At 34.6% G+C, this 72,089-nt stretch overlaps 2 protein-coding genes and 4 long non-coding RNA genes across 9 annotated transcripts; 3 read left to right on the forward strand and 3 right to left on the reverse strand.

Annotated features, from left to right (window-relative positions):
* Positions 1-9,194: 9,194 nt before the first annotated feature.
* Positions 9,195-14,381, reverse strand: LOC112801748 (uncharacterized). 4 transcript variants are annotated; one of them, XR_003202077.3, is made up of 8 exons: positions 13,868-14,381; positions 12,922-13,015; positions 12,070-12,119; positions 11,885-11,933; positions 11,365-11,418; positions 11,012-11,183; positions 9,872-10,000; positions 9,195-9,452 (listed from the first exon to the last, which is right to left on the reverse strand). It is a non-coding gene; the product is annotated as an uncharacterized lncRNA (long non-coding RNA). The 4 variants fall into 4 exon arrangements; XR_003202075.3 differs by having other exon boundaries at positions 11,365-11,497; positions 13,868-14,350; XR_003202078.3 differs by lacking the exon at positions 11,365-11,418 and having other exon boundaries at positions 13,868-14,379.
* Positions 14,382-19,395: 5,014 nt separating this feature from the next.
* LOC112801749 (uncharacterized) lies at positions 19,396-22,220 on the reverse strand. The gene is made up of 4 exons (XR_003202082.3): positions 21,517-22,220; positions 21,334-21,433; positions 21,107-21,253; positions 19,396-19,574 (listed from the first exon to the last, which is right to left on the reverse strand). It is a non-coding gene; the product is annotated as an uncharacterized lncRNA (long non-coding RNA).
* A 3,775-nt stretch (positions 22,221-25,995) lies between these two features.
* LOC112801750 (uncharacterized) lies at positions 25,996-28,821 on the reverse strand. Its single transcript, XR_003202084.3, has 4 exons — positions 28,118-28,821; positions 27,935-28,034; positions 27,708-27,854; positions 25,996-26,174 (listed from the first exon to the last, which is right to left on the reverse strand). It is a non-coding gene; the product is annotated as an uncharacterized lncRNA (long non-coding RNA).
* Positions 28,822-33,824: 5,003 nt separating this feature from the next.
* Positions 33,825-37,977, forward strand: LOC112801751 (uncharacterized). The gene is made up of 3 exons (XR_003202087.3): positions 33,825-36,214; positions 37,147-37,480; positions 37,720-37,977. It is a non-coding gene; the product is annotated as an uncharacterized lncRNA (long non-coding RNA).
* A 22,055-nt stretch (positions 37,978-60,032) lies between these two features.
* Positions 60,033-62,196, forward strand: LOC112801752 (uncharacterized). Its single transcript, XM_025844656.3, has 4 exons — positions 60,033-60,357; positions 60,444-60,697; positions 60,986-61,519; positions 61,624-62,196. Exons 1-4 carry the CDS (start codon positions 60,165-60,167, stop codon positions 61,696-61,698), a joined length of 1,056 nt encoding a protein of 351 aa, XP_025700441.1. The 5' UTR covers positions 60,033-60,164; the 3' UTR covers positions 61,699-62,196.
* An 859-nt stretch (positions 62,197-63,055) lies between these two features.
* LOC112803659 (uncharacterized) lies at positions 63,056-67,984 on the forward strand. The gene is made up of 2 exons (XM_025847142.1): positions 63,056-65,567; positions 65,661-67,984. Exons 1-2 carry the CDS (start codon positions 63,056-63,058, stop codon positions 67,982-67,984), a joined length of 4,836 nt encoding a protein of 1,611 aa, XP_025702927.1.
* The last annotated feature ends 4,105 nt before the right edge of the window (positions 67,985-72,089 follow it).

Raw genomic sequence — 72,089 nt, forward strand, 5'->3', positions numbered from 1 at the left:
CATCAACTCAATGGTCTTTAGGCTTGCTTTTCCTTCCTTTCGGTAGCTCCAAGTAGCTTCCATGGTTTCCTAGACAAGGACCGAAAAAGAAGAAAGAAAGAGATGAGAGAGAAGAGAGAATATGAAGAAAAGCAATTCAAAGTGATTAAACAAATTAATTGAAAATAACTTGCTTTTACTTCCCCGGGTGGCGTGTAACATTTATGCTTTCAATCAAATCAATGACACAATCTGTCTCATAGTTCCCATGCCTTAACTTCTCTTAATAAATTTTGAGTTCCATTTCATGCTTAGAGAATAGATCCGTTGAAAGCCTTAGCAAATGTTAACATTTGCTTTCCTGATGGATTGGTTTCAGATCATGCATGAGAACCAACCATGGGCTTGTAGCATTAAAACTTATTCTTGGCCCAATATAACAACTAGCTTTAGCCACAAGCTGAGCTAATAATAAAACAGTTGGGCTTGTTAATTTTTCTTTTGTTTTGGCCCAAAATTATTTCAGCCAAACTCATCATTTATACTTGCATTAGTCAAGGCTGAGTATAATTGGGCTTGCATCAGGATTTTATTTTCGGCCCAATATTAAATCTGCACAACAAAATTATTAATTAAGTAAATATGAATTAAGATCAAATTAATAATTTTGTAATTAAATATTTTAATAATGTTTATTCATCATCAAAATTAAATAAGAGTTTTTCAAACTCATCAATCTCCCCCTTGATGACAAACATTATTAAAATTGAAATGGAAAGAAATTTAGAGATTGAGTAAAGAATACTCCCTTTGAATTTGAATTTCTCCCCCTTTCTAAATGTCACATGGCTCCCCCTTAATGTATGCTATTTTACCAAGGGAAGTACTAACCTGTAACATTTGAATCAAGCTTCAAGTAACAATGTTATTTAGCATATATATTCATGATGCTAAATGCTTGATTTATGAGCAGTTTTAAATTGATAATCAAAACTCATTTGATATCATAAACTGATTTTCTGCTCAAACACACAAAATAATCAAACAGAAATAATTTTTGCTATTCAAATTGGTTAAAAAAATATTTTCCAACAAGTTAGAGCAATCATAGGTATGGTAGGAAAAATTTTTTCAAGCAAGATATAATCTTTCCAAATACAGCAACTATTTCAAAAAATTAAGAGAACTGCCAAAAAAAATAAATCCAACATTGAGCCTTTTATCAAGGTAATTCAAGAATATCATAAACACAGTTAACACATTTTACCAAGATAAAAATCAAATGATGGCAGCAACATATTCAAAGCAATATTCAAAGTAGATGCATCAATCAAAACATGATCATAATTAAAACAGATATATAAATCAAGCATCAATTCTCTTTAACATGGGTGATCATGAATTCTCAAGAGAAAATTTCATCCCCTATTTTTCAATTTCAATTTTCAGCACTTTCTCCCCCTTTTGTCATAAAAGGGGCACCTGCAAACAGATCTTTTCATAGCAAACAAAGTGTGCAAGATATAATCCAAAAGTATCCATACATTTAACAAATGTTCAAAAAGAACCAAATAAAATCAGAATTCAGAAGACGCATAAATCATCCAAGAGCTTGTACTCTAATTCAGAGTCAGCATTCTTGTCACCAGCCCCTTCTCATTTTCCTTTGGTGCTTGAAACTCCTTCTCCTTTTATGAATGAAATCTTATTCTCAACAGCTTCATTTGTTAGATAAACTTTAAAATATTCAAAGATGCAGGTGAGAAACAGTCCATATGGAAGATTAGGCCTTTTTGAACTTTTGACAGATTTCCACATGTGCCTTATCATAAGGTATGCAAATGATATTTGAGATGAAGTAACGAGAGCAAAAAGGACAAGAGAGTCAGACACTGTTACCCGATATCGTGGACCACTTTGTGGCATAAGAACATGAGATATGATCTTGTAAAGAAGAATTGTCTTATCTGGACCAAGTTCTTTGAGAGTTGGTGTCATACCATCCATTTTGGAGAGATTTTCGCAGGTGTGATTTAAAGCCATCTGGTAGGTGATTCCAACCTGTAAATCCCATTTCTTAGACATGTATGCTCTTGGTCCTTCTTCTTTGTAATCTAGAGCCATCCCAATGGTTCCAGTATCAAGAGTGATATGACTCTTCTTCACATATGAGTGGATTGTGCCATCAATAAGTCTCATGTTGGCGTAGAACTCATGGACTAAACCTGGGTAAACTGGTTTCCGAATGTGAAGCAGAGGAGTCCATTGAAGATTATCAAATATAGAGGAGACATTGATCCCGTTGTTGGAGAGTGAGTCTAGGCTGACTAGATAAGTAGCACAGAGATCGCGTTCTTTCAGAACTTCATTGTGGAATTCATGAGAAGCACATGAGTCGAACCTAGATGGATCATAGTGAGAGTGTGGCTTATGAAACTTTTTCTTGAAATCCCATGACTCCAAATTTGCTGGCTCCTTGGTGTCATTCAAGGCAATCCCTTTAAACTTCTGAGTGCTCTTTTCGGGTGTGTCCTTTTTGTTCATGATAATAAGAGTGAAAGGGTAGGAGATGAAAGAGTGAATGGAACCGAATTGTGTGAGAGAGGATGGATGGAATAAATGTTAAGTGAAAGGAGAATATGAGATAGTTAATGCACAAGGTGGGTGATTAATGACCAGGGTGGTTTCCAAGAGTTTGAAAAGATGGTTTCCTTAAATCAAGGGATTAGTTGAAAAAGAAGGATTTGATTTGACCTATGCTTCTTCCATAAAATATGATAAGACAACCAAGAGATTTTGTGGATTTATTTTTCAAACAAAATGGGAAACTAACAAAACTGTCATGGTGGGGTCAAGGAATTTTGGTGGGGCCCATAAAATTTGAACTCTGCGTTGCCTCCCCCTTGACCACAGCTCCTTCATCATCCCTGTATTTTTATCTCGTCCAAACCTACGAGACAAAACTGAACAGAATCAACTTTTCACAATTTATCAATGAAACTTAAATCAAACAGTCCCAAACTTTTTCTCAGGGTACAGAATCTGTCTTCACAGAGGGGTTTTGTAAAAATATCAGCAATTTGGTCTTCAGATTTTACAAATTGAATATCAATAGTACCCTTTTGCACATGTTCCCTAATAAAATGATATTTTATCTCAATGTGCTTCATTCTTGAGTGCAGAACAGAATTTTTTGAAATGTTTATAGCACTCATATTATCACAAAATAGAGGTATACTATTGATTTTTAATTTGTAATCTTCCAATTGTGTTTTTAACCAAATTAATTGTGAGCAACATGCGGATGCAGAAATATATTCAGCTTCAGCTGTGGATAGAGCCACTGTGGCTTGTTTCTTGCTTGACCACATGTTAAGTGAACTTCCAAGGAAGCAACACATGCCGGAGGTTCTCCTTCTATCCACTCTATCTCCCGTATAATCTGCATCACAAAATCCTACTGCACAAAAATCATCAGATTTAGGATACCATAAACCATAATCACATGTTCCCTTAATATATCTAATGATGCATTTAACGGCCGTAAGGTGGAATTCTTTCGGATGAGATTGAAACCTTGAACATACACCCACACTTTGGACTATATCCGGTCTAGAGGAGGTAAGGTACATAAGTGAACCTATCATTCCTCTATACCTTGTTTCATCCATATCTTGGCCATCATCATCCTTTTCAAGTTTAGTATTGGGATGCATAGGAGTGCCCATTGATTTGGAGTTTTCTAGGCCAAACTTTTTGATAAGCTCTTTGGCATACTTTCCTTGGTAAATAAAAGTGCCACTAGGAGTTTGTTTAATTTGGAGGCCAAGAAAGAAAGTAATCTCTCCCATTAAACTCATTTCAAACTCACTAGTCATGAGTTTTCCAAACTCTTCACACAAGGAAATGTTGGCCGATCCAAATACAATGTCATCAACATAAACTTGAACAAGGAGCATATCATCATTAGATGCTTTAATAAATAAAGTAGTGTCGGTGGTACCCCTTTGAAATTTATTTTCCAACAAGAAGGCACTAAGCCTTTCATACCAAGCTCTTGGAGCTTGTCTAAGACCATAAAGAGCCTTAGTTAATTTAAAAACATGATTTGGAAACTCTTTATGTTCAAAACCGGGGGGTTGAGCCACATACACTTCTCTATCAATAAAGCCATTAAGGAAGGCACACTTAACATCCATTTGAAACATTTTGAAACCTTTATGGATAGCATAGGCAAGAAGCAATATAATTGCTTCCATTCTAGCTACCAGAGCAAAAGACTCATCAAAATCAATACCCTCTTCTTGATCGTAACCTTGGGCCATTAATCTAGCCTTGTTACAAACAACTTGTCCATCCTCACCAAGTTTATTTTTAAACACCCACTTAGTACCCGTTACCTTTTTACCATTCGGATGAGGTACTAGTGTCCAAACCTCATTTTTGTCAAATTGAGCAAGCTCCTCTTGCATGGCCTTGACCCATGATGGATCTTCAAGAGCTTGTTTGACATTGTTGGGCTCCATTTGTGACAAGAGAGCAAGATTGCTAGGTTCGGTTTGCCTTTTGGTGGAGGATCTTGTTGTTACTCCTTGAGAGGGATCACCAATAATGAAGTCATGAGGATAACCCCTCATGGACTTCCATTCTCTAGGCTTTCGGACAGGTGTAGAGCTTTGATGAGCTTCTGGTGGTCTCACTATTTTAGTTGCTCGTGCCTGCTCAAGAGACAAATTGGAAAAGTCTCCTTCAATCTGACGAGACAAAACTGGACTGGCAGATTCTTCATTTTGGACAGATTTGGGATTTTCTTTGCTTGTTCCAGCTCCTTCTCCATCTGAATCATTATCTATCACAGTACTGGGAATTAAGTTAGAATCACAAAAAGTAACATGTATGGATTCCTCTATAGTCCTATGCTCTTTGAGATAAATTCTATAAGCCTTGCTTGTGGTGGAATATCCAACAAACATTCCTTCATAGGATTTTGGATCAAACTTTCCAAGATTTTCTTTATTATTAAGCACAAAACATTTGCATCTAAAAACATGAAAGTACTTAAGATTTGGAAGGGTTCCTTTCCATAGCTCATAAGGGGTTTTCTTTAACCCTTTTTCTAATGATTGTTCTATTCAAAATATAACATGCTGTGTTCACAGCTTCAGCCCACAAAAATTTAGGAATCTCATTCTCACATAGCATAGCCCTAGTCATCTCTTGAAGGCTTCTATTCCTTCTCTCAACCACCCCATTTTGTTGGGGAGTTCTAGGACATGAAAAGTTATGAGAAATTCCTAAATCATCACAAAATTTTTCAAAATCTTGATTTTCAAATTCCTTTCCATGATCACTTCTCAAATGGGCAATTTTTAAATCCTTTTCATTTTGAATTTTCTTGCAAAGAGTGGAGAAGGCATGAAAGGCATCATTCTTATGAGCAAGGAAAAGTACCCAACCAAATCTAGAGTAATCATCTACCACTACAAGACCATAGTGTTTACCTCCTAAACTTTGAGTTCTAGTAGGACCAAAAAGATCAATATGCAACATTTCTAATGGCTTTTTGGTTGAGATTCCATCTTTTGATTTAAAAGAGGATTTTACTTGCTTGCCCAATTGACATGCATCACAAGTAAGATCCTTATCAAACTTGATGTTTGGAATTCCTCTAACCAAATTCCTTTTAACTAGCTTAGAAATTTGGTACATGCTAGCATGTCCCAACTTTCTATGCCAAAGCCATTTTTCAGATTCAAAAGATGTAAAACATGTTACATTTTGTTCCTTTAAATCCTCAAGAGTTAATCCATACACATTGTTGCATCTCTTGGCTTCAAATAAAATATCACCAGTTTTCTCAGAAACAACCAAACAAACAAACTTCTTAAAAATAACATCAAAACCTAAATCACGCAATTGACTAACACTATGTAAGTTATGTTTCAAACCATTTACAAGAAGCACATCATTTATACAAGATGAAAATTTTTTACCAACTTTCCCAACAGCCACTATTTTTCCTTTTGCATCATCTCCAAAAGTGACAAGCCCTCAATCATATTCATCAAGCTTTATGAAGAAGGTTGTCTTTCCGGTCATATGCCTAGAGCATCCGCTATCCATGTACCACATATTTTCTTTCTTCTTGGATGCTAGGCATACCGACAAAATAAACTCAAGTGACCTTTGGTATCCAAATTTTCTTGGATCCTTTCACATTAAACCCACTACAAAAAATTTGGGTAAAAATGGCGGTTTTTTTGGGTAATTACGGCGGTTTGAACCGCCATTATTACCAAGTACGGAGGTTTTGAAAAACGCCATAATTCAGACCGCCATTTTGGTTATTACGGCGGTTTTCTAAAAACCGCCACAATTTCCTGAGGTTAAAATGGCGGTTTTCTGCTGGGTTAAAACGACGGTTCAAACCGCCATTATTTCCAGATTAAAATGGCGGTTTTTTACTGGTTAAAACGGCGGTTTGAACCGCCGTTATTTCCAGGTTAAAACGGCGGTTTAAAGGTTGGTTAAAATGACAGTTTAAACCGCCATTATTACCCTCCCAGAATGACATTTTAGTCGGTTAAAATGGTATTTTTGAACCGCCATTTTTATCTAATAGTAGCATTTTAGTTGGTTAAAACGGCATTTTTGAACCGCTGTTTTTACCCTTACAGAGTGACTTTTGATTGGTTAAAATGCAATGTTCTGAAAACTGATTCGAACTGGCCGGTCGAACTGGTTGAACCGCGAACCGATGAGAAATACGATTCGGTTATATGCTAAAACCGAAAAAGATGAAAACCGTTGTTGAACCGCTAAACCGGCCGGTCAGTTGAACCGAACCGGGACCCGGCCGATTTTTTCACTTTGCCCAAAAACTCTCAAAACGCACCGTTTAGCATTCAGTAACCCCAACCTTACCCGTTACCAACCCTAACTCACTCCAACACTCTCTCCAACGGCGCAGCAGCAGACCCTCCCTCGTCCTTCCCATCACCCTCGAGCTAGCCGTTCCTCTCAACGTCGGCGAGCTCAGTCCCTCCCTTTTGTTCAGCCGCCGGACTACTCCTGACGCCGTCGCTGGTTGGAGCTTCGAAGCTCACTCAGTCCCTCACTCAGCTAACGTTTCAGACTCTCAGCAGTGGAAGCATAGTCGCCGGGTTCGCCTCCTGCCTCCGTCGCGACGCTTTGTTCAACCGTCGCCAGCTCTCCGTTTCCAGCGCCGTCATCCTTCCTTGCATTTGAATCTGTAATGGAGCCTCTATTTGATTTTGATTCTGATCTGTTTTTATTCTGAACTTTTTTATTCTGATTGTTGGTTTGATTCTGATTTATTTTTATTCTTCCGTCGTCCTCCCTATTGTTGATTCTAATTTGTTCTTTGGTTGGGTTGTTCTTGATTCTTTGGTTGGGTTGTTAATTTTTTTTTTTACTTTGAACTTTTTGTTCTGTTTTTTTTATTAGTTGCCAAATCAGAAGGTACAGTTTAGTATTACTGTTATGGCTGATTTGGATTTCCTGAGGAAGATTCAAGATTTATTATCCCTCTCTTGAGTTGAATGAAGTTTTTGTCAAAGTTAAAAGAATGTATCTGAGCAATTGCAACATGCATTGTTACTATTACACACAGCAATTTGATGATTTGTTTGATCTTTGTTGCCTATGTTGGTATATGTTGATGGCCTGGAGTTTTGAGCTATTTATTAGATATGAGTTTAGATTGTGATAAATTTTGATAATTGTTATGTTTTGAGAAAGTTTAGCTCAGTGATTACGATGAGCTTAATTGCAGAAGAGGTCTTGCTACTTTGTTGAATTTTGAGGTATACATACTTGCTTCTCTCGGTGTCTTTGTCTGTCTCTGTCCCCTTCTGCAACCATTGTCTCTTTTATAGTGATATCTGATATGTGGTCAAATTGCTTCTCTTTAATATCACGGTTACTAAAATTCAATTAATCTTTCCCCTAATCTAATGAGAACTCAATCAACCAAATTGGATTTGAATAGAACAGTTACATAAATATAAAGACATAGAATTGAAATTGAAATTGAAATTTATAATCAGACATGGAATTACAATCGACAGATTTGAAAAAGAAATAATAAACGGGAATACTTATCCCCTTATATAACCTATATGCTTGTTACATATACTTAGAGAAATAATATTCGAGGATACTTATATAACCTACATGCTTGTTACATAGACCTAGAGAAACTTACAGTACATGCTTAATCGAAGAAGGGGTTTTAACTTTTAACAAGAGTAATTGTAGTGAGAACATGTATGTAGTGAAGCTATGCGAACTCTGATTCAAGTAATTTAACCTGAACTGAAATGGTGATATAGTGATATAGTTTTTTTGTGAACTGTGAAGTGTGAACTGATATAGTGATATAGTGATTGAATAAATAATTGAATATTGTTCTTGCTATTTTAATTTTCAGTTTTGATTGATCTTATTAACTTGTTAATTTGATAAATTATTGTTTTGGTGTTGTTCTTGACCTTTTGACTTTTATATTGTGTTTTGCTGTTGTTGATTTAATAAATTGTTCATTGAGTGGAAGATGAAAATTTGCCATGATAAACCTACTCTTGCCATGTTAAACCTGTCATGTTAAACCTACTCAATTAATTTCATTATTGGCATTCATAACAAGGCCTCTCATCTCCTCTGGTTGTTCTGTTAGGCATATCCACAAACAAGTCTCGCAAGCCACAAGGGTTTACATAAGTGAGGGATTAATGTAGCAAAACTGCAGCAAGTTATAGCGAATTTTGATGATTGATGATAAACTTAGATGTTGTCATTTTATGTTTGGTTGTTGTTTTTGTTATTTGATTTTTGAGTATGTATTTGAATGAGATTATAACATTTTGGTTTATGTAGTACTTTTAATTTAGATGATATTTTAAAATTTATACTAGACTATAATTATGTTTTAGTGTGTTTATTTATATTTTATTTATTATTTTATTATAAAACGGTTTTTTTGGTTCAACCACGGTCAAACCGGTTGAACCTATAAACCAGTAAACCAGTAACTAAAACGGTTCGATGACCGGTTTGGTTTTCAAAACCTTGTTAAAATGTCATTTTTGAACCGCCGTTTTAATCCTAACAATGACACTTTTTATCGTTTAAAAATGCAATTTTTACCCTCGTTTTTTTCGTGTTAAACAAATAATATTTATTATTAGAAATCATAATCCATAAACAAAATATTATATAACTCAGAAACAAAGTATTAAACATAATATATGATTTTTTAGTATTAGAAATCAAAAATAATAACTCCTATACAAAGTATCAAACATAACATAATTTTTCAACTATAAATGTCATAACATGTAACTCTTAATACATAAAATCTCCATCATATTTCATGCTGCTCTATTGCTTGCTCCAGAAGACCTACTTTCTAACTATTTTGGCGATGAAATTTCACTCTCTTGATTCAATTCCTACAACAAAAATATAATTTGAAAACATAATAAACAAAATATTAAAGAGAAATAGTAAACCAATGGAAAAAGAAACACATAAACCAAGATAATGATATTATTATTTGTTAGGATTGTGCAGTAAAAAAGCATTACACAGCAGTTGATCTTTCCCTTCCACTTATGCATGCAATTTCAATTTTCATTCGTTTCTTAGCATTTTTAAAGTCACTTTTATGTAGCAATCATTTTTTTGGTACTTCTGCATTAACAGCTATAAATGCTATGTACCCAAATAAGTTCATTGAATTATTTAGAACAAATGCCTATGATATAGCCGCTCCCACTTAATAGGACAATCTTAACTTTTTGTTTTTTATGCTTTAAACTATGTGTTCCCTAAAGAAAACCAGCACTGAACCAGATATCTAAAACTGTACCTTTAGAGCAAGTTCCTCAAAGCACTGCTCCACATTTTCTCGAGTTTTAGCACTACTTTCGAGAAGCAAACACCCCAACTCTTTGGCGAGAGCTAAACCCTCTTCTCTGCTCACAGCCCTTTCAGACTCCTATAATAGAGAAAAAAAAATCGAAGAAGTCAATGAATGAAATATGTCAATAGAAGATTCCTCAAAAAGAAATCTAGACTTCAAATTTCAAATGCAAATTTAACGTATGTGTCTAGAAATGAGGTTTAGGGTTAATGGCTTAGTTAGAAAGAATACGAGACATTCAATATCAGAAACTGCTTTCTGTCCCAATTTTCATCCCCTTATCTCACACTTCTTTCTCAGATGCAGCCAAAAAGTCATGCATTTATGGTCAAGATAATCACTCAACCATAGCCAAAAAGATAGAGATTGCTATTGCTATTGCTCTAGAGTACTTCTAATTGGAAGAGAGACAAAAAATAATTAAAATAAACAAACAAACCAATAATTATTATAATAAAAGCTGAAACGCTAAGCATGAACTACTACTGCTTTAGGGTATTGAATCCAATGAGATAGTGACTGTTCCTCACACATTTTATTTTAATTATAAATAAATAAATTAATTAAATTAACCTGAATCAGAGAGTGGTGCATCTAAGTCTCAGTCTCACGGGAAAAAATTGAGATTATTATTTATTTTTAATTAAAAAAATAGATGATGAAAACTACAATTCAAAGGGAACTAAGTAATTGGAATTTGAAACAAAGAGAAAGAGACACAAGTTCAGAGAAAACACTGCTCAATTTCGCTGTTAGTTAAATGGCTATATATATATATATATATATATATATATATATATATATATATATATATATATATATATATATATATATATATATATATATATATATCAAAGTGAAGTTAATAAGAAATTAGGAAAATGCGGTTCTTCCCATTACTAGAAATTACAATGACATCACAAAGAACATGTGCTCTTGCTATTTGATAGTTAAGAGGTCTCATAAACCCCCAATATAACTTGCAGATCTCCAACACTAGCAGTATCCCCAACAAATGGAGTATTGTCAATATTCCATGTTTATAAAATGTAGCTAAACAGAGAAAAAGAAATAACCAAATATTACCAGATATAAGCCTTCTGGCTCCGGGAACAAGAAGACTCCAGTCTATAGCATAGCCTTCATATTTGTGTTTATGTTTATAAAGCGGGGCCTGATTAAAAACCGTAGCAGCTCCTTGGACACCCTCTGCTTCTGACTCTGTTAGAGTATTCAGATAAGAGCTTAAGTCCCTAACCTACAAATCAACAAGCATATTATTGTCACAACAAAATGGTCAATGACTTCAGAAAATAACAACAAAATGGAAAGTTTATGAGGACTGGACGTGTCCTTGGAATTGCTATGATAAATGTTTTGTAGTGAAGGGAATATATCAGAAATGTTTCTCATTTTATGAACTGCTATTGAAGTAATACCCTATCATGTCACATCTCAATACTTCAACACAGATCATGTAAGGCGCCTTCTCCCTAGAATTCAAGAGAACAGCTTCATCGTCAGGAATATAAAGCACACGGTACATGCCCTTTCCCAAAGAAAAACAAACTCCTAGGAATATAGATAAATAAGAACCAAGTGAACCCATAAATAAAAGAATGCATACACACAAATTACACACAAAAAATGTGAGTTTAAAAGCAAAGAACTAACAATAGCCAACAATTCCTTGAGTGCACAAATAAAAAGTTGATTAACAGTACCACTAAAAAAATGGCCCCCCCAATAAACATCAGAATGGAAGTTTCTAAACATGCAAAGCAAGGCAACTAAAGGAGTATGGAAATTGGTGCCATTGCCACAAGGAGAATTTCTCAGACTAGATTTTGGGAATAAAATGCCATCTGATTCTGTTCGGACGAAACACATGACAAATAGTAAATCCTTTCAGCATCAAAGAACAATATTAACATCATATCATTCACAGTTAAGAAGTACCTCCAGTATTCTGTGCCTTTGTCAAATGTAAATTGATCTCTGCTAGAGACTTAAAAGTTAAAACACAGAAACAGCAACAAATAGATGTCAGAAGCCAATGATGGAACAAGTTCAAATAAGTAAATATATACATACATATTATCATTAAAAATATAATAAATAAGTACAATCAATTAGCAATGAACCTCTTAGGAAGATAATGATCTAGAATCACAATAACTAATAAACCTGGAATCTGCATTAAAAATAAATAAATAAATAAATAACCGAAGTTGAAGAAATGTATATATAGAAGTTAAAGAAAGAGATTAATTATTACCTAATAAGAGAGAAAGAAGAAGAGATTGACATGTGTTGAAGAACTGAAAACATTTTAAGTCTTCTTGTGATGTAATCAATGAAAGAGAGACATTTTGGTGGATTCATCTTCCACTCAAGAGTTGAAAGTACCAAATTTAAAAATTATTTAGAAGATTCATTCATCTAATTTATAATATAAGCATACTTCAATATCTATTGTACTTAATACAACTTTTTCTGAAACCTGCTAAATTGATATAATTAAACTAACATATTATAAACAAAAGATCACATTATAAAATGGAGTGTAAACTCTCATTTGTTATATAATCCACGTTTTATCTTATCTCTTATGATCATTTTATCACGAGTAGCATTAAGAAAAAGTAAAATTAATTAAAATGCATTATATAGATTTCTATATATAACTTCTCCTAATACAATAACTCATTTTTCCTTGGGAATAATAATAAGAACGATGAGAGGCACAAATTAAAGCCATATATACGACCATAGCAAGAAGCTAAGAAAGTTTTCATTGGACTAATATAGGGTGGCTAAGAAGATTACATGGTAGAAGTAAATTGGCGAAATTAAAAGAACTCATATTCATATAACCCTAATGCTAATACTTAAACACAAAGTAGACAAGTAATAAGTAGATAATTAATTAAAGATATATCTTTTATAATATAATAGTAGGAAAGTGATAGAAGAAACTCTAAACTCAAACATACAATGCCATAGATAGATCTAAATCCCCTCCATCGATCCTATATATAGTAGATGCTTAAAAGTCCTTTCCTTCAACACTTGTCTACCTTGCTAAATCTGCAAAAGAGACAAACACAAAAAAAATAAAAAATGAAAAGTGTGAGTAATAAGTAATCAAGGTAAGTGATGAGAAATGGGAATGAAGGAAAATGAGGCGTGACTTGTTACTAATAAGGTGCGTGAGGGAGGGTATGTAGAAGCAGATAATAAGAAGCGCCATGGTGGAGAGAGTGGAGGGTAAGACCCCATTAGTTAGTTAGAAGAGGTTGACCAGTGATGGCGTTAATGAGAGTGGTGATGGCGTTAATGGCCATAATTATTAATAATTCATCATATCACCAGTTACATGCAAATCTGGTGCTCTCATTCACAATGAGGAAGCTTTCTCAACATCTTTTATTTAACTAGATAGTAAACATCACCTTTAGAATTTCTGAGGGGCAAAAGTCTCCAATCCAGAAGAAAAATTGTTCAAACACCTTTATGATCTTTTATATACCTCTCCATCAGCAAGAAAATTAAAAATTGAAAGCCAAAATACACACTTACATCATTCAAACATTAACACAACATTCATGGAACAGATTAGCAGTGCTTTGTGTCTCTTTATTATTGCATTTAACTATCATTCAAACACTTACATCAGAAAATACACACATGCCATGTTTTGTACTAATTTCGGACAAATGATGCAGAGTAATCAGTTCAATAGAACATATTCGGTCTTAAACTAAATAAAATCAGAAGCAAAAAAACAACAACGCAACAGAAAATGCAGCAGTAACAAGCTAACAACAACAACATCACAAAAGATCAATGAAAGTTAAAAACACAATAATAAAAACAGAACCAGCATTCTTTGTTTCTTCCTACTAGAGCATGAAGTAGATCTAAAGAACGAAGAGTTACCTATTAGAAGTGATAGAGATCGCGAAACCAAACTGTAGAAGCTTGCTGAAGGCAGCAACAACGGTGTTGCTTGCCACGTCGAGGAGATGAGCCAGATTGAAAACGGTGTTGCTTGCGATGGTGAAGAGATGAATGACGGCGATGAGATGAGCGGCAATCTTCATATCAAATCCAAATCATAGAAGCTCGCTGAAGGAGGAGAACGCGCCGCCAGAGGAGATCGTCACTGGAGACAGCGTTTCAGTTCACAACACACAATCTCGTCGGAGGAGAACGCCGAGAAAATCGTCGCCGGAGCATTCACTGGAGTAGATCGTTGCCGGAGCAGTCGCTGGTGCAGAACGTTGCCGGAGCAGAGCACAGATCGTCGTTTTTGGATTTGACGGTGGTGGCAACGCGTGTTAGGGTTTTCGTTGTTGGGGAACACATTCAATTTAACATATTTGGGTTTTCCTTGCTTTTCGGCGTTTGGGCCTTTTTTTTTTAACAATGTGTTTCATAATGGCGCTTTTAACTGCCAAAATTACCAAAAATTGCTATTTTATTCAAATTAATTATGGCAACATCATAAAATGCCATAATACTTGAATATTATGGCGGTTTTAAAGAACTGCCATAATATAAATGCCATTTTAAACCTCATTTTTTGTAGTGACTATCTCCTATGTCCCAAACCATTGTAATCAAAAACAACTTTGTAAACTTTATTACCAATCATTCTTTCACCAAAAAAATATTGAATGGGAAAATGACCTTTTCGGTTGCATAACTTACAAAACCTTGGAGTTGCTGTTTTGGTAAAATAGGTGGGATCTTGAAACCTTGTGTCATTAGAAGATGAAGCTTTATTTTCAAAAGAAGGTTTCTCATCCGATTTATAAAACCCCAAACCAGCTTTATCAAAGAGTGGTTTTTGACTAGCCAATATTTGATTTAAATTTTCAGAACTTTGAGTGAACCTGGCTAAGTCATTTTCAAGGCTTCTAATCCTTTTTAGCAACTCTTCATTATCCTTAAAACAGTTTACATATGCAACTACCGAATGATCACTTTCACAACTTCTAAGTTGAGCTTTTAACTGCTTATTTTCTTCCACAAGATCACAAGCAGTTTCGGCCTCCCTTAGCTTTTCTTTGAGAAAACTGTTTTCAGCTTTAAGAATGGTAACTTGTTGTTCAAGATCTTGGTTATCAAGCAGAAAACATCTTATTTTTTCAGAAAGATGATCTATCATAAGATGAAGGTCTTCAGTGTCAGGGTTATGAAAGATTACCTGATCTATGTGATCTGCCATGAGACATGGTTGTGACTTGGTTTTGGTCTCTTCATCATCATCATCTGAGTCATTTTCTAAATCTTCCCATGATGCCATCAGACCCCTCTTCTTTCCTCCTTTTTTCTTCTCCTCCCTTTTTAACTTGGGACAATCAGATTTGTAATGCCCCATTTCCTTACAGTTGAAACAAGTCACTTTACTAAGGTCTTTCTTCATTTTCCTTGAGCTGCCGCCTTTGCCTTTGAACTTCATCATTTTCCTAAATTTTTTGGCAAACAACACAAATTCATTTTCAGATGAGTTATCACTGGATTCATCATCCAGAGGGTTAGTAACAGAAGAAAATGCAATTCCTTTCTTTTTTGACTCTTTTTTCAAATAAGTGTTTTCAAAAGCAAGAAGATTTCCTCTCAAATCATTAAGTGTCATGGAATCAAGATTACTACTCTCAGAAATAATTAAAGCTTTTGTTTCCCACTCTTTAGTGAGACATCTCAGCACTCTTCTCACAAGCACAGAATCAGAATGTGTAATTCCCAGAGCATCTAAGCCAACAATGATAGTGTTGAACCATTCGAACAGTTCATCAATGGACTCTCCTTCCTTCATTGCAAACATTTCATATTCTCTGTTTAACATGTCTGTCCGAGTCTTCTTTACAATGGTGGTTCCTTCATGAGTAATTTGTAGCTTATCCCAGATTTCCTTTGCCGTTGTGTATCGTGATACCCGTCGGTACTCCTCAAAGCTGATAGCACAGTTGAGCAGGTTTACCGCCTTCGCATTTAACTCTACCTTCTTCCTATCTTCCTCGGTCCATCTTGCTTCTGGTTTGAGGGTGACTACTCCTTCAGCACTTATGGTAGTTGGAAATTGAGGCCCTTCCAGGATAATCTTCCAAAGTCTGTAATCCACTGCTTGTACAAATATCTTCATCCTCTCCTTCCAATAGGTATAATTTTTTCCATTGAAAATAAGAGGTCTGTTGCTTGATTGTCCTTCGGTCAGATTATAGGACACCACATTTGCGCCACTGTTTTCCGCCATGAGGATCTTTACTCCAAGTTGCAAAGCTTGATCTCTTTGAGACCAAGCTCTGATACCAATTGATGGTTTCAGTGGCTAAGAGAAGGGGGGTTGAATCTTAGCCCCCTTTTTTGCTTGATTGCACTTGCTGACTTATTGGACCAATTCTGGAAACTTTTAGTCTTTTTATCTCATCACTGCACACGAGACTTTTTTTTTTGTCTCGTCCTTATCCACGAGACTTTTCTTTTTTTCTCGTCCTTAGCCACGAGACTTTTCTTTTTATCTCGTCACTTGGCAAGAGATAATTTTGGATTTTACTCCTGTGAAGTAGAAACAGAAATGGAGTAGAAAGGAGAAGAAGATTACACCAGATATATCCTGGTTCAGCTGCTAAGTGCAGTGCAGCCTACATCCAGTCTCCATCACAAACATGATGGAATTTCACTATAATCAATCTGATTACAACTTGTAAAGTGCTGACCCAACTTACAAGGGAATTTTCACAGAATCAAGAAACACAACATATATGAACAAAGGAACTCTAAGACATCTATAGCTTTTTCTTTTAATTTTGCACTCTCTACCTTTTTCGCTCTATGGCTTTTTCATACAAACCTCACTGTTTGCCTTTTTTCCATGAGACTCAAGACATGACAAAATTAAACAGAAAAAATTACAAAACAGAATACATTGAAGGAGAAGAGAAAACTGTTAGGTTAGGTAGCTCTGAAAACTCTGTGCCTTGCACTCTCAAATTTTTTCTCCTTGCTTCAAACAGTGGCTGTTCTCTCTTATTATAGAAGAGGGAAGCTTCCACTATTGAGGCCAAAAACCGAACCAACTTCTTCCTCCTTCAACACTAAACCGGTTCAGCCACATAGAGAGAGAAGAGATAACCATGCAAAATCCAACATGCAATTACCTCTAGTCCTTTCTTGATCATCATTCTTCATCAATCCGAGCTCTCCATCCTTGGCTTGCTCTCCAAGATGGATTTCTGGCCCTTGATGCTTCATGATGATGATGACTTCATCTGCTTCAATATCTGCCTCAACCATCACTTCGTCACTCTAGCTACTTCCTGTGGTGGTTGAGCAGAATCAAAGACAAGCCATGCTTCAAGAATCTCCCTGGTTGGCCGAATCTTCATCCTCCTTTTTGAGCATGAAGAGCTCGAGATTACCTCACCAAATCTAACCATATTTAGTGAAAATCTCAGCCACTACATACCTTTCTTTTTCTTTTTCGTGCCATCAACTCGATGGTCTTTAGGTTTGCTTTCCCTTCCTTTCGGTAGCTCCAAGTAGCTTCCATGATTTCCTGGACAAAGACCGAAAAAGAAGAAAGAAAGAGATGAGAGAGAAGAGAGAATCTGAAGAAAAGCAATTCAAAGTGATTAAAAAAATTAATTGAAAATAACTTGCTTTTACTTTCCTGGGTGGCGTGTAACATTGATGCTTTCAATCAAATCAATGACACAATCTCTCTCATAGTTTCCATGCCTTAACTTCTCTTAATAAATTTTGAGTTCCATTTCATGCTTAGAGAATAGATCCGTTGAAAGCCTTAGCAAATGTTAACATTTGCTTTCCTGATGGATTGGTTTCGGATCATGCATGAGAACCAACCATGGGCTTGTAGCATTAAAACTTATTCTTGGCCCAATATAACAACTAGCTTTAGCCACAAGCTGAGCTAATAATAAAACAGTTGGGCTTGTTAATTTTTCTTTTGTTTTGGCCCAAAATTATTTCAGCCAAACTCATCATTTATACTTGCATTAGTCAAGGCTGAGTATAATTGGGCTTGCATCAGGATTTTATTTTCGGCCCAATATTAAATCTGCACAACAAAATTATTAATTAAGTAAATATGAATTAAGATCAAATTAATAATTTTGTAATTAAATATTTTAATAATATTTGTTCATCATCAAAATTAAATAAGAGTTTTTCAAACTCATCAATTTTCCCCTTGATGACAAACATTATTAAAATTGAAATGGAAAAAAATTTAGAGATTGAGTAAAGAATACTCCCTTTGAATTTGAATTTCTCCCCCTTAGTGTGACTGACCTCTTTTTCAACAAGCATTGGAAAATTTATTAAGAAAAAGCTTCTTGATTGATTATTCATTTTCTTCTAAAAGAAAATTGATTGGTTCATTTATAAACTTTTTTTTATAAAAAATATTATTTAGGCATTTAAAAATAACGATAAAATTTTTAATTTATAGTTATCATTTTCATTAATTATAACTATTGTAATAAGAGTATAACAATAATTAAAACAACATTAACAATAATAACAATATTTTTTATAAAAAATTAAATATAACACGCAAGCCAGACTTCTTTTTATTTCTATAAACTTCTTTTATAAATTGCACATAATTATATTTTAGCAATAAATGTCACAATTTCTTTAAGTATTTCATTTGTTTTAGTATAAGTTATAAAATAGGATCCTAAAGTTTACATTTCCCACAAAATTAACCTTAAAAGATATGAAGAATAAATAAGACTCTAAAAAATTTAATTGATAAATTGATCTTTTTGTTGTTTTCAATTAAATTTTTAATATATTTATTGAACAAATAAATCTTTAATAAATTTTATTATAAAATAGTTAAGTTCCAAAAATACACTATAAGAAAAATTAGATTCTTTAAAAATAAACGATGGAAGGACGAATCTATACGATGAAAGTAATAAATGAAGATTTTTAAAAAATAAAATTTTTTAAAGACTAAAATATCCGATTTAAAATTCTTTAAATATCAATTTAGATATTTATCCATATACAATAAATAACCAAAAATCTAACACATAAAATTTTATTCAGTAAAAATAAATTATAAAAAAATATGTTATGAATAACATTCCTATAAAAAAAATTAACATTCATACTTTTATAATAACAAAATATAAAATGATAATACAAAGTTTAAATTAATAATGTAAAAATCACCCTATGAAAAAAATCATAATACATTTGATTAAAAGAATTATATATATATATTATATGAAAATTTTGATTGTAACACCCTCACTATCAGAAATCACGCTCCCGGCTGCGCCACTCTGATAGCAAGAAGTATTACGACTACTTTACATACTAAATATTAAAATAGGAGCCTGTGACTCGACACTGTACCTCTGATTCCCTTGAAAACCGGAAATAAATACTTTATCTTAAGAAAAAAAAATACAAGCAGACATAGATTCATATACAAAACTCCTTACATAATAACTCAATATATTATACATATAAAACATACAATTCCTATCCCTCTTACAAACTTGTAATAATAAAGACGAGGGAAGAAAATAATCTAAATAATACAACAACATATAAACCAAACGCAATATAACTCTCTTCTTAATGCTTCTTCATCCGGTTCCTGAAAAGGGTAAAGCTGTAGGGGGTGAGAACCTAACCACATGGTCTCACCACGGAGTTTCAAAGTTGTCATAAGAAGATATTTATTAAGAAACCGTTTTCAAGCTCAGTGATTATCATTGCCTTATGAATCTTTTAAACCAATAGGAAATCGTTCAAAACCCTTTTCAAAGAAACAATGTTTAATCTTTCAGAAATCCGAAATCTTTCCTTTCTTATAAAAAAAACCTCAATCAGAAATTAACCACGCAATCAAACAACACAATCATTAATTCAGCATCCCAGTTCATTCTCAAATGTAGCACGCCAGAATAAACACAGGCAAGACAGACAAGGAAAGCACAAGTAGGTAGCAGTTACAGCAAATAGTTCAAGTAGCAGTTAAAAACAGTTTAGCAATTAGGCAAACCAAAACAAGTTCAAACCCAAGCAAAGCATACAAATGCATATGGTGCATGCCTGTCCTATGGCTGATGAGGCTCATCTGTCGGTTATCCAGCCAACCCGACAAGTCTGAATTGTACTTAGACTGTCCCCCGATGTGCATCCCCAAGAGTCTATGCATAGCTTTTTCTCAAATAATCAATATTACTCAATGGGGGTAACATTTTCCGGGAATTTATATAGTGCCCGGTCACCCACTTACATCGTAGGGTCAACAGAGTATCGAGTTTTCAACCTGGTACACGTGGTGGCAAGCCACGGCACTTAATCCAGGGAACCTCGTATCTCAGATATTTCAAATTCATAAGCCATGTGAATAATTCAAAGTTCACATCTCAACATTCTCAACATCATAATCATTCATCAATCCAAATTTCATTTCCAAGTTCTTTTCAAAGCCATATTTCAAATCAAATCCTCATCATCCTCTTTTTCATTCTGTTCGTTAACAATCTCAATTCCAAAACAAAATTCTTTCTTTGATAGACAAATCAATCTTAAAACGTATAATGCTTAAAAACAAATCTTTTTAATTAATTACTTTAAATAAACTTCCAATTTTATAAAATTTCGGTAGCATCTCCTCTAAAACTCGGACACTGCCACCCTTTTCGGGTCCCATCCAAACATTTTCTCAACCATTTCCAAATCTCAAACATTTTCCAAAATTGAACCAGTTCCAATGTCAAATTATTTTGAAATCAACCAATTCTAACAATAAAACTCTTTTTAAAATCGAATCAGCTCAAATGCTAAATCATTCATAAAACCAAACCAACTCACAATCAAACCGCTCCCAGAATCAATTTATTTTCATATCTCAAATTATTTCCAAAATCGTTTCATTTATATTACTAAGTAAACTCTAGAACCAAGAAAATCCACATTTCTTAATAATCAAGTAAATGACATTCCAAACCGGTTTTTATCCACAACCACACACCACTCACGCAATCAAGCACTAAATAATTCAGTCCAACAAGCCTTCACATCCATAAGACAAATACAATCACAGAAGTAAATCTCTTTGCACCGATATCTATTTATCACAACTCTGTAATATAAAATAGATTTTAAGAAAACCCCTACCTCGACACGCGAAACCATAATCCAAACGCGTCAACTGAACTCGTTTCTCTCAGTCCAAAATCAGCGGCAACTAAAGCCTCTGCTCCGCTTGCTTTCCCAAAAGCAGAGACAGCCTCAATCACTACATGTAAGCTCGGCTATTGATCCCTAACACATCAATATCGCAAAGACTTTAATACACGTAACAGGACACTAACGCAGAGGTTTTTCGAAACGTAAATACTTACTATAAAAGAACACAGAGCAGCAGGGATTTCAGCATCGGTTGGGCGGCTCCAATGGTGGCGCAGGACAGAAAAACTTGCAGTGACCATGTGATCATACATCCTGACACAGATAATCTCAGCAACCACCCTCACGGTAAAAACCAACTTAATAGACAAAGAAGTTGAAGCAAGCTTAGCGCTTACCACACAGATACCAACTTCAATGGGGGTTCCAAGTGGCAGCGGTGTTGTCCGGCGACAGAGGCACGGCCAGAAGCTTCGGCAACGGCGGATCTGACGGGGATGGCGCTGGCAACATGAGCGGCGACTGTGCGTGGCGGCTGGACGGGCGCGGTCCTCCCTTCCTCGCGGATCTCTCTCCTCTGCTTCACCCATGGACGACGACGCTGACAGCTGCAACAACGGTGACAGGCTTCACGGCGGGGACGACGGCGGCGACAGGAACCCGTGAAGACGACGACGAACGCGAGTTCAGTGGCTGGCGCGACGCTTCCTCTCTCACCCGCGAGCTCTCTCTTCCCTCTTCACGAACGGCGGCGACGACAGCGTTTGGAGGTGGCGGCGCGACGGTAGCTGGGTGTCCTAGCCGCGGTGAGCTCTCCCCCTCCCCGACGCTCTTTTCCTCCCTCCAGATCTCCCTCTTCTCTCTTCCCTTTCACCCTATTCTTTCTTCTCTGTCTCCGTTTATCCCTCTCTCCCTCAACGTTTTCTTTCTTTTCTTTCTTTAGTTTTTTCTAAAGCTGATAGTAATTGGGTTTTGGGAAAAAGGGTTAGCGGCGGCGTGTAACAGTAAGCAAGGAAAAGAAAGAAAATTAATGATGAGGTCAAAGAAAGGAATTGATATTCAAAGGAAGCATCCATAGTGAATCATAGTTTAATAGTTTATTAATCTTTATTTTCTCTTTAACAGTTTAAAGGTTAGTAGTCTTTTTGTTTAATACACATAGCATATAGTATTTATATTAGATATTTATTAGTTAAAATTTATATAAATATATAGAAGAAAACAATTTTGGTTTCCGTTATCTTATTAAGGTAGAAAAATTAGGATTTTGTTTAGTTAAGGTTTAATTTGAGAATTTGGGATTAAATTGGAATTTGATGATAATTTTAATAAAATTAGAGTATATCATATTAATTTGAAATTCAATTTAATCTCTTAAAATTACTTAAAAATATATTTAACTATCTATTTGCTAAACTTTATTATTTAAATATAGAAAATAATTCGATAATTATATAATCAGATAAAACCTTAAATTACTTTAAACTCAATCCATCAAAATTTGTTTTAATTATCTTTAATAAAATAACTTCTGAAGTTAACGCATGTAATGAATAAATAAATCAAATTAGTTCTTAATAAGATTTTTTTTGAAATTTCTGGATCTTACATCCTACCCACCTTATAAAAAATTTTCGTCCTCGAAAATTGATACAAAATAAAAGAGATTTCATATCATTTCCCTCTTGAACTCATTTAAAGAAAATGCAAAAGTCCTCTATATATATAGTTTCAAATACCAGGATTTTCATATGGTTTAAAGGTATAAAGGGTACAAGTGTTATGCAAAATAGAAGTTACAAGATAGGCTTGATGTACAAGGTGATATGTTCCAAACATGTGATGGTAAAGCAAGGCAGCAAAAGGTTATAAAACAAGCCGGGGTTAAACGATGTGCTTAACGTCCGCATACTAATCTCATACCAACTTCAGAGTCTTAACTATTTAAACTTCAGCATAACTTATCTCCACCATTCTCAACCGTACTTCATTGAACAATTCATCCAAAGGTTTTTAATTTTGTCAAACACTTTGCAATCCTTACTACTGATCATAAGTCCCACATCAACAGAACTCTTTTACGTAAAACAAGGTTTCACAACTCCCTGTGGCATCGTACACTTACAAGTTTCACCCTTTTGCGTTCACCAAATGTGTCCTAAAGGACTAATGTGTCGTTTACTAAGTCTATCGGTCGCACAAGATACCAAAACTAATCTCGAGTATACTCAAAAGGATAATAGACCATAGAAAAGAAAGAAAAGCAATAAGGACCATGTTCGCGAGAATTTGAAAGAATTGTTGAAATCACAAGTAGACAAGGATAAACAAGTAATGAAGAATGTTTGAAAAAGGATCAACTGATAACTTTAAGGATAACTCTTTGAGTCGAAGGGATTCGATAGGATCAATAAGATGAAAAACAATACAGTATTTTGAAACGAATTCAAGCTGAGTCAAGAAATATGAGGTTTACAGAAGAATAATATCCAAACCAAAAACAAAGTTTATAGAACTCAAGAGTATGGTTTAAAAATATTTTCGAATGCATTGTTCTTAAAGAATGGAAAACTTAAGGGGAAATTATTTCATATTCTGAAAGAGAAAATGGGTAATAGACATCCTTCAAAAGATTAATAAAAGCGTAAATGTGGCATTATTTCAATATAAATTCGAGTGGAAATATATTACACAAACTTTGAAAATGGAAAGATTAATTTGACTAAGAGCTAAATTGTATTTTCTCTTTTTCAAGCATGTATGAAAACTACAATCTTGTTGGAAGAAAACTTGACATAAAGTTTTACTCATAAAAGAAAAGATGATGCATTACAATCGAAATTTTCAGAGTACAAGGTAAATCAGTGTAGGCTGAATTGAAAGCGATTTTATTAAAACTTTAATAGATGGTTATATCGCCCCGAAACAAGTTCAAATCACATCAAAGAGAAGCACTGCTCAGCAAAGCAATTCAAAGTCAGGGACAACTTTACATAAGAATAAATCAAAACTTGTTTAAAAAGGTTTAAAACAAAACTCCAATAGAAACCATAGAGGAAAATAGGGCAATTGCTTACAAAATTCAAGAGAATCATGAAAAACGTAAATATTACGTCATGTTAAAACAAATTCAAGTCGAATTAGATTATGTAAGATTTGTGAAATGAAAATTAGTTATGCTAAGGATAAAATTTTTCATCGAAAACTTTGAAAGATTTTTTTTTTTTGATAGTCAAACAAAAATTTGCATAAAAACATAAGCTAGGAAATCAAATTGTAATCCTAAAAAAGAATTTTGAATTTAAGAACTCCGATAGAAAGAATCAAGAGGAAGAACGGTACTTTTATTTAAACTGGATTCGAGCTGAAGGGAAAAGAAGACTAAAAATCAATGGTGGCATTTACAAAGAATGGATAATCTAAAGAAGGAATGAATTCATTTTCTCAAAAGAAATACAAAAAGTTTAAATAAGGTATTACATCAAAACAATTGTAGTTAAAATAAAATATGCAAAGTTTGTAAAATAAAATTTAATTAGGCTATGAATAAAATTTTATTTTATTTTGCTTTAATATTATTTTTTTTTTAAGAATCTTGAAAAATACTCGGATGTAAAATCATATAAGAATATGTTTAAAAATTGTGATAAGGTTGAAAATAAATCAAGTTGTAGTTAGTGAAGGAAATTCAAAGTAGGAATTATTTTCTATAGAAGATTAGGTGAAGCTTTACAGATAAACAGATTTAAACCATATAAAGAAATTTTAGAATCCATGTAGAAAAGTATATGCTAAATTTAAAGGTAATCTTATCCAAAAATTTGAAGGATGATTGGGAAACACAATTAAGTAAGAAAAAGATCAATTCAAAACTTTTCCAATCGAAAATAAGCTCAGGTTACGTCAAGGGGATACACAGATTACGTAGAGAAATTCAAGGTCAGGATTTATGATGCCGAAAATTTGGAAGATAATCAAGAATATGGTAAGTTTAAGGTATACATTAAACATGAAACAAAAGTATCAATTTACAAAGTTAACTTAGTTCGAATCATAATTTTCAAGGTTCAAATCGCTCAAGATTTAAAGATCAAGCATTATGCCAAAATAAGTTCAAGATCAGATCAATGAGCACAGGATTCTTAAAGAAGAATATAATCAATGGTAAAGGCAGATGTTTTTAAAAGACTCAAACAAATTCTTAAGAATACAATCAAATAAGATTGTGGACGAATAATGAAATACGGTCGGAGAATGATCAATCATGGTTCAAGAAAGGAATCCGAGTCAAAGAACTTCAACGAGGATAGTAAACAAAAAAAAGAAATGATATGCCAACCTAAGCGACATAAACAAGAATCATAAATCGAAACCTAGCACGAAAAGCGAACCCTAGCATCCGCGAACCACGTGACTCGCATTACCCATTACTTATCAATTCCTTTTCGCCTATAATAACCTATTAACTTTCCCGTTCACATAAGCCATCAACATTAAGTTGGCCAAACTTAACATCAACAGATATGCAACGGTAAGCTAACAATGTTAATTATTAGGCAGTCATGTGCATCAAATTCTAATTCTCGTTATTCAAACAAGACCTACTACATGACAGACTCTCAGAGTATGCAATTGAAGCATAATCAGTCCATTCCCAAGGCTCTACAGGAAAGACTGCTCTGATACCATAATGTAACACCCTCACTATCAGAAATCACGCTCCCGGCTGCGCCACTCTGATAGCAAGAAGTATTACGACTACTTTACATACTAAATATTAAAATAGGAGCCTGTGACTCGACACTGTACCTCTGATTCCCTTGAAAACCGGAAATAAATACTTTATCTTAAGAAAAAAAAATACAAGCAGACATAGATTCATATACAAAACTCCTTACATAATAACTCAATATATTATACATATAAAACATACAATTCCTATCCCTCTTACAAACTTGTAATAATAAAGACGAGGGAAGAAAATAATCTAAATAATACAACAACATATAAACCAAACGCAATATAACTCTCTTCTTAATGCTTCTTCATCCGGTTCCTGAAAAGGGTAAAGCTGTAGGGGGTGAGAACCTAACCACATGGTCTCACCACGGAGTTTCAAAGTTGTCATAAGAAGATATTTATTAAGAAACCGTTTTCAAGCTCAGTGATTATCATTGCCTTATGAATCTTTTAAACCAATAGGAAATCGTTCAAAACCCTTTTCAAAGAAACAATGTTTAATCTTTCAGAAATCCGAAATCTTTCCTTTCTTATAAAAAAAACCTCAATCAGAAATTAACCACGCAATCAAACAACACAATCATTAATTCAGCATCCCAGTTCATTCTCAAATGTAGCACGCCAGAATAAACACAGGCAAGACAGACAAGGAAAGCACAAGTAGGTAGCAGTTACAGCAAATAGTTCAAGTAGCAGTTAAAAACAGTTTAGCAATTAGGCAAACCAAAACAAGTTCAAACCCAAGCAAAGCATACAAATGCATATGGTGCATGCCTGTCCTATGGCTGATGAGGCTCATCTGTCGGTTATCCAGCCAACCCGACAAGTCTGAATTGTACTTAGACTGTCCCCCGATGTGCATCCCCAAGAGTCTATGCATAGCTTTTTCTCAAATAATCAATATTACTCAATGGGGGTAACATTTTCCGGGAATTTATATAGTGCCCGGTCACCCACTTACATCGTAGGGTCAACAGAGTATCGAGTTTTCAACCTGGTACACGTGGTGGCAAGCCACGGCACTTAATCCAGGGAACCTCGTATCTCAGATATTTCAAATTCATAAGCCATGTGAATAATTCAAAGTTCACATCTCAACATTCTCAACATCATAATCATTCATCAATCCAAATTTCATTTCCAAGTTCTTTTCAAAGCCATATTTCAAATCAAATCCTCATCATCCTCTTTTTCATTCTGTTCGTTAACAATCTCAATTCCAAAACAAAATTCTTTCTTTGATAGACAAATCAATCTTAAAACGTATAATGCTTAAAAACAAATCTTTTTAATTAATTACTTTAAATAAAACTTCCAATTTTATAAAATTTCGGCAGCATCTCCTCTAAAACTCGGACACTGCCACCCTTTTCGGGTCCCATCCAAACATTTTCTCAACCATTTCCAAATCTCAAACATTTTCCAAAATTGAACCAGTTCCAATGTCAAATTATTTTGAAATCAACCAATTCTAACAATAAAACTCTTTTTAAAATCGAATCAGCTCAAATGCTAAATCATTCATAAAACCAAACCAACTCACAATCAAACCGCTCCCAGAATCAATTTATTTTCATATCTCAAATTATTTCCAAAATCGTTTCATTTATATTACTAAGTAAACTCTAGAACCAAGAAAATCCACATTTCTTAATAATCAAGTAAATGACATTCCAAACCGGTTTTTATCCACAACCACACACCACTCACGCAATCAAGCACTAAATAATTCAGTCCAACAAGCCTTCACATCCATAAGACAAATACAATCACAGAAGTAAATCTCTTTGCACCGATATCTATTTATCACAACTCTGTAATATAAAATAGATTTTAAGAAAACCCCTACCTCGACACGCGAAACCATAATCCAAACGCGTCAACTGAACTCGTTTCTCTCAGTCCAAAATCAGCGGCAACTAAAGCCTCTGCTCCGCTTGCTTTCCCAAAAGCAGAGACAGCCTCAATCACTACATGTAAGCTCGGCTATTGATCCCTAACACATCAATATCGCAAAGACTTTAATACACGTAACAGGACACTAACGCAGAGGTTTTTCGAAACGTAAATACTTACTATAAAAGAACACAGAGCAGCAGGGATTTCAGCATCGGTTGGGCGGCTCCAATGGTGGCGCAGGACAGAAAAACTTGCAGTGACCATGTGATCATACATCCTGACACAGATAATCTCAGCAACCACCCTCACGGTAAAAACCAACTTAATAGACAAAGAAGTTGAAGCAAGCTTAGCGCTTACCACACAGATACCAACTTCAATGGGGGTTCCAAGTGGCAGCGGTGTTGTCCGGCGACAGAGGCACGGCCAGAAGCTTCGGCAACGGCGGATCTGACGGGGATGGCGCTGGCAACATGAGCGGCGACTGTGCGTGGCGGCTGGACGGGCGCGGTCCTCCCTTCCTCGCGGATCTCTCTCCTCTGCTTCACCCATGGACGACGACGCTGACAGCTGCAACAACGGTGACAGGCTTCACGGCGGGGACGACGGCGGCGACAGGAACCCGTGAAGACGACGACGAACGCGAGTTCAGTGGCTGGCGCGACGCTTCCTCTCTCACCCGCGAGCTCTCTCTTCCCTCTTCACGAACGGCGGCGACGACAGCGTTTGGAGGTGGCGGCGCGACGGTAGCTGGGTGTCCTAGCCGCGGTGAGCTCTCCCCCTCCCCGACGCTCTTTTCCTCCCTCCAGATCTCCCTCTTCTCTCTTCCCTTTCACCCTATTCTTTCTTCTCTGTCTCCGTTTATCCCTCTCTCCCTCAACGTTTTCTTTCTTTTCTTTCTTTAGTTTTTTCTAAAGCTGATAGTAATTGGGTTTTGGGAAAAAGGGTTAGCGGCGGCGTGTAACAGTAAGCAAGGAAAAGAAAGAAAATTAATGATGAGGTCAAAGAAAGGAATTGATATTCAAAGGAAGCATCCATAGTGAATCATAGTTTAATAGTTTATTAATCTTTATTTTCTCTTTAACAGTTTAAAGGTTAGTAGTCTTTTTGTTTAATACACATAGCATATAGTATTTATATTAGATATTTATTAGTTAAAATTTATATAAATATATAGAAGAAAACAATTTTAGTTTCCGTTATCTTATTAAGGTAGAAAAATTAGGATTTTGTTTAGTTAAGGTTTAATTTGAGAATTTGGGATTAAATTGGAATTTGATGATAATTTTAATAAAATTAGAGTATATCATATTAATTTGAAATTCAATTTAATCTCTTAAAATTACTTAAAAATATATTTAACTATCTATTTGCTAAACTTTATTATTTAAATATAGAAAATAATTCGATAATTATATAATCAGATAAAACCTTAAATTACTTTAAACTCAATCCATCAAAATTTGTTTTAATTATCTTTAATAAAATAACTTCTGAAGTTAACGCATGTAATGAATAAATAAATCAAATTAGTTCTTAATAAGATTTTTTTTTGAAATTTCTGGATCTTACATTGATCATAATGTTAATGTATTTTTTTACAGAATTAATAAAAATATTATAATTACTCACAAACTAATACTTTATTAAATATATTGTAATTTGTCTAAATACTTTTTTCATAAAAATTAATTATTTTTTGGTAACATATGGGTGTATTATTTTTTGTTTGGACTAAAAACACTATAATACAACAAACTAATATGATTCCAAGTATTATTATCTAGAAAATTTTACGATTTATTTTCAAATTAAGATCCTACGAAAATATTTTTTTCTATTTTACAAGTATGGTCAAACTTATTAGAAATATTAATATAATTAGTCAAAAAAAATATCTTGTAAATATTAATTTGCAAGAAATTATATATATATGCATTATGATTTTTATCATTGGAAAGATTTTTACGTTTTTCATTTAAATTTTGTATTATGTTTAATATTTTATTATAAATTTATGAATGTTATTTTTTTAGAAATATTTTTTAATATATATTTGTTTATTTTGTTTTATTTTTATTCGATAAAATTCAATATATTAGATTTTTGGTTATTTATTCGTAAATCGTGTTAGACTAATAAATTTTATGTATAGTTTTAAAAATTTATTATTCTATTATTATTATTATTATTTATGTATTAATTAATAGTATTAAATTTAAAAGTAGTTAAATAATAGTAAAATAGCACAATTTTTGTAATAAAAGAAGATATAATAAACTTAATAATTATGATAATAAAGTATGATTTATGAATAAATAGTACATTTATTACGTATCCTGTAACAATTTATATAAGTTATAAAAAAATATTTACGTGATGAATTTTAGTTTAAAACAATTTAAAAAATATAGATTTTTTATTTTATTTTAGTAAAAGATCTAAATTATTTAATACATTTCTTTTTTAATCATCAAAACTATACATATTTATCTATCTTATATTTTAAAAATATATTTTAATAGTGTAATACTAATTTTTTTATTTTTTGTTATATTTAATATGTTGAAAATATAAAAAAACCAATATATTGAATGTAAGTTTGTGGCCCAGAAAATAAAGAATTGCTACATAACTTTTCAAGCCAATATTCATGTGTTTTAGTTGGTTATTTTAGAAAAATTAACAATTCAATTAGGATTATTTGGTCGTTACAATAGTTACTAAATGACAAAAGTAAAATTAGCAATCTTTTAATACCAATGAACATCATATTCCAATATTTGTCAGTGAACATGTGATAATTTTCCTAACTTTTATTCTAATATTTTATAAAAAAATTATTAGATTATACTGTAGTTTTATCTTAAAGCCATCAATATTTTTTATTTTTTTTTTCAAGACAAATATTTATATTGGATCCAACTCACAAAAGACTAACATTCGTCCATCATATTAAACGCAGCCCACATATATATTATAAAAATATTAAATTTGTATTGATTATATTAAACACTAAAATCAGACATTAATTAACCATGGCTATAGGCCAATACAACTAATTCATCCTGCTAAGTTTTGAACAATTGCAGTAAATGTCTTTTTCACGGTACTTGTCTTTTACAAAAACTTTAACTAAGGAAATGACACATATCTTCTACTTACACACTAGTAATAGTATTGATTATTGACTACAAGTCTATAAGATAGAGTTTGATAAAAAGATCAAGACTGAAAGTCTGGGATTAAAATTGAGAGATAGAGATAGAAATTGAGAGATAAAGATAAAAATAAATTTTAATATTAAGTTTGGTATAAAAAATACAGAATTGAGTTATGTCTCAGTATCCTATTTAATTTTAAATAAATACAGAGACTAAAATGAGGCTAATGACCAATTACCCCTATTTTAAAATTAAAACATCACAAAATCTCCAAATAATAAAACCTGAAATCCCTAATCCCGACTTCCTTTGACTAATTCATTATAGAGAAGACTAATTTCAGGAGTTCGTATTGTGCCTAGATTGCTACCTAATTCTCGCATCAAATCCATTGATAGCTTTTGTTTAACTTTAATTTCATACTTGCACTTGCTTTCATAATTCCAAACATACATGATAAAAAAACATTATCACAGCAAAGATCAATATAATCCAACTTTCATCTGCAACACTCCCTAAAACAGATTGGTCATTTCATTAGTTAAGAACCTTCTTCCTTAAATTAGCGTTTACCTTCGCTATTTTTTCTGAAAATTTTTTGAAGCCACCACATTGGTCATTGGTCCACAAACAGTGACGGGCATGGGCGAATGTGCAGGGATAGACATGACTAATGCACAGGGATGATCGGTGGCGACAACGTAGGATGATCGGTGGTAACGACGCAAGGACGAACAGCCGCAGCAATGTAAGGACGAGCGGCGACGGCAACGCAGGGACGAGCGGTGGGAGAAGAGAGTTGGTTGAGTGTGAAGAGAAAGGAGAAGCCAAATGGGTAGAGTTGGAGTTTTAAGTTTTGATTAGGGGTATTTTAGGTACAAAATGTTATTAAAGTTTCAGTCCCCGTCTTTAAAATTTTCAGTCTTCAATGTCTCTACTTTTTGGAGGTACTGAAATACTAAAATTTTGAAAATAGAGATAGAAATTTAAGTACCAGTCTCTGGCTCAACAAACATAATACTGAGTCTCTGTCTTTTCAGTCTCAATTTCAGTCTCTGCAAACAAACGCTATCTAAGGGTCGTGCTATTGTGCTGAATGAAATTTGTTTTCTCAGCTGCTGAAACGATGTGGCTATATTAAGGGGTTAACACGTGTTGTGACGCTGCAAAAAATCCTGCAAATTGCTGTTGCATTTGCAGAACTCGTAGAAACTGTTGGTAGTGTTGCTGGATTAGTAATAGGTAATCCCTTGATTAATCTGTTGGACTTTTTGTCTGCTGTCCCGAAGAATATTTTTTATCTATAGTGTTTGGGTTTAGTTTTTTCATCTGGTCTAAATATTGTGTGATCCATACAATATGACGCTAATAACATTATGAAGCAAGAAAAAATATGATATTAACCTAAAAAATAATAATAACAATAACAAAAAAACACCAAAAGCAAGTGTGTGCTAGGGTATGAAGTCAGTAAATTGGGTTTTTATATTTCTGTTAGATAATTTTTCATCATTTTTTAGTTGGTTTAATGGTACCGACACTAATCAATCCTGCTCCTGTTGTTTCTCTTTCATATCCTTCAATTTTTCAGGCCTTTTAGAATCTTCTGTAAGTCAGCCTTTTCCCTCTTGACACCGACAAAGAGTCTGAATTATCCTAACTCTTTTAACACTTCTTTTCACATTATTATTATTATTATTATTATTATTATTATTATTATTATTAAACGGAGACTAAGTCCAAAGAAAAAGAAGAATTACAACATTATCCTAATCCATTTATTTTACATAAATAATTCAACTACAAAAAATATTACTAAGCCCAAAATAAAAAACTAAAAAATTTAATCATAATCATTATAACAAAATAATACTTATCTGATTATTATTATGATTATTCTCCTATCCCAAATAATACAAATCTTCATCCATTTCATTTGTTTTTTATTATTTCTTTAACCCCTTTTATTATGTTGCATTCAGTAACAACATAAGTTCATCACTTAACAAAAATATTGGATTCAACATCTAAAAATTCAATAAATTAATTATCACCACCTCATTTTTAATACTAACCTAATCTTGCATCAGTAAACATCAAATTGACCCACAATATTTGTACTACCTGAATCTCTAATAGGACTTATCTCTTTTAATCAAGACAACTCTAACATATTTCACGTGTATTCATCAAAAGACGTCCACTTCATTTTTTCACATGCTGAAAAATTTGTCATTCTCACCATAGCACTGCCCTAACTAGAATTGAAATACTAGCAGTTTTGCGGCGAGTAATTTAAAAATCAAAATGAGAAAAGAGCAAAGTAGTGTGAGAAGTGGGAAGGCAAGTAAAGTAGTGGGTGATTATCTTATCGTGGATCAACCATTTTGTAGGGTAAAATACATTTTCACTTTTACATTGGCCAATGTTTATGTTATTTCTAATTTTCTATATTACATGTTTTTGGTGATGCCAAACAATGCCCAAACAAGTTCAACGAGGCCCATTAGTTTAGTTATGGACTTACGGCAATGGATATATAACTGGCCTAGTATTGCACAAAAAAGAGTGTCCTAATAGAAACATCCATTATTTAACCAACTTGAGTTGGTCGAGTGGTCAGCTCACTCGTCTGCTTAAGCAAGTGTCGGGAGTTTGAACACTGCTTTGTGCATGCAGTAACTCATTGGCCAGCAACAGACTCTTAAATAGAGCTCAGATCGGCGACATATTAATCTTTAACTTGTCAAGTTGGGGGATACTGTTTGGATAAACTAAAAAAAGAAACATCCATTATTTCTAATTTTTTTAGAAAGATACCTAAATTAGTCATATAGCTAAGCTAAATTTGTGACTCTAATTCTAAGGGTCTCCATTAAATAACATTGTGACATTTATAATATAATTTTTTTGACCGTCGGTAATGGAGTTTATATCTCTTTCTACTTTTCTTTTACTTTCCATTTCTTCTAAAACCTTTTTTGCTGCCGTTTGAGATGAGATGAGAAGAGACAAGAAATAGAGAAAGTTCACCGTCGCAGTTTGCATTCGCCGTTCACCATCGCAGTTTGCGTTCGATGTTCACCGTCGCTGCGTCACAGTTCACGTTCGCTGTTCACCGTTGCGGTTCACGCTCGCCTTTCACTGTTCCCTGTCCCTCGCGTCGTCCTTTCTCTTCCCCTCTTTTATGTGTGCGAAACCTAATTCCCTATTTGGCGACTTTTTTCTTCTCTTCCAACCTCACTGAACACTGAGTATTTAATTGTTCTTCTACTATATTTTTCTCTGCAATTTCTTTATTATTGCTGCAATTTACCGTTATGATTATATCCTCATGTTCATACTTGCGATTGTTTCTTTGAATTCTCTTATATCATTTTAATTTTACCTGCACTCAACATGTTCAATGAAATGCTTCAACCAAATTTCTTTGAATGCTCTATTTGTTATTTCTTCTCTTAATTCATTTGATGTTTTTTTAGGCCAGCAAGTTCATAATAATAATGTATGTGTGAGTACCAAATGGCCAACTTGAAGAGAATTATATGATCTTTAGTTCACCATTCTCATAGAAGAGACACGTGTAGTACATTTAATTTTATGAGATTGAGATATTGTAGGTAGCTAGGAGCCTAGGAATCAAATGTAGAACCAACCAAGTATTTATGAGAGTTTGTTGTCTCATAATTGTGATAGAAAGTAGAGACCAATAGATTCAGTTAAAAACTTAAAATTGAACCATTATAGACTATCTGTCTATATGACTGATTTTATTAGTAGTTTTAATGTTTCATACACTTGTTAAGCTTACCACATTTTTTTAATAATGGTAACAATACTAAAATAATAATTAAAAAAACTGTATCTTCCATACGCATATAACTATTCATTAGCAAGAATAGGATGGTATCAGATGAGAAAGAACCTTATCTGAATATAAATGTAATCCATTGCACACAATTCGATGAGCATGGGGTAAGTCACTGTTTTATAACTCACTCATGCATCTTCTTCTATCTTCTACTCAATAAACTAAGTGCATAAATTTATTAAAATGGTAGTTAAATTTATGAACTCTTGCTAGACTAAAATTGTTCTAAGGACTTGCTACAAAATTGTATTCAAAGGAGTTGATTAAACATGATCAAAGTATAAATTGATCAAAGTATCGTTAAGCCTTTATTATTGATTTGCTTCATAGAGCTCAGAACTAGTTATCTGTTGTTGGTGCTTAGAAAAATAGTAAGAAAACAACTCTAGTTCTCTGTCAAAAGTTGAAGAATTACTGGACAAAGAGGTGAGATCTCTAATACATGTTTCTTTTAAACCATTGTATTATTCTAGTTCTTTTTTCTTTCCCAAGTTTTCAACTATCACTACAACAAATTGAATATATAGCTACACTTATTGTTATTATTCTGAGTATTGAAAAAGCAAGAATAGCATTATACTGAATCTATATATATAGCTGAGGGGCTCATAATAGTAGTAAGCTTATGTGTTACTCCTAGCTTGGATGTAAGTTGAATGTGATGAATGAGTATAAATTTTCTATGACAAATATTTGTAACATTTTCAGTTGATGCTTTATTTATTTCTTGTTACTATTGTTAATTATTAAATTTTTCTATCCATTTGGGTAGTTGAATGATGAATTTAAGCGCTTCTTGTCAAAGAGTGTTATCAGATGCAGAATAGATTGCTCATTTTCCTTATTGTTTCCTAAAAAAATAATATAAAGATATAACATAATTTGACTGACTTGTATAAATCAAATCACTTTTATATTTTGAACTTAAATTAATTAAATGTCACTTTTATATATACACTTCATAATGGTTATCTCATGAGGCAGATTTCAACTGAAGAGGTATTAACGACAGATTTTTTATTGTTAAAGTACTCCTCCTATGTGATTATCTTTTAGAAGAACAAACTCACTTGCATATTTAATATGAAAAAATTTTGTAGGGTGGTCAAAGTTCTAAAACTCCTATGTGTATTTTGCTTCTGTAGTTAGAAGAATTAACAAATCTAAGATTTGCTTTCTGTTTTCCATTTTCTTTACACTTTGCTAAGATTTGTTTGCCTTTTATGTATATATGGATTGGAATTATTACATGGATAAAACCTATGAAACAGATATGGGATTATCAGACTAAAAATTGTGTCCAGACTTTGGAGGGTCACACACACACAATGTATCTGATGTATGCTTTCATCCTGAGCTCCCTATAATTATTACTGGTTCTGAGGATGGTACAGTACGAATATGGCACTCCACAACGTATAGGTAATTGGAGATTCATAGAATACTAAGTTCTAAGCTTATCTTCAATTTGCTTAGTTCCTTATGGCCTTTCAGCCAATTGTCATCAATAACTTGTGGAACTTGAATAATTTAACTAACCTTGACCTTTGATCATAGGTAACGAGGGTTTATAACACTTTTTTCTTCCCTAGAAACAATGATATTTTGTCTCATGTTTCTTTTTAACCTTTCCTCTCATGCTGTTTTTGTTAAAAGATTATACTCTATAGAGAGTTCTTTTTCATGACAATGATGCCTGGATTTGAGATTCACCAGAGTGGAATGGATTTCATCTGATTCTTCTAATTGTATTAACAATTTTCCCATCAATTAAGCTTTCCTTTCTAGACTTGAAGATTGACTAAAACTAGTTTGAAGTATGGATATGAACATATTGTGGCCATTTAACAATTTTATGGTGGTTTAATCTGCTTTCAGGCTTGAGAATACATTGAACTATGGTCTTGAAAAAACATTGTTTCCATTCGAACTATGGTCTTGAAAGAACATTGTTTCCATTCGAAATATGGTTTATTCCGGTGTACCTATGTATTTTTAGAGATGATAACAATGGTTGCCATTGTTAAATATGACTTATTTTTTTAATTTATAATTAAAAAATCCTTGAAAAATCATGCTGGTTGTTCATGTATTTTTGTGTATTTCTATATATTGTTTGTAGATCTATATACTATTTGGAGATGATGATAACGCCGAATTGAAAAAACTTAAAAGGGAATTCGCCGTTTGGTTAGGCGAACTTGCCAATTTTTATAGAGTTCGACGGACCAATGAAAAAAAAATCGTATTTTGGGAATTAAAGTTCAAAAATCATGTTTGTAGAAATATAAATTTTTTTTATTTTATTATTGAAAAAAATCCTAGTTAAAATTATATACTTGTTTTTATGGTAGTGTGGTTCGATTTCTGGAATCACGAGGCATGATAGAGGATGCTCTTGAAGTAGCTATTGACCCTGACTATAGGTTCGAATGTTCAATCTAGCCATGCAGCTTAGGAGATTAGTGGTTGTAAAAGTAAGTTAAAAAAATTTCATGTGCTTAAAAGGAGATAGCCTTTGACTTATAAAAGTTTTATAATGTAACTTACTGATTACTTTCTTGTTTTACTTTAAATTATGAGAACTACTCATCCTTTTTTCTCCTCTTCGATCAGAGCATTACCACAGAAGTGCAGAGTGAGTCTAAATGGAAGCAGTTGGGAGAATTAGCCATGTCTACTGAAAAAGTGTTTTTCTTTATAAATACTTATCATAGTATAATTTTAAATATTTATTGTTATTGTCACTGTTAGTAATGATCTAGGGGCTTTGATGTTGATCATTTTTCTTAACTAATGGATTTTTAGCATGGTTTAATTTCATCTTTATTAGCATGTTTATTTACTGCATTTCATGAATTCTCATAAAATTGTTATTGGCAATATTCTTCAAATGCATTCTAATCATTGCATTATTTCATTTGCAGAGGACAAGAGTTGCTTGTGAAGCAATTGTTGAAGCTGGGTACTATTGAGGTTGAAGGTGAAGCGAAGTTGCGGAAAAAAGTTGAGGATTAAGTTATAAGTACAATTGTTAGTTTCATATGTTTGGATTAAGTTGGGATTTTTTGAATTTACATTTTATGGATTATGACTATTTAAAACTTATAGAATTCAACTTTTGAAATATATTGTTTTTATTTTGTAAAACTTGTGCGATTGAGTTTAAATTTATTGAAATATAATGCCATTTATTATTTTGTTGGTAGACACAAATTATTATTTATAATAGAAATAATTTTTGCAATAATTAATAAAAGAAAGTATTGATGCTGGAGAGATTATGACAGTTTAAAACAGTCACTAAATAAAGAAAAAAGCTGTCACAGAAATTAGTAATATATCTAAAAACTGTTATAAAACTAGTAACTTAGTGACGGTTTAAAATAGTTATGAAATATAAGAAAAAACTATCACAGGAATTAGTAATTTAACAACAGTTTCAAAACGTCGCGAAATACATCATAAAAAACACCTTTACAAGTGTTACAAATTAGTGACGGTTTTATACTTTAAAAATCGTCAAAAACAATTTAGCGACACTCCATACCAAAGGTGGTCCAAAACTGTCACTATGTCAGTTGGCGACGCTCAAATCTGTGATTCTTTTTTTAACCGTTGCAAAACCATTTAGTGACAGTTAAAACCATCGCCAAGCATTAAAAAAAACGTCGCCAAAATGCTATTTTGTTGTAGTGTGTCAAACTGATAGTAGAGACATGAATCTGGTTAGTTGGAAGGTGTTGATCACCCTTAAGAAATTTGGTAGCTTGGGAATTCGAGATCCCTTTTGTGCTAATATTAAAAATTCTAGATCCGTTTTGTGCTAATGTTGCTCTTCTTATGAAACTAGTTTGACAATTTTTTCATCATCCAAACAAGTTATGGGTTCAATTGTTGGCGAAAAAATATTGTTCCTCTCCCAAAAACTATTTTTGTCGGTCTTGAGACACAAGCTCTTATATTTGGAAGAGTATATGTAAAACTTGGGATCTCTTGAAGGATGGTTTTGTTTGAAGTATTGGGAATCTAAACCAGAATTTTTGATTTCTAATTGGAGAAAAGAGGGGCATCTTTGTCATGAGATGAATTATGTTTACATTTCTGACTCGGATCTCCGGATCTTGGATCTTTGGTCATCTGGACAGTGACACTTTCAAAATATCTATTCTTCTCTAAACTAATTTTTGTAAGGCAACATTCTTTCCTATAATCCGGATGTGCAAGTTTGTTCAGTGGTAGGATGGTTTTGGTTTAGTGTGACGTCAAAGGTTTATGACTCTCGTAGTGGTTACTTGTAGCTCAGTAAGAAGAAGTTTGGTTGAGAGGACCAGGGGAATTGGCTTTGGTTTTGGCGTCATCTTCTTCTGGAAAAATATAAATTATTGGCCTGACTTTGTCTTAGGGAGGCTCTACCCACTGCTACTTTTCATTTCAAGAGGGACATCTCACTAACGGACAGTTGTCCACGATATTTTTTTGTCAGAAATTGATTGTTCATTATATTCGAGATTGTCCAAAAGCTCAACTAGTTTAACAGGCTTTGGAGATTTATGATCAATCTCTGGATTTGATGAACTGGTTCTTACTTCATAGTAAAGAGCGCCATTTTAGATTTTTTCTGGTTTATAGTGGATTTAGCATTCCAAGAATAATGAGATCTTTCATCCATACGAGTCTTGGCCTCTAAATAAGGTGACTAGTGTGGCTTTATCCTTTGAAAAGAAATTTGGAATATTTTTGAGTTGTAACGAGTTTTTATCTCCTCTACTATTAGTTGCTCATGGATTCTTCCTCAGTGGCTACTTTAAGATTAATTATAATGCAAGATATCCTGGTATTGGCGATCGGGTTGGTTTTATTTGTGTTAGCAGAGATTGAAATAGAAGTTGGCAATGAGGTTGTTTGGAAACAATTGAAAGTCGTAATATTCTGTAAAGAGAGTTGTTTGCTATTTGGAGAGGATATCTTCTAGCCTAAGACTTGCGGCAAAGAGATATTATTTGTGAAATAGATTGTGTGGATGTCTTTACTCTTGTCAATAATTTTCAGGATAACTCTGATTTTGTTGATCTTTTGGTGCTAAAAATTCGGGATATCATGTCTTGGAAATGGCATGTTAACTTCCTATTGATTTTAAGAGATGCAAATAAAGTGGTAGACATAATGGCAAAGATGGCAAAGCAGTTCCTTATTCTTTGTTTTTTTCTTTCTTGTTTGTTCTATTGCTACTTTCCAGTCACCAAATAAAATTACCATTGATTTTGTAATTTCCATGAAATATGTGTCCACTATCTTAAGTTGAGTGATTAACTTTTCATTTTACCACATTACCAATTTCTTCACGTCAGAGAATCTTGATCCACACATAATAATTAAAGGATTAATCTTAGTATACAAGCAATTAGCAATTACAAGCCTTATAAGTGTGAAACTTACTAAAACCCTAAACGCGCTCAAATTCATACATACAAGTCACGCGCTATATAACAGAATTTAGTTTCAATCAAAATCAATTAACGCGCGAATATTTCACTTCCAATCTTCAAAATATTTCATTACCTTCTTCGAATCTCTTGTCAAGTTTCTTCGTTTTCCTTCTCGCGTTCTCCCTTAGTCTTTTGGATCCTTTTTCTTCTGCGTTTATCACTTCTTTGGTCTTTGTCATTCACCTGAGTTTTGCGAACTGTAACGCTAGCTTCGTTTTATTTCGATTTTCTGGTTTTTGAAATCAAATTTTGAAGTCCTTTTGAAGATAATGGATTATTCAACCTCAGATTGTCAGCTCAATCACGGCGAAGTGGATTCAATCTCAGATTGTCAGCTCAATCACGGCAAAGTAGGTTTTGAATTTGAATCGAACGAAGTTCCTGAGGTTTGATTTAGTTTCAGTTAATTATGATTGTCTAGTTGAATAATTCGTGAACCTAGATTGTGAAATTAATGCGTAAACATAATCTGTGAATTGAATCTAATGCATTAGTTTTGATTAATTATCTGCAATTTATAACAAACGCTCAGGTGTAGATCAGAACTTTTTGGGTGTATTTTTAGGGAGGTTTGGGTGTATTTTAGGAAAGTTTGGGTGTATTTACAGTTTATGGTTTTTCTTGTTATTTTTAATTGACTTGTTGTCGTTTGGGTGTATATCAGGAGTCTTTGGGTGTATGTTACTTTGATTGTTATTTTTTTATGAGGTGCAAAAATTCTATAGTATTTTATTGTTTTTAACATGTTGTATTTTGCAGCCCCTCTCTGTTGTTGATGAGCAACTTGTTCCCAAGGTTGGAATGACTTTTAAAAACCTTGAAGATGCTGCAAAATTATACAAGGACTATGCCAAGGCTGTAGATTTTTCTACAAGAGTTCGGAGTACAAATAAAAAGGGTGTATAGTTACAAAATATGGGTGTAAACCATAGTTTTTCTTGGGTGTATTTCTGAACTTTCTTACATATATATATATTTCAGAATCTGCTGTTTATGTTATAAATTATTTTTTATTTTTTTATTATGGTATAGGGTTTAGGGTTTAGGGTTTAGGGTTTCGGATTTAGGGTTTAAGGGTTTAAAGGTTTATGGGTTTAAGGGTCTAGGGGCTTAGGGTTTAGGGTTTAGGATTTTAGCAGTTTAGGAATAAAGCATTAGGGGATAGAAGTCTGGTGTATATTTAACTTTCCTTGGGTGTAAGATGAGATCTTATGGGTGTAAAAATTAATAATTTGGGTGGTTTAGGGTTTAGGGTTTAGGGTTTTAGGGTTTAGGATTTAGGGTTTAGGATTTTAGGGGTTTAGGAATAAAGCATCATGGGATAGAAGTCTGGTGTATATTTAAATTTTTTTTTGGGTGTAAAATGAGATCTTATGGGTGTAAAAATCAATGATTTGGGTATAGTAGGTTGGGTGGTTTAGGGTTTAGGTTTTTAGGGTTTAGTGTTTAGGTTTAGGGTTTATGTTTTAGGGTTTAGAGTTTATGGTTTAGGGTTTAGGGATTAGGGTTTTAGGGTTTAGGGTTTAGTTTTTAGGGCTTGGGTTTTAGGGTTTAACGTTTATGGTTTAGGGGTTAGGGTTTAGGGGTTTAGGGGTTCAGGGTTTATGAATTTAGAGTTAGGGTTTAGGGTTTAGGGTTTTTGGGTTAGGGTTTAGGTTTTTAGGGTTTAGAGTTTATGGTGTTAGGGATAAATCATTAGGGGGGATAGATGTTTGGGTGTATAATCAACATTCTTTGGGTGTAAAATTCCAGGTTATGAGTGTATATTTGGTTTGATGTTTTCCTTCATATTATAGTACCTGTAAATCAGACATTTTGAATACACCAGAAAGAGTTTAATTATGGAAAAAAATTTACTTATAATTAGATCAAATATATTTACATCATGTGTTCAATTTCTTACAAGAGTATATAACAGTTACATTAATCAACGACAATATCATTAGAATCTATCTGATAAAATGGACTGAATAAAAATGAGGATGGCTTGAAAAGTCTTATTGCATCACTTCTCCTCGCTCATATTTCTGAATTTCTCACTGGTGGACGAAATTGTGATCAATGATATTGACTTTTTGGTCTTGTATGATTTTACTCTTAGGGCACTGTTTATTTGAAGTCACAACTCCGTTCAACTAACCAGCAAGTGTACTGGGTCGTCCAAGTAATAACCTTACGTGAGTAAGGGTCGAATCCACAGAGATTGTTGGTATGAAGCAAGCTATGGTCACCTTGCAAATCTCAGTTAGGCAGATTTAAAATAGTTTATGGGTTTTCGAAAATAGAAATAATAAAATAGAATATAATAAAAAGGATAGAACACTTATGCAGATTCATTGGTAGGATTTCAGATAAGCGGATGGAGATGCTGTAGAGCTCTTGGACGCCTGCTCTCCTACTCCTTCTATTCAATCCTTCTTACTCCTTTTCATGGCAAGCTTTGTATAGGGGTTCACCATCAACTGTGGCTACTTTCATTCCTCACGGGGAAATAACCTGTGCGGCTGTCACTCGCACAGCTAACCAGTCTGGAGGCATCACCCATGGCTGATGGCTACATCCCATCCTCGCAGTGAAAACTATGCAACGCACTCTGTCACAGTACGGCTAATCACCGGTTGGTTCCCGCTCCTACTGGAATAGAATCCCTCTTTTGCGTCTGTCACCAACGCCCAGCAGGTTAAAGTTTGAAGCACGTCACGGTCATTCATGATCGGAATCCTACTCGGAACACCACAGACAAGGTTGGACTTTCCGGACTCCCAGGATCCTACTCGGAACACCACAGACAAGGTTGGACTTTCCGGATCCAGATGAATGCCGCCAACTATCTAACTTATACCACGAAGATTCTGTTGGGGAATCTAAGAGATACGCATTCAAGCTCTGTTGCATGTAGAACGTACATGGTTGTCAATCACGCACATTCATAATTGAGAATGATAATGAGGGTAATTTGACTCATAACATTCATCATATTCTTGGGTACGAATGAATATCTTGGAATAAGAATAAAAGAGAATTGAATAAAAGAAGATAGAATTTCATTAATACTTGAGGTACAGCAGAGCTCCACACCCTTAATCTATGGTGTGCAGAAACTCCACCGTTGAGAATACATAAGCAAAGAGTTCAGGCATGGCCGAATGGCCAGCCCTCTCTATGATCAAGTGACCGAATAATGAAAGACTTAAAGTGGTCAAAAGATGTCTAATACAATAGATAAATGTCCTATATATACTAGACTAGCTTCTAGGGTTTACATGAGTAAGTAATTGATGCATAAATCCACTTCCGGGGCCCACTTGGTGTGTGCTTGGGCTGAGCTTGATGAATTCACGTGCTAAGGCATATCTTGGCGTTGAACTCTGAGTTATGACGTGTTTTGGGCGTTCAACTCCGGATCATGACGTTTTTCTGGCGTTTTACTCCAGACAGCAGCGTGTACTTGGCGTTCAACGCCAAGTTACGTCGTCATTCTTCGAATAAAGTATGAACTATTATATATTGCTGGAAAGCTCTGGATGTCTACTTTCCAACGCCGTTGAGAGCGCGCCAATTGGAGTTCTGTAGCTCCAGAAAATCCATTTCGAGTGCAGGGAGGTCAGATTCCAACAGCATCAGCAGTCCTTTTGTTAGCCTTCTTCAGAGTTTTGCTCAAATCCCTCAATTTCAGTCAGAATTTACCTGAAATCACAGAAAAACACACAAACTCCTAGTAAAGTCCAGAAATGTGAATTTAACATAAAAACTAATGAAAACATCCCTAAAAGTAGCTTAAACTTACTAAAAACTATATGAAAACAATGCCAAAAAGCGTATAAATTATCCGCTCATCACAACACCAAACTTAAATTGTTGCTTGTCCCCAAGCAACTGAAAATCAAATAGGATAAAAAGAAGAGAATATACTATAAAGTCCAAAATATCAATGAATATTAATTTAATTAGATGAGCGGGACTTGTAGCTTTTTGCTTCTGAACAGTTTTGGCATCTCACTTTTTCCTTTGAAGTTTAGAGTGATTGGCTTCTCTAGGAACTTAGAATTTCAGATAGTGTTATTGACTTTCCTAGTTAGGCATGTTGATTCTTGAACACAGCTACTTTATGAGTCTTGGCTGTGGCCCTAAGCACTTTGTCTTCCAGTATTACCACCGGATACACAAATGCCACAGACACATAACTGGGTGAACCTTTTCAGATTGTGACTCAGCTTTGCTAAAGTCCCCAGTTAGTGGTGTCCAGAGCTCTTAAGCACACTCTTCAGCTTTGGATCACGACTTTAACCACTCAGTCTCAAGCTTTTCACTTGGACCTTCATGACACAAGCACATGGTTAGGGACAGCTTGATTTAGCCGCTTAGGCCTGGATTTTACTTCCTTGGGCCCTCCTATCCATTGATGCTCAAAGCCTTGGATCCTTGCTACCCTTGCCTTTTGGTTTTAAGGGCTATTGGCTTTTTCTGCTTGCTTTTTCTTTCTATTTTATTTTTTTTTCGCCACTTTTTTTTTTCACTGCTTTTTCTTGCTTCAAGAATCAATTCATGAATTTTTCAGTTCATCAATAACATTTCTCTTTGTTCATCATTCTTTCAAGAGCCAACAATTTTAACACTCATAAACAACAAGATCAAAAATATGCACTGTTCATTCATTCATTCAGAAAACAAAAATTATTGCCACCACATCAATATAATTAAATCAAATTCACTAATAATTTCGAAAATTATGTACTTCTTGTTCTTTTGAATTAAAACATTTTTCTTTTAAGAGAGGTGAAAGACTAATGGATTTTATTCATAGCTTTAAGGCATGGTTACACACTAATGATCATGAAGTAGAAACACAAAAACATAATACTTAAAAACAGAAAACAGAAAGAAAATAAAGAACAAGGAATGAATCCACCTCTAGTGGCGTCTTCTTCTTGAAGGACCAATGATGTTCTTCAACTCTTCTATGTCCCTTCCTTGCCTTTGTTGCTCCTCTCTCATAGCTCTTTGATCTTCTCTTATTTCTTGGAGAGTGAGGGCGTGTTCATGGTGTTCCACCCTTAGTTGTTCCACGTTTTGGCTCAAGTCTTCTAAGGAGGTACTGAGTTGCTCCCAATAGTTGTTGGGAGGAAAGTGCATTCCATGAGGCATTTGTTGATGAACTTCCTCATGTTCTCCTTGGGGGCCGTGAGGAACTTCCCTTGTTTGCTCCATCCTTTTCTTGGTGATGGGCTTGTCTTCTTCAATGGAGACATCTCCATCTATGATAACTCCAGCTGAGTAGCATAAATGGCATATGAGGTGGGGGAAGGCTAGCCGTGCCATGTATGAAGGCTTGTCAGCTATTTTGTAGAGTTCATTGGCTATGACTTCATGAACCTCTACTTCCTCTCCAATCATGATGCTATGAATCATGATTGCCCGATCCACAGTAACTTCAGATCGGTTGCTTGTAGGGATGATGGATCTTTGGATGAACTCCAACCATCCTCTAGCTACAGGCTTGAGGTCCAGTCTTCTTAGTTGGACTGGTTTGCCTTTGGAGTCTACTCTCCATTGGGCGCCTTCCACACAAATGTCCATTAGGACTTGGTCCAACCTTTGATTGAAGTTGACCCTCCTTGTGTAGGGGCGTTCATCACCTTGCATCATGGGTAGATGAAACGCCAACCTCACATTTTCCGGACTGAAATCTAAGTATTTCCCCCGAACCATTGTGAGATAGTTCTTTGGATTCGGGTTCATACTTTGATCATGGTTCCTTGTGATCCATGCATTAGCATAGAACTCTTGAACCATCAGTAATCCGACTTGTTGCATGGGGTTGGTTATGACTTCCCACCCTCTTCTTTGGATCTCATGTCGGATTTCCGGATACTCATTCTTTTTGAGCTTGAAGGGGACCTCAGGGATCACCCTCTTCTTTGCCACAACATCATAGAAGTGGTCTTGGTGGCTCTTGGAGATGAATCTCTCCTTTTCCCATGATTCGGAAGTGGAAGCTTTTGCCTTCCCTTTTCCTTTTCTTGAGGAAACTCCGGTCTTGGGTGCCATTGATGGTGAATGAAAAATAAAAAGCTAGGCTTTTTACCACACCAAACTTAAAATTTGCTCGTCCTCGAGCAAAAAGAAAAGAAGAGTAGAAGAAGAAGAAGAAGAAAATGTGAGTAGAGAGGGAGAAGGGGGGTTCGGCTATGTAGAGAAGAAGGGGTTATGTTGTGTGAAAATGAAGAAGAAAAGGGAGGTATTTATAGGGAGGGGGAGGGTGAGGTTTCGGCCATTTTGGGTGGGAATGGGTGGGAAATTGAATTTGAATGTAATGGGGGTAGGTGGGGTTTATGGGGAAGAGGAGGTTGATGTAAATGGTGCATGGGGTAATTGGGAAGAGAAATTGATGTGATTGGTGAAGGTTTTTGGGAAGGGTGACATTGAGAATGAGATTTGGATTAGGAGAGTGTGAATAGGATTAAAAGAAAAGGGAGGTGGGGATCCTGTGGGGTCCACAGGTCCTGAGGTGGGGATCCTGTGGGGTCCACAGGTCCTGAGGTGAAAAGAAATACCATTCCTTCACCCTATAGGCGTGTAAATTGCCTTCATGCACCATTCTGGCGTTCAAACGCCCATCGGTGCATGTTCTGGGCGTTAAACGCCCATGTGATGCTTGATTCTGGCGTTGAACGCCAGTTTCAAGCTTGTTTCTGGCGTTCAACGCCAGATTGTCCTCTGCGTGCGCATCCTGGCGTTAAACGCCAGGATGTTGCTTGTTTTGGGCGTTCAGCGCCAGGAAGATGCTCTGTTCTGGCGTTGAACGCCCGCCGGATGCATCTTCTGGGCGCTGAACGCCGGCCCGTGCGTCCTCCAGGGTGAAAATTTTTTTTCTTCTGTTTTTGACTCTGTTTTTAATTTTTTTGATTTTTTCGTGACTCCTCATGATCATGTACCTAATTAAACACAAAAATAACAAAGAAACAAAATAAAATAAAATTAGATAAATAAAATTGGGTTGCCTCCCAACAAGCGCTTCTTTAATGTCAATAGCTTGACAGTGGCTCTCATGGAGCCACAGAGCAATCAAGTCAATGTTGTCTAGTCCCAACACCAAACTTAGAGTTTGGATATGGGGTTTGAACACCAAACTTAGAGTTTGGTTGTGGCTTCACAACACCAAACTTAGAGTTTGACTGTGTGGGCTCTTCTTGACCTTGAACTGAGAGAAGCTCTTCATGCTTACTCTCTTTTGTCACAGAGGGATTACCATGTGCTTGAAACACAAGGTATTCTCCATTCAATTGAAGGATTAATTCTCCTCTGTTGACATCTATCACAGCTTCTGCTGTGGCTAGGAAAGGTCTTCCTAGGATGATGCATTCATCATCTTCCTTCCTAGTATCTAGGATTAGGAAATCAGCAGGGATGTAAAAGTCTTCAACTTTTACTAGCACGTCCTCTACTATCCCATGAGCTTCTCTTATGGATTTATCTGCCAATTGTAATGAGAACAAGGCAGGTTGTACCTCAATGATTCCCAGCTTCTCCATTACAGAGAGTGGCAAAAGGTTTATTCCTGACCCAAGATCACATAGAGCTTTCTCAAAGCTCATGGTGCCAATGGTGCAAGGTATTAAGAACTTGCCAGGATCTTGTCTCTTTTGAGGTAGAGTTTCCTGAATCCAAGTATCCAAATCACTAATGAGCAAGGGAGGTTCACTTTCCCAAGTCTCATTACCAAACAGCTTGGCATTCAGCTTCATGATAGCTCCTAAATATTGAGCAACTTGCTCTCCAGTCACATCTTCATCCTCTTCAGAGGATGAATAATAGTCAGAGCTCATGAATGGCAGAAGGAGATTGAATGGAATCTCTATGGTCTCTGTATGAGCCTCAGATTCCTCAGGATCCTTATTAGGAAGCTCCTTCTTGCTTGGAGGACGTCCCAGGAGGTCTTCCTCACTGGGATTTTCGTCCTCCTCCTCCTTTGTGCATTCGGCCATGTTGACTAAGTCAATGGCTTTGCACTCTCCTTTTGGATTTTCTTCTGTATTGCTTGGGAGAGTACTGGGAGGAGTTTCAATAACTTTCTTACTCAGCTGGCCTACTTGTGCCTCCAAATTCCTAATGGAGGATCTTGTTTCATTCATGAAACTGTAAGTGGCCTTTGACAGATCAGAGACTATATTGGCTAAATTAGAATTATTTTGTTCAGAGTTCTCTGTCTGTTGCTGAGAAGATGGTGGATATGGCTTACTATTATTCAGCCTATTGCGTCCACCATTATTAAAGCCTTGTTGAGGCTTTTGTTGATCCTTCCAGGAGAAATTTGGATGATTTCTCCATGATGGGTTGTAGGTGTTTCCATAAGGTTCACCTAAGTAATTAACCTCTACCATGGCAGGGTTCTCAGGATCATAAGCTTCTTCAGAAGCTACCTCTCTAGTACTATTGGATGCATGTTGCAATCCATTCAGATTTTGAGAGATCATGTTGACCTGTTGAGTCAACACTTTGTTCTGAGCCAGTATGGCATTCAGAGCATCAATTTCAAGAACTCCCTTCTTCTGAGGGACCCCATTATTCACGGAATTCCTCTCAGAGGTATACATGAACTGGTTGTTTGCAACCATGTCAATGAGTTCTTGAGCCTCTTCAGGTGTTTTCTTCAGGTGAATAGATCCACCTGCAGAGTGGTCCAGTGACATTTTCGAAAATTCAGATAGACCATAATAGAATATATCTAATAAGGTCCATTCTGAAAACATGTCAGATGGACATCTCTTGGTCAGCTGCTTGTATCTTTCCCAAGCTTCATAGAGGGATTCACCATCTTTTTGTTTGAAGGTTTGAACATCCACTCTCAGCTTGCTCAGCTTTTGAGGAGGGAAGAACTTATCTAAGAAGGCAGTGACCAGCTTATCCCAGGAGTCCAGGCTATCCTTAGGTTGTGAATCCAACCATATTCTAGCTCTGTCTCTTACAGCAAAAGGGAAAAGCATGAGTCTGTAGACTTCAGGATCAACTCCATTCGTTTTTACAGTGTCACAGACTTGCAAGAACTCAGTTAAGAACTGATAAGGATCTTCAGATGAAAGTCCATAAAACTTGCAGTTTTGTTGCATCAAAGCAACTAGTTGAGGCTTAAGCTCAAAGTTATTGGCTCCAATGGCAGGAATGGAGATGCTTCTTCCATCAAACTTGGATGTTGGCTTTGTGAAATCACCAAGCATTCTCCTTGCATTATTATTATTATTTTCGGCCATCTCCTTCTCTTGTTCGAAAATTTCTGAAAGGTTATTTCTGGATTGTTGTAATTTAGCTTCTCTTAATTTTCTCTTCAGAGTCCTTTCAGGTTCTGGATCAGCTTCAACAAGAGTGCCTTTATCCTTGTTCCTGCTCATAAGAAAGAGAAGAACAAGAAAAGAAAGAGGAATCCTCTATGTTACAGTATAGAGATTCCCTTATGTTAGTAGAAGAAGAAAGGGGTAGAAGAATGAAGGAGGAGGTTCGGTTTATGGATGAAGAGAGGTGGATAGAAGTGTTAGTAATTAAATAATTAAATAAAAGAAGAAAAGAGAAGAGAAATTCGAAATTAATTTTTGAAAAAGGGGTTAGTATTTTCGAAAATTAAAGATAAAATATAATTAAAATTAAAACATGAAACAATTAGTTAATTAAAAAGAATTTTTGAAAAAGGGGTGAGATATTTTCGAAAATTAGAGAGGAAAAAGTAGTTAGTTGGTTTTGAAAAAGATAAGAAAGAAACAAAAAGTTAGTTAGTTGATTGAAAAAGATCTGAAATCACATTTTGAAAAAGATAAGAAGATAAGAAAAAGATAAGATGTTTTGAAATCAAATTTTGAAAAAGATAAAATTCTTGAAAAAGATAAGATAAAAGATAAAAAGATATATTTGAAAAAGATATTTGAAAAAAAAGATTTAATTTTAAAAATTACTTAACTAACAAGAAACTACAAGATAAGATTCTAGAATTTAAAGATTGAACCTTTCTTAACAAGAAAGTAACAAACTTCAAATTTTTGAACCAATCACATTAATTGTTAGCTAATTTTCGAAAATTTGATAAAAAGATAAGAAAAAGATTTTTGAAAATATTTTGAAAAATAATTTTTTGAAATTTTCGAAAATTATAAGAAAAATGAAAAAGATATGATTTTTGAAAAAGATTTTGAAAAGATAAGATTTTTAAAATTGAAATTTTGACTTGACTTGTAAGAAACAACTAATTTTTTTTTTAAATTTTTTTGACCAAGTCAACCCAAAATTTCGAAATTTTAGAGGAAAATAAGGAAAAGATATTTTTGATTTTTAAATTTTGAATGACAAACACAAAAATGACCCAAAACATGAAAATTTTGGATCAAGACACAAGATGCATGCAAGAATGCTATGAATGTCAAGATGAACACCAAGAACACTATGAAGATCATGATGAACATCAAGAACATAATTTTGAAAAAAATTTTGATGCAAAGAAAACATGCAAGACACCAAACTTAGAAATCTTTAATGCATGAAAATTATGAATGCAAAAATGCACATGAAAAACAACAAAAGACACAAAACAAGAAATCATCAAGATCAAACAAGAAGTCTTGTCAAGAACAACTTGAAGATCATGAAGAACACTATGAATGCATGGATTTTCGAAAACAATGCAAGAAAAATTTTAAAAGCATGCAATTGACACCAAACTTAAAAATTAACACAAGACTCAAACAAGAAACACAAAATATTTTTGATTTTTATGATTTTATGATTTTTTTGTATTTTTATTTAATTTTTTCGAAAACAAAGTTTGTAAAAACGAAAAATAAAAGAAAAATTTTTGAAAAAGATTTTTGAAAAGAAAATTACCTAATCTGAGCGACAAGATGAACCGTCAGTTGTCCATACTCGAACAATCCCCGGCAACGGCGCCAAAAACTTGGTGGACGAAATTGTGATCAATGATATTGACTTTTTGGTCTTGTATGATTTTACTCTTAGGGCACTGTTTATTTGAAGTCACAACTCCGTTCAACTAACCAGCAAGTGTACTGGGTCGTCCAAGTAATAACCTTACGTGAGTAAGGGTCGAATCCACAGAGATTGTTGGTATGAAGCAAGCTATGGTCACCTTGCAAATCTCAGTTAGGAAGATTTAAAATAGTTTATGGGTTTTCGAAAATAGAAATAATAAAATAGAATATAATAAAAAGGATAGAACACTTATGCAGATTCATTGGTAGGATTTCAGATAAGCGGATGGAGATGCTGTAGAGCTCTTGGACGCCTGCTCTCCTACTCCTTCTATTCAATCCTTCTTACTCCTTTCCATGGCAAGCTTTGTATAGGGGTTCACCATCAACTGTGGCTACTTTCATTCCTCACGGGGAAATAACCTGTGCGGCTGTCACTCGCACAGCTAACCAGTCTGGAGGCATCACCCATGGCTGATGGCTACATCCCATCCTCGCAGTGAAAACTATGCAACGCACTCTGTCACAGTACGGCTAATCACCGGTTGGTTCCCGCTCCTACTGGAATAGAATCCCTCTTTTGCGTCTGTCACCAACGCCCAGCAGGTTAAAGTTTGAAGCACGTCACGGTCATTCATGATCGGAATCCTACTCGGAACACCACAGACAAGGTTGGACTTTCCGGACTCCCAGGATCCTACTCGGAACACCACAGACAAGGTTGGACTTTCCGGATCCAGATGAATGCCGCCAACTATCTAACTTATACCACGAAGATTCTGTTGGGGAATCTAAGAGATACGCATTCAAGCTCTGTTGCATGTAGAACGTACATGGTTGTCAATCACGCACATTCATAATTGAGAATGATAATGAGGGTAATTTGACTCATAACATTCATCATATTCTTGGGTACGAATGAATATCTTGGAATAAGAATAAAAGAGAATTGAATAAAAGAAGATAGAATTTCATTAATACTTGAGGTACAGCAGAGCTCCACACCCTTAATCTATGGTGTGCAGAAACTCCACCGTTGAGAATACATAAGCAAAGAGTTCAGGCATGGCCGAATGGCCAGCCCTCTCTATGATCAAGTGACCGAATAATGAAAGACTTAAAGTGGTCAAAAGATGTCTAATACAATAGATAAATGTCCTATATATACTAGACTAGCTTCTAGGGTTTACATGAGTAAGTAATTGATGCATAAATCCACTTCCGGGGCCCACTTGGTGTGTGCTTGGGCTGAGCTTGATGAATTCACGTGCTAAGGCATATCTTGGCGTTGAACTCTGAGTTATGACGTGTTTTGGGCGTTCAACTCCGGATCATGACGTTTTTCTGGCGTTTTACTCCAGACAGCAGCGTGTACTTGGCGTTCAACGCCAAGTTACGTCGTCATTCTTCGAATAAAGTATGAACTATTATATATTGCTGGAAAGCTCTGGATGTCTACTTTCCAACGCCGTTGAGAGCGCGCCAATTGGAGTTCTGTAGCTCCAGAAAATCCATTTCGAGTGCAGGGAGGTCAGATTCCAACAGCATCAGCAGTCCTTTTGTTAGCCTTCTTCAGAGTTTTGCTCAAATCCCTCAATTTCAGTCAGAATTTACCTGAAATCACAGAAAAACACACAAACTCCTAGTAAAGTCCAGAAATGTGAATTTAACATAAAAACTAATGAAAACATCCCTAAAAGTAGCTTAAACTTACTAAAAACTATATGAAAACAATGCCAAAAAGCGTATAAATTATCCGCTCATCACTCACTCAACAGATGGGTTGCACACTTTAGGTCCTTGGTTTGTTGTAAACAAAGCAAAATTAGAGTTAGATATATTTCTATTATGAAAAACTTATTTGATCGAAGACATATATTTGTTCTTACATTTTTTTCAACTTGGTTTTTGCCTTCCATTTTTACTGCAATGAAAAATACACCCATAGATATCAGTCAGATACACCCATAGATCAACCACATACACGCAAACCGATTTCATAAGTATTTAATGAGGTCAGTTCAAAATGATGTTCAATTGACTCAAACATCGATAAATATACAAGCTCAAACAATATTACAATGTCAAGCAATATACACCCAAGGACAAGCAGTATTAGAACATTTGCAACAGTTGACTATATTAAATTATGTGAGTTCAAAAATATACGCCCAACAATCAACCATATACACCCAACACATTATGCCATATACACCCAACAAATTACTCAATATACACACAAAAATTAGTTAGGAGAAGAACTAGAACAAGAAGAACAGTAAAAACTAGAACAAGATAAACGGTAAAAACTTAGATGAGGCACATACACCCAAACCGATTTCATAAGTATTTAATTAGATCAGTTCAAAATTTTGTTCAATTCACTGAAACATGGATAAATATACAAGCTCTAGCAATATTACAATGTCAAGCAATATACACCCAAGGACAAGCAATATTAGAACACTTGCAACAGTTGATTATATTACATGATATGAGTTTAGGAATATACACCCAACAAATTACGCAATATACACCCAACAATCAACCATATACATCCAACACATTATGCCATATACACCCAACAATCAACCATATACACCCATACAAATTACTCCATATACACCCAATAAATTAAGCAATATACAGCGAAAAATCAGTTACGAGAAGAACTAGAACAAGAAGAACAGTAAAACCTAGAACCACTTTGAAGAACAGTAAAACCTAGAGGAACTTACAAGAAGAGTAAAACCTAGAATAAGAAGAACAGTAAAAACTGTTATATGAGATTTAGAACAAGAAGATCAGTAAAACCTAGAAGAACATAGAAGAATAGTAAAACCTAGTTTTTCGATTTTGAAATCAGAAACAAAAATGTGGAAAATGTACAAGATGAGTAAAATAGTAACGTACCTTAAATAATATTTTGTTGATGGTTTTTGCTAATATTCGCGATAAGTTCGAATGTCTCTTCAGTTTGGAATGTTGCTCGAAACTTGAGGATTTGTGTTATCTTTGAAGGAGAAGAGGAAGAGTGAGTCATAACGAGCGATTTTTTTGAAGCGTAACCGTTTGAGTGACGCGCGTGAAATTGACGCTCCATTCAAAGGGAGAGAGTGTGCGTGGATTAAACCTGGGTTGGGCCAACTTGTAAGAGTTGTATGCGTTATTTGCATGTATGTGTTGCAGGGCCCATAATTAAATTAGTCTCCAAAAGATAAGATATCTTTAAATTTATTTTTGAAAGATTTTTTCAATCAAATTGGTCCATTAAAGATTAAAAATTAATCATATTAGTATTTTTACCCGTAATAACATTACGAGAATATAAATTTTTTAAAACTACGGTCTATTTTGTTCTAACAGTATAGATTATGCATGACACAAAAATTTATAAAAATCAAACTACTTTTACAAAAAAATTCGTAAATTGACAAAAATCTCTGATTAAGAAGGTCAATGTATCTGTAGATAAAAAATTAAATAATAAGATTTTTAGTTATTATTTTTATATGAAAAAGTTAAATTTTTTATTAATAATTAATTTTAACATTTGTATCTAAAATTTAAAACAATTTAACGTGTATACTTTTACATTTAATTAGGTGTTAACTATTAAGTCTGTTGCACAAATAGAAATAATTAATTTTTATGCTTACTATTTAAAAATAATATTTTTTCTCTCTATGTATATAAAAATATAATTAGATATTAGCATAAAAAATTATACTGATAGTTATAAAATTAATTCAAAATTAATTTTTTTAAATAATTAAATCTTGATTCTAACTTTAATTATAACATTAGTATTCTCTCCAAATTATATTTAATAAATATTTAAAAGAAGAGAAATAAAAATATAGATTTAAAAGATAAGCGGTAAAAATTTAAAGCTAAATAAAAAAATAAAAAACTATGTATATAATAATAATATTTTTATTTAAATTATATTACTTTGTTAATTTTATTTTCTGTAGAAGAGAAAGATAGAAAAAATAGAGAATGAGAGAAAAGAGAGAAAAAGATAAAGATGAAAAATGAGAGTGAGAGTGAGAGTTTGTTAATTTTGGAAGAAAAAATTTTATTTTAATTGTAAAAAATATTCGATGACATATTTTGATTTGTCAATTTATTAATATAAAATATAAATATTATATATATAGTAAAAATAGTAGAGAGAAATAGAAAAATGGAGAGAGGTAGATGAGAGAATTTAGTAAAGGAGTTTATTAATTTTGAAAAAAAATATTCTCTTTCAATTTTAATAAGAGAGTGTCATGTGACATATTTGATTATTAAATTAGATAGTAATGTATGATACATAATATATGTATATTTCAATTTTAATTTTAATGCAATTAAAGAATATTATGTTGCACATTTTGATTGTCAAATTAGTAATTAGTCATTGATATTGATAATGATATATAAAATAGATAGAGTGGTTGAAAGAATGAGAGAAATAGAGAAAGGAAGAGGGAGGAGGGGAGAATTCTTTAATTTTGGAGGAAAAGATTTGATTTCAATTACAATGAAGGAGTGTCATGTGACACACTTTGGTTGTAAAATTAGTAAGAAAGAGGGAATAATAATTCTTTAATTTTAGAGAGAAAGATTTAATTTCAATTACAATTAGAGAATGACATGTGGCACATTTTGGTTGTAAAATTAGTAAGGAGGAGAGGAAAATTCTTTAATTTTAGAGGAAAAGATTTGATTTTAATTACAATGAGAAAGTGACGTGAGGCACATTTTGATTGTAAAATAATAGATATAATAGATTTGTCCTTCAATCACTCCATTAATAATTTTTATCAACAAATGATGTTGTGCATTAATTGACAACACACATGATACTTGCCATATCTAATTGAATATTGACCAAATATGTTTATAAAAATCTATTAATTTAGTTATTTTTTCCAATTACATAAACTCTATTTCCAATTAAGATCTAGCGACTTAATTAATAGATTCTCAAAACATATTTAATTAGCATCCAATTATATATGTTAGCTGTCATATATATTATCAATTAATTGTTCACATTATCAATCATTGACAGAAATTATTGGTTGAGTAATTGAAGAACAAATATTATTACTTGACAATTTTTAAAAGACTAATTTAATTGATAAAATTTTTTAAGAACAAATTTAAAGAACATCTCATCTTTTAGAGACAATTAACTATTAATCCCTCTCTCTCTATATATAAATGGCCTTTTTCATATTGTATAAGTTCTTTATCCATATCATAAATGAAACAAAGAAAAAGAACAGATCTTCACAACTAATTTACAACTCTCGTTGATTAATATTAATAGACATTAGTAAAAAAAAAATTGTTAATGGACATTGAGAATGGTCGATTAGAGATGGAACCGGCAATGGGTAGGATAGAATAAAGTTTAGACCTTATTCGCGGGTTGAAAATTTTTTAAAATTTTATCCTATCCTATCCGCGAGTTAAGAATCTCTCAATCCTAACTCTACTCGCACTCTAAAATTCTAAATCCTATCCTACCGACACTACTCGCAAAAACATAAAAAACTTTTAAACAAATATAAAATTCAACCATTCCAAATTTCATACATATTAATAAAATAGAAAATAAAAAAACTAAATTTAAATTAAAATTAAAAATAATAAAATCTTAAAGAAATTCAGTATAAAATTATAAATAATATAACCATCAATTAGCTTCGTGCCTAGTGATTATTTTAAATTTTTATAAAAAGAAGATTGTGAGTTCAAGATTCATTTTTTTTACTATATACATAACTTTTATATATATATATATATATATATATATATATATATATATATATATATATATATATATATATATATTAGGGGTACGGATTAGAGTACGATAGAATAGAGTATACCCTAAATTTGTACCCTACCCTATCAGTATACAAATTCGCACAAAAAAACACAGTCAATTTTAAAGGTGTATTTGGTTTAATTTTTAAAACATGCTCAATTGTCTAAATTTTAAAATATTTTATTTGACTATTGTTTTTGTCTGAATGCAAATATGATTCTGTATTTTAATTTTCATTCACTGTAAACAAATGATGGCTTTTGGATTTATCTTTTATTAAAAATATTTATTTCTGTTCTGCTGGTTTTGTCATTTAATCTCATTTGTAATCTCATTTGTAAGAAGAGATACTAGAAATAATATTTTTTTTCATTTGCCATTCAATCATTAGACTTTTTGTATTTATTTTTTTATGGTTATACTTTGAAAATAAATATTTTTTATATTATTATTTTTAGTACTCTTTTTTAAGTTTTGATTTTTTTTAATCAATTTTTCATTTATTTTTCTTATTCATAATATGAATGTTTTTGTTTAGATTTTTTTATGTTCTCTAATAATTTTTAATACTCAACGGCTCATTATTCATATATTTTTAATTATTTTTATTAATGCAAATTCTTTTATGTAATTTTTTTATTTTTTGTTTAACTTTGCATAATTTTCATTGTATTTTTGAATAAATATGTACTTTATTTACTTATTGTTATTTTTTATAATATAAATTATTAATTTTATTAAAATATAAAATTAAAACAAAAAATACCAAAGAATAATATTGAAAAATGATGACAAAAAGAAAATATTAAAGAAGAGTACTAGTCTAGTATTGCACAAAAAAAAATGGCATAAAAGAAATATCCATTTTCCACACAAAGATATAGAATTATAAATATAAAGTATTTTTTATATAGTCATTCTTATTTTTTTATAAATATAAAATATACTAAAGTAGAAGAGACTTTAGTATAGTCATCCATATATTTTATATTCTTCATAACTCTCAATAATAATAGATATAGAAAATTGTCAATTAGAAAGGAAAAAAAAGGTAAATTGAAAGAAAAAGATTAAATTATACGGTTGATTTCTATATTTTCAGTAAAATTATAAATTTGTCCCCTTACTTTAAAAAGTTTATAATTGGATTTTTAAAGAGAATTAAAATTTATAATTGATTTAATCGAATATTATCAGAATATGTTAAAAACACTTTGTTAACATAGAAAATAGGTAGAAAATATTGTATTAAATCAAACACTTCTTGAAAGATGAAAACTAAATTATAAATTTTAATTTTTTTTAAAGACCAATTTACAATTTCATTAAAAATGTAAGAAGTAACTTTGTAATTTAACTAAAAGAAAATAACCATGTTAATTAATTGATTTTTTAAGTAATATAAAATAACGATTCAACTAAGATATAAAATTTGATAAAACAAAATCAATACAATTAAATATCTGTTAAAAATTATCCAAAATCAAGTTCAATAACTCAAAACATCGTTAATTTAGTAGGAACCATGATATCCAAGCATGTTAACTGCACCTCCAATTAAATTGAATAGAATAAGCTAAGATATTCTAATATTTTTCTTAAGATCTACTTGGTTTTCACTTAGAGTTTTTGTGTGCATGGAGAGTTATGTAAAAAGTTTGTATTATTAGTTAGTGAAGAGAAATGCATTATTATTATATAAAAAAAATATTTTCTGCGAAGTGGTCATCCACACATGCACTCAAACGAACATAATGCAGTGCTACAAATTAAACATCATAATTGTAAAATAGTATCAATTTTCTAAGGTAATAAATTGATAAAGTAGGAGAGACACGAATAGAATCTGAATCTGCAATCTGACGTGCGAAAGAACAATTGATAACAAGTAGAAGAGGATGAAAGACTCAAGAGTAAAAGAAAAGAACAAAAAGAGAGAACTAGTGATATATGAATTGTGAATTATTCACATAAAATAAAGACACTCACATTATCAGTGTTTTATGTACAATGATTAAATAGTTAAATAAAATAACAAACCAACTAAATACTAAGTTAGCTCACTGTAAGGAAAAAGAACTGCTGCTACATTTTTTTCTTGTCATGCTTTAAGAGTGTGGACAAAAAAAAGTCAACAACCACGCTTTTATACTTTTATAAAGGTGAGATTGATTAGAAATTTGGTTATATTTTTCTGTGCCATGCTTTAAAAGTGTGGCCAAAAAAAGTTAATCACCACAATTTTATGAGGAGGATGATTAATTAGTGATTTAATCACACTTTTTTTTGCCACTCTTCAAAAGTGTGACTATAAAAAAAATAAACAAGCGTGACTAATATATTTTTCTACTGTCCTAATTTTAAAACGTGCACATATCTTTTAATTATTTGCCACTCTAAAAAAAGCTAGCAATAGAGTTTCCTAACTCTAGATATAACAAACTAAGCATAACAAATCATTAGCAAACTGTATAAGAGCTGAATTTGAATTTGAATTTTATTCATGTTCATGTTTATCATATTTTGTTACAATGATGAGCAATATTTTAAGTCAAAATTATGTGTATTTATGAGAACTGAAAACAAGAAAGAAGGGGCAAATATTATATTAGATAATTTATGAAAGAGAATTTTTTTGGTGACTCGGTTATAAGAGAGATGATCGTCTTTTTCTTTACTATTAACTATTAACATGCAATAAAAATTTGATTAAAATATGATGTATTTGAAATTCTACAAAAAGATAAAAAATAAGTTCCAAGGTGATGTGAACAAGACAAATTTAGATGGATTAAGATAAGGAATAAAAAAAATGGGATGCAGAAATTAAGGAAACAATGGGAGAGGTGTGAGAGTGGGGATGAAGATAAAAACGGAAGCACGGACTAGTCACGATCGAAGTGTACATGCGAATGACACGTTAAAAGAATGGCATCAAACATGCTTGGTTCCCTCGCCGACCCTGTTTCACTCAAAGTACAAAGGCCTAAATTGTCGTACCAAATTGTTGTCATTCACCAGTAAACAAAGAACAGAACAACATATCTCTCTCTAACACCAAACCCTTTTACTTTCACCTTAGAATCATGGTGGATAGGGATTCAAGCGGAGTAAACATGTCAATAGCAGCTTCTTCCATGTTTCCTGGCTTTAGGTTCTGTCCCACTGACCATGAGTTGATCTCTTATTACCTCAGAAAAAAATTGGATGGTGACGAGGACAGTGTTCAGATTATTTCCGAGCTTGAACTTTGCACCTTTGAGCCTTGGGATTTGCCTGGTCAGTCTTATTCTTTCTTTTTGAATGATGTTGTTGCTTGTTTCTTGAGCCACGTAAATATTTATTATAAAAATGTTTGAAAACAGAAAAATCGTTCATTAAATCAAACGATGAGTGGTTTTTTTTCTCGCGACGAGGGAGAAAGTATCCCAATGGTTCACAAAATAAAAGGGCTACTAAACATGGGTATTGGAAGGTCACAGGCAATGAACGACAGATAGAGTCTGGTCAAAATGTGATTGGTACCAAACGCACCTTGGTATTCCATGTCGGTCGAGCTCCTAAAGGCCAGAGAACTGAATGGATTATTCATGAGTACTGCATCAATGACAAATTTCAGGTTAATTGATTCACATATTCTCCTTCCGTTGATTGTGTAAGAGAATACATGTATTATCAAGATTTAGACTACATCAAATCAAAATCTATTTAGGTAGTTTTGAATTAGTTGGTTAGAGTGAATCTTGGTTTAATTCTTGGGAGTCATAGCACTTTACCTTTACATAGTATTTAGCATATATTTTCATAAAGACAATTTAGCTACTTTCGGTTCACTGGTTACCTTTACATGGCATAAATTTGATATTTACTTAAGTACAATAAGTAACACTTTTGTGACTCGAATCAGGATTCTTTGGTGGTTTGTCGGCTCAAGAGAAACACAAAATTCCATGCTAGTGATAGTTCTAACAAAGCTTCACGCAAGAGTGGTGGTGGAGTCTCAGAAGGGGTTACAGTTCAAAGGAGCACTTGTGTGCCTATTCAAGATCGTTCTAATAAAGCTTCACGCAAGAGTAGTTGTGGAGTCTCAGAAGAGGTTACAATTCAAAGGAGCACTTGTGTGCCTATTCAAGATCGTTCTAACAAAGCTTCACGCAAGAGTAGTTGTGGAGTTTCGAAAGGGGTTACGGTTCAAAGGAGCCCTTGTGTGCCTATTCAAGATCGTTTTAACAAAGCTTCACGTAAGAATTGTTGTGGAGTCTCAGAAGAAGGGGTTACAATTCAAAGGAGCACTTATGTGCCTATTCAAGATAAAGAGGTTGGATGTAGTTCCAAGAAGGGTAACAATAATAATAGTTCTCCTTCTACTACTACCCAAATTGAATCCAGTCGTATAGTTGCCAATGAAGCCAATCCCAAAGCTTCTTCCGATCATTCTAAGGTAACTTGAACAATTGCATGAGAAAAGCAAGGAAATTACTTTATATGTTGTGATGTGTGGTTAGAAAGTGTGATGAAATTGAATGAAATTGTGATAACATGTAGGTGGTGGACGAAGTGGGTTATTATGCAGAGATCAACTTAGTTGATATCATCAACTTAGATGAAACAGCACTCTGACGGCCATAGCCCATAGCCACCACAAGGGACAACAAATAGAGAATCACGCGGTTTCTAGATCAAAGGTTTCAACACAACTTCTTGACCAATGCTCCAACCAATCATCAAACAAAATCAACACTTTCCTGCTATACGGTTTGCTGCTCTTCACTTTCTTCGTTTGCACTTTACTAGCTCTAAGCTTTTTTCTTATCGGGAAGTCTCAAACAACTGTATAATATTCTCCAGACCTCTCTCAGAGTTTAATTATGATTATTAATTAGTTAAAAATTTGGATTTTCTAAAATTTGAATTTTACTTTAGAGAATAAAGTATGATCTTTTACAAATTATTCAAGGATAGAAGATCATATTTTATTCTCTAAAGAGAGAGTAAAGTGAAATTCAAATTTTAAAAAATTCAAATCTATTAGTTAGTGTTTGTTAAATTGTATACAAAATTACAAAGAAATATGCACTCTTCATAGCGAAATAGTAAGGACCAGGATTATATTATTCATTACCTTACCAATGTTGAATGTATGAACATCATCACTAATATTAAATAACTAAAAGTATATGATTAAGCAATTGACTAGCACCTTCCTGATCAAATATGAAGATGTAGGCAGTGACATGTGGCTGATGCTGCGAGGAGGATATGGCCGTATGGTCATCGGCATGTCGTTAAATGTAGATTTGGCTCTTATATAGTTATATATGGGAAATTGCACCATCTCCACTATTACGCGTTTATTTTTGAAGGCTAGTATTTGCCCACAAAGATAACCCGCAACTTTTCATGCTTATCCCCTAATTATAAGGTGTAACACCGTTGCCGCTTATATTATACGTCACATTTATGCCCATACCATAAACGGTGTATTAATAATTAGTGATGCAACAATCAAATATAGAATATGATATGACCAGTAAACATCAGTTACACGTTATAGCTCGGCTACACATCAGGCCCAATCGTAACCGACGATTTCATCATGAATGACCTTAAATCAATAACGTCGGATCCACCATTTATGCTCTTCCCAGACGTTACATTTGCGAAGGATAACGGCCGAACTTCTCCTGCTAATATAAAGCAGACAAAAGACCAAAAGAAGGTACGTAACTTCTACAAGATTAAGAATTATCATCCCTACAATACTAACTTGAGCGTCGGAGTGCCTTTGCAGGTACCCACCCTCGCCGTTCGTGCATCGCCGACGTATACCTCGGTTCACTCTAGGAGTCCGCCGATCTTACCAGAGGACGAGCTATACCTCGGAGTTACCAAGTAAGAACATTTGGCGCCCACCGTGGGGCCCGAACAACTCGAAAAACCATTTGCAAAGGTCCCAAAACACCCTTGAAACACTACCATGGCTGACGTCCCTCCCCCGACCCCATCTGAGCTCCTTCGGATGGTGACCGAACTTCAGCAAGCAAACCAACAAATGGCGGAGGAAAACCGAAGAATGCAGGAACAAATCGCGCAATTGGTCACTAATCGGCTGGAACACAATGATGACCTTCATAACCGAGAGGAAAATCATGAACGTCGGTCAATACCGACTCATGTTTCAGAAACACCTCAGCAGGAAGAAGAAGAAGCTCAGCATACAGAAAGATCCCAACCAGGTGATGAGGAAGATGAGCGCGACAATTCTGCCGGACCATTCACGGCCGACATTATGAACTTTCAGCTGCCTCAACAGTTCACCCTGCCGAACACTCTGACCCCTTATGATGGATTGGGAGATCCAAAGCAGCATATCAAGAAATTCCGATCTATTATGATCGTTAATGGTGCATCTGACCCTATTTTATGCCGTTGTTTTCCATCTTTTTTAGACGGTCCTGCACTTGACTGGTTTTGTTCTTTGCCTGCAGATTCAATATCGCGTTTTCAAGAGCTGGCAAAGCAGTTCGAAGACCACTTTGCAGCATCTGCAATATACCTACATGATTCCGACTACCTGACGACGATCAAACAAGGACCACAAGAGAGCCTCAAGGATTATATCACTCGTTTTACAAAAGTCGCAATGAGGATCCCCGACCTTCATCCTGAAGTCCATCTCCATGCAATCAAGAGCGGCCTCCGTCCGGGCAAGTTTCAGGAGACGATAGCTGTGAGTAAACCAAAAACCTTGGCCGAATTTCGCGAAAAAGCCAAAGGACAGATAGATGTCGAAGAACTTCGGCAAGCTCGCAAAACAGAAAAGTCAACCGCGGCCAAGGACGAGGATAAGCCCCGCGACAGTAAGAAAGCATTCAAGCCGGTTCCCCGTTATGAGTCATACACCCAATTCAACACAAAGAGAGATGACATTATTAAAGAAATACTCAACTCCAAATTGATCAAGCCTCCTCGTAAAGCTGGCGCTTATCCGGAGTCTAAGACCGCTGATAAATCCAAATACTGCACCTTTCATCAGAAACATGGTCACACAACGGATGAATGTGTGATCGCTAAAGATCTCCTAGAGCGCCTCGCAAGACAGGGACACCTGGACAAGTTCATCGCCGGGCGTATGCAGAAGAATACAACCTCGGCTTCCGACCTTGCGACCGCAAGTCCGTCATCAAAAGAAAAAGACAAAACACCAGCCCAACCCAGAGGAATCATAAATTGTATTTCAGGAGGATATGCAGGAGGCGGACATACCAGCTCGGCGCGGAAGAGAACTTATCGGGCCATGCTGGCCGTTACAGATGCCCCTAAAGTACCTCAGCCGGTCCAAGAACTGCGAGAAATGACTTTCGGATCAACCGATTTTAATCATATTGATGCTAATTATGACGATCCTGTAGTGATTTCTATCCAGTTGGGGGATCTAATAGTTCGCAAAGTGCTCCTCGACCCCGGAAGTAGTGCAGACGTCCTATTCTATACAACCTTCGAAAAGATGAAACTAAGTAACAAAATTTTGCAGCCATATCATGGAGACTTGGTAGGATTTTCCGGGGAACGAGTCCCTGTTTTGGGTTCCGTGTGGTTACAAACCACACTCGGTGAGCAACCATTATTTAAGACACAAGACATTCAGTATCTTGTTGTCGACTGTTTTAGCCCTTACAATCTAATATTAGGTAGACCTTTTTTGAATAGATTTACAGCAATTGTGTCTACAGTTCATCTGTGTGTCAAGTTCCCTGTGCAGGATAATTTAGTGGCAACAATACATGGCGACCTCCATGAAGCTCGGCAATGCTATAATACAAGCCTGAAGCCGATCAAAAGGAACAACGTGGTTCAGGTCAACTCCATCCAGCCTGACCAACCAAGTTTAACGGAAATAGATCCCAGAGCCGACTTTGAAGATCGGCCCATGCCGAATGAAGATTTAGCAAAGGTGACCTTGACCGAGGACCCCGCCAAATACACCTTCATGGGGACATCTATCAGTAAAGAGGAGAAGGAATCACTCACAACCTTTTTACGACAAAATGCCGACTTGTTTGCCTGGACATCTGCCGATATGCCCGGAATAGATCCATCTGTTATCAACCACAGGTTAGCAATTAATCCAGAAGTTCGCCCAGTCTCTCAAAAGAAAAGGAACCTCGGAGCAGAAAAACGCCTCGCGTCCCTGGCCGAGGTAAAAAAGCTCATTGCCGCGAATTTCATCAGAGAAATCAGGTTCACAACATGGCTCGCCAATGTTGTTATGGTAAAAAAGAATAACGGTAAGTGGCGCATGTGCGTCGATTTTACTGACCTAAATAGGGCATGCCCCAAAGATGCCTATCCTTTACCATGTATTGACACTTTAGTTGACAATTCCTGTGGTTATGATTCGCTGAGTTTTATGGACGCATACTCTGGTTATAACCAGATCCTCATGCATCCATCAGACAAAGACAAAACTGCCTTTATAACTGAATATGGTAATTACTGCTATAATGTCATGCCTTTTGGTCTAAAGAATGCAGGTGCAACATATCAGCGATTAATGAATAAAGTCTTCGAGCACCAAATAGGTCGGAATATCGAAGTCTATGTGGACGACATGGTGGCCAAAACCATGGTCGGCAACTCTCACATACAGGACCTAGCTGAGATCTTCGGGCAGATCCGAAGATATAACATGAGACTGAATCCCGAAAAGTGTGCGTTCGGAGTACGCGGGGGAAAATTCCTCGGATTCATTCTTACTAGCCGAGGAATTGAGGCAAACCCTGAAAAATGTCAGGCGATCCTTGATATGCATAGCCCAAAAACGGTAAAGGAGGTGCAACGACTAACAGGACGCCTCGCCGCCTTATCCAGATTTCTACCCTGTTTGGCAGCAAAGTCTTTTACCTTTTTCCAATGTTTAAAAAAGAAAACAAAAAATTTTGAATGGACGGCAGACTGTGAATCAGCGTTTCAAAATTTAAAACAATTTCTTTCAAAACCACCGGTTTTACAAAAGCCAAAACCTAATGAGCCGTTATATATATACTTATCTATTACTGACACAGCAATTAGTTCTGTCCTTGTAACAGAAACGCAGAAAGTTCAGCAACCGATCTATTTTGTGAGTAAATCACTGCAGGGTGCCGAGCTTCGTTACCCAAAATTGGAAAAGCTGGCGTTGGCCTTGGTCTTCTCATCGAGACGACTCCGACCATATTTCCAAGGACACACTATCATTGTCAGAACCGAACAACCTCTTCGGCACGTCCTCTCAAAGCCGGAATTGGCGGGCAGACTTATCAAATGGGCAATCGAACTTTCTGAATTCGATATCCAATACCAGCCAAGAGGATCCGTCAAATCCCAATACCTAGCAGATTTTGTCGCAGAGCTTACCCAACCAAATGTGGACGAACAGAACTCGGTTTGGAGCCTGTTTGTAGATGGAGCTTCAAATCCACAAGGGTCAGGTGCAGGGGTATTACTCGAAAGTCCTGAAGGTATCATCCTCGAACATTCCCTCCGATTCTCCTTCAAGGCCAGTAATAACCAAGCCGAGTATGAAGCCCTCCTCGCCGGGCTCAGGTTAGCAATTGATTTACACATTACCTCTCTAAAGGTTTACTGCGATTCCCTATTAATAGTGCAACAGGTTAATCAAGTTTTTCAAACTAAAGATCAGCTTTTATTAAAATACTTAGAGCTTGTACAGCAGTTGGTAAATGGCTTTCGAAAAATTGAAATTTGCCACATTCCTAGAGAACAAAATCATAGGGCTGATATTCTATCAAAATTAGCTACTACACAGTCGCACACAGCAACATTATTACAGTCAACCTTAGACAAGCCGAGTATACATGTTATGAGCGCTTCAAACATTTCAAATGAAACAAGTTGGCAACTACCTTACATACAGTATTTAAAAGAGGGTTCTCTTCCCAAAGAAATCTCAGATAAGAAAAGATTTCGACGACAAGCTTCTTTCTTTACTTTAATAAATAACACCCTGTATAGGCGGGGATACTCCCGACCTCTTTTGAAATGTCTGGACAGGAATGACGCTGATCTTGTGTTAGCCGAAGCCCATGAAGGAATATGTGGCATACATTCAGGGGCAAGAAGCCTCGCACAAAAAATACTTCGAGCCGGTTTTTACTGGCCGAGTTTATGGGAGGATAGCAGAAAGAAGGTCAGAACTTGCGACCAGTGTCAAAAACACGCACCGATCATTAACATTCCAGCCGAGCAGCTTCACCAGTCTATAATAAGCTGGCCATTCAACCAATGGGGAATTGACATCCTCAGCCCCTTTCCTACCGCACCAGGACAACTGAAGTATTTGGTTGTGGCTATTGACTACTTCAGCAAATGGATTGAAGCACAACCCCTGGCAAGAATCACATCCTCCCAGATGATATCATTCGTTTGGAAACAAATCATATGCAGATTCGGAATTCCCCGGCATATTGTCACCGACAATGGTCGGCAATTCACCGATCATAGTTTTAAAGACTTCCTACAGAAGCTAAAAATAAACCACCACTTTTCATCGGTGGAACACCCACAGTCTAATGGCTTGGTAGAAGCCGCCAACAAGGTCGTCCTACACGCCTTAAGGAAAAAGCTCGACAACGCCAAAGGACTCTGGGCCGAGCTAATCCCAGAGGTATTATGGTCGTACAATACTACCGTGCATACATCAACGAAGGAAACACCTTTTAGGTTGGTCTATGGATCCGAGGCTATGATTCCCTTAGAAGTTTCACAACAATCATTAAGAGCCTTAGCAGAGAATCACGACCAAGCTCGCCGAGCAGAACTTGACTTGGTAGAGGAAATCAGAAATACAGCAGTCGTCCACCACCAGGCCCTTCAACAGCAACTAAATCAAAGACATGCCAAATGAGTAAAACCAAGGTCTTTCAACATCGGAGATCTGGTCCTCAGGAAAACCGAAGCGGCTCGGCGACCACCCTCCCACGGAAAGCTCGCAGCAACATGGGACGGACCCTACCGTATACTTGAAGTCCTCGGCAAAGGAGCTTACAGACTAGAGCACTTGGATGGGACCAAGATTCCGAGTTCGTGGAATGTCACTTCTTTAAAGCAATATTTCAGTTAAAACAAAAGCAGAGTGCTGGTACTCTTTTTCCTCACTTGAGATTTTTCCCAAAGAAAAAAAAAGGGTTTTGCTCAAGGAGGTTTTAACGAGGCCAGCCTACCCGAGTTATAATTGTAAGGTACTGCTTTGCCCAAAATTTTAATGCATTTATATATAATTTAAAATTCCATCCGACCGAATTTGTGTTATCATCAACAAATCGCAAGGGGGTTTGTTACCTAATAAATCCCTTCACAGACAAACAAATCATCAAAACATCATTTCAGCCCCACTAACGGGTATCAGACAATGCAATTAGGAAAGTCAAAAGCCTAATTACGCAGATTGTTAATACAAAAAACAGTCATGAACATCAGTTCTACAAAATAAGAACAAAACTACTAAAATACTACACTGAATCATTACTTAGCTAAGTTATCACCACCTTCCTCAATTACTTCCTCGTCATCTACAAGCTGCCCGTCCCGAATTACCTTGCCTGGATCCATCTCCCCAAAATCGGCATCAGGCATCAGAAACTTCGCCTGCGTCACAGCACGGTAAAAGCCTTCAGCAAAGGCATCAAGAATGTCACCTTCCCTACTAGCCTTGAATTCCTTCATCTGTGCAGTAAGGTCAGCAACTCGCTTATTCATATTCTCAACATCACTATTTTTCTTTTTTAATAGTTCAGCATCATTTTCACGATTCTCTTTTTCAACTTTTAACTCCTTTTCCAAATCAGAAAATTTATTTTGCAATTCTGTTAAGGCTAATTCTCTAGCCGACAACTGTTCCTTTAGAACACCGACCTCTTCAACCTCGGTAGCCATCCTCTTATGCCTTTTTTCCTGGCTACGGCCAACACAAGCCAATCGAAAACCCAACACCTGAAGTTTAAATATTCAACCGTTAAAAGCTTACAAACATAAGTTGTTAAGCGAAACCAATACTTAAAATAAATATACCTGCAGAAACTGATCAACTCCAACATCCCCTACCTCCTCCACCCGAGCTATATCAGCAACGCCCTGCACAACTTCGTCTGCAATAACATTAAACGGAAAACCTCGGTCCCAAAGAGATGAACCATCCCCATTGTCCTCAAAAGTGTGAAGCTTCTCCTGCTTCACACTAAAACTAGACAAGTCATCAAGCTGAATTACGGTTTCTTTATTCCCGGAAGTGGCACCACCCTCCGTCTTTCTTTTCTTAAAAACGATTCCTTTCTTTCTTGGGAGGGGCTGATCGACCTCTCCCCCAACCTCCACCTTCTCCGCATTCGATGAGGATCCTTCAAAGTTTTTAGACTTGAACCGAGCCCTAAGAGTCGAAGCAGTAACTCCAGGAAATTTCCCACCTGCCACAGAAATAACAAGGACAACATCAGCATAATACAATTCTCATTTAATTGAAAAAACAAAAACAAAAGCATACCCTGATAGCCTCACCAAAGTAATCGATAACAGCCGACTTATTAACCTCCCAAGGAAGCAACTCTGACACAGACACCAATCCCCCCTTCGATACCATCTCAATCAAAAAGGATATGATACACTCATTCCTCTCAGATATCATTTCGGGACCCAGAATTTGCTGAGGTTGGCAACACCAATATAAGGGAAACTTTTCCCCAAGGTTTTCATCCATATAAAAAGGAAAGTCCTCATCCACAGCCTTAACTTTCAGAAACATTTCTTTAAAATTTTTAAAGGAAGATTTGTACAATTTGAAAATCGCAAAACCAGGTGTGCTATTCAAGTTCACCCATAACCCTTTCCAAACCCCTTTTGCCTGAAATAACGAAAAGAAAAGCTCCAAATCTGGTTTAACCTCCAGAAATTCCATTAGAATCTGAAAACATCTTATGAAAGCCCAACCGTTAGGATGAACTTGTGAAGGAGCACAGTTCAATTGTTTCAGAATATCACATTCAAGCTCGCTAAAAGGAAGTCGAACCCTCAACTCCTCTAACACACAACTATACATATAAAAACTCTCAAAATCCTCTCTCCTATGAAAAACCCGATCTGAGCGGTTGCATGGAAGTAACTCCAAGCGACAACCGGGTTTCATTATACCAGCAACACTAACCTGCCTAACACTATCCATATCCAGAAAAAGCGAAGCCCTTATTTTCACATCGCTGTCAACCCAGTCATACGAATCACCATCATCAACACGGGGCAAAGATTTACCTTTCTTTTCACTCATGGTTTTTGACGAAATCAGAGAAGGAGGAAGAAAAGATTCAAACGAAAAGAAGAGATTTTGTTACTAACCTTTGCTGCCCATGGTGTTTAAAACCTTCTGAAACTAAAAAACTCCAAAAGAAAGAGAAAGGGGCAAAAGTATCTAACTGTTCATTTACTTAAACCCTCTAGAATTAATGATGGAAATTAAAAACATTAAATGAGCCACCATGACCAACGGTTCCAAGTAAGCATTGGAACTCGCACCTATCTAGGAAAAGTAGTAAAATAATAATTAAAACCTTTTACACCAATAACAACTTGAAGAATAATTATTAAACTTTTCAGTAACCCAACATTAACTTTCAAAGATGCTACGTTGACCTGGGGGCTGGGCACCGTGTGCCGAGCTATTACTCACTCATTATAAAAGCTCAACCTATCTCTTTAAAAGTCAGGTCAAGCTTGGGGGCTGTGATATGACCAGTAAACATCAGTTACACGTTATAGCTCGGCTACACATCAGGCCCAATCGTAACCGACGATTTCATCATGAATGACCTTAAATCAATAACGTCGGATCCACCATTTATGCTCTTCCCAGACGTTACATTTGCGAAGGATAACGGCCGAACTTCTCCTGCTAATATAAAGCAGACAAAAGACCAAAAGAAGGTACGTAACTTCTACAAGATTAAGAATTATCATCCCTACAATACTAACTTGAGCGTCGGAGTGCCTTTGCAGGTACCCACCCTCGCCGTTCGTGCATCGCCGACGTATACCTCGGTTCACTCTAGGAGTCCGCCGATCTTACCAGAGGACGAGCTATACCTCGGAGTTACCAAGTAAGAACAGAATATATATTAAAATAAAAAATAAATTAAATAATAAATATTTATGTATAAATATATGATAATTAATTTATTAGTTGATCTTTTATTATATACACATCATGTTACATTTCGTGTTTCGAAGAGGCAAAGCAACAAGCTTTGATCCTCATTATTCTCCATTGCGTTAAAAGCAATTTTAAAAAATCAAACAAAATTGTTGAAGGAAAAATCCTTACTAAAAGTTCAAGTCAAAGTTTAGATAGAAAAGATGACTGTTTTTTTATTTTAAAAGAGATATCTTATGAAAATATTTTTATATAAAAATAATATTATAAATCGTTAGATAATTTATTTAAATTTATTTAATTAAATATGTTAAAATATTTAATAATTTATAATATTATTTTCATGCGAGATATAAAAATAACTATTGATTTTAAATGTATTAATCAATTATAAAAAAAATGAATAACTTATATTTTTTTATTAAGAAGGAGGAATAGCTTAGTTAATAGCAACTTTTATTATTTAAACAAAAATAAGCATGCTAAATTCTTGTAATGGTTTAGCTTGATTCAAAATTGTTGAAAATTAAACTAAATTTATCAATAATTTATAATCAAGTTGGAGAATTCAAATTGAGTTAACATTTTTAGAAATTGATAGAAGTTTCATAAATTAAAAGATTACTTATTTAAGATGGTAAATATTGGTAAAACATAGAAGTTTTAAGAAAGAAATCAGTGATGCTTATCAAGTATAATTCATTGTTTTAAGTTAAAGTTTGTGGCTAGAATTTATCACAATTATGTTATCATGTGGTGACATCCTTATCAAGTAGTAAAATTAAATAGGAGTAATTACCCTAATTAGTCTCAAGGA

The sequence above is a fragment of the Arachis hypogaea genome, chromosome 5, assembly GCF_003086295.3.
Source record: "Arachis hypogaea cultivar Tifrunner chromosome 5, arahy.Tifrunner.gnm2.J5K5, whole genome shotgun sequence".
Lineage (NCBI taxonomy): Eukaryota > Viridiplantae > Streptophyta > Magnoliopsida > Fabales > Fabaceae > Arachis > Arachis hypogaea.

Coding starts and splice junctions, on each gene's coding strand:
- LOC112803659 (XM_025847142.1), top strand. CDS start 63,056: ATGGCTGACGTCCCTCCCCCGACCCCATCTGAGCTCCTTCGGATGGTG. Junction 65,568..65,660: donor TGCCTTTATAACTGAATATG/GTAATTACTGCT, acceptor AGCACCAAATAG/GTCGGAATATCGAAGTCTAT.
- LOC112801752 (XM_025844656.3), top strand. CDS start 60,165: ATGGTGGATAGGGATTCAAGCGGAGTAAACATGTCAATAGCAGCTTCT. Junction 60,358..60,443: donor TGAGCCTTGGGATTTGCCTG/GTCAGTCTTATT, acceptor GTTTGAAAACAG/AAAAATCGTTCATTAAATCA. Junction 61,520..61,623: donor CTTCTTCCGATCATTCTAAG/GTAACTTGAACA, acceptor GATAACATGTAG/GTGGTGGACGAAGTGGGTTA.